Source organism: Megalobrama amblycephala, linkage group LG16 (genome assembly GCF_018812025.1).
Source record: "Megalobrama amblycephala isolate DHTTF-2021 linkage group LG16, ASM1881202v1, whole genome shotgun sequence".
In the NCBI taxonomy this organism is placed as follows: Eukaryota; Metazoa; Chordata; class Actinopteri; order Cypriniformes; family Xenocyprididae; genus Megalobrama; species Megalobrama amblycephala.
Window position 1 is genome coordinate 1,871,603 of NC_063059.1, and position 72,089 is coordinate 1,943,691.

Consider the following 72,089-nt stretch of genomic DNA (forward strand, 5'->3'; position numbering starts at 1 on the left):
AACTGACAGCACAAAGACACTCTGGTCTTCCAATTTCTGGCTGAGTTCATCTAGAACAGCAGAGATCCAGATCACAGGAACATGAGCAGCATCTCCATCCATCAGCTCCAGTGGAAATCCAGAGATCATCATCTGTGCTGCAGGACTTGGGAGAGAAGTGAAGTCAAATTGCAGGTCTTTCTTGTTCTTCTTCACAGATGAACATGATTCATAGATCTGACCAACCTCCCTCATGATGTGCTCCAGACCAAAGGTTGCAGCTTCAAGTTCCTTAGATATTCTCTCAAGTTCTGCTTGTTCAGCTTTGAGTTTTTCAGGTTTATCATTGTTCTTTTTCAGTTTTACTACTGTTGACCACTTTTCATCATACTTATGATATAGAGAAGAAAGGTCAATTAAGGTGTATTCATCCAAGAATACTTGAAGCCATTTGAGGAAAAACATCTTTTTATGTTCAGTACGTGAGAACAGTTGATAATAAAAGAGCTTCATGAACTCACTGATGCCATATTTATGCTGCTGTTCACGGATTTCCTTCATCTCTGTTTGTATTCTACTTATTTCCATTTCTATCTCATCTGCCCGAGGTCGATGTAGTTCTTTGTTCTTCTGACTCCACTGATGCCACAGTTTCCCCTGATGAGGCAGAAACGAGTCTTTGATTTGTGTCAGATGTTTCTTCTCCAGTAAACTCATCATCTGCTGTGCTGCTGCTCTTCCTCTCCTGCAGTCTTCATCATCTTCCTCATCGACTCTGAAGTCTGAGTGTTTGGACACATCTTCAAGTCTGAAAGAGGAAGATGATTTTGAGAGACAATCGTTTATAGTTCTTCTGAGTTCTTCAGATACATCTGACTGATTTCTGTCTTTCAAACCTATTTTAAATTTGTCTTTCTTCATCTCAGTTACAGTAGATTCATCCTCAGTAAAAAGACAAATAAGTGGCTTTTTGATTTTGAACAGGTTTTGGATCATTGTGGCATGTCTGTCGTTCCTGTCCATTCGTGGCAGAAGAACAACATTGACTGAGCTCATTTCAGTGAGGATCTGCAGCTGTTTCTCATGGTCTCCTGCATCACCATGTAGATTACAGAACGCAACACAGTCTGTGAATTTATCCGTGTTTTTCCCAGAGGGGCAGAACCATGCGATCTCCACCACTCCATCCATCAGGACTCTGGTTCTGCTGCTGCCTGGGCAGTTCCTGTGGAAGAACGTGTCGTGTTTCTTATTGATCAGGCTGTTCATCAGCTGAGACTTAGATGAGGACACAGAGCCAAACCTGAAGAAAGACACCATTGGAGTTTGTGCCTTGTAGACTGACTGGGTTTGACTGATGATCTCATTGTCATTGTTTCTCATCTTCCAGCTCTTGTTGATTTGTCTGAATGTCCAGAGAGGAAACTCAATCTGTTGTGTGTCTGGATCAGGAACAAGCAGAGGCAGAGCGTACTGACACTGGGACAGTTTAGTGACCATCAGCTGCTTCAGGAAACCATCAGCACAATGAAACACAGCCATCTGAACATCCATCGGGTGCACATGGTCTGACTGGCTCGTTCCTTTGTTTGACACAGAAGAAACATAATCAAAAATATCATCCTCATCTTCAGACGAGACAGTGTCTCTTTGTAGTATCTGATCCTGTTCACTGGTATCTTTAACATTAATGTATCTTGCTCTGTAGTCCATCATCAGTAGTTTTTGTAGGAAAGTTTGAACCAGCTCCTCCTCAGCACAAGACTCATGGGACTGTAATGAATGTGGAGTTATCTGAAGAACATCTGCAGCGCTCAGTTTATTGTGGCACCTGCCATCAAGACGAAGTCTGTGAAATAGATTCTTTATTTTTTCTCTTTCATTCTCTTCCTGCTGTAGGTGTTGATCTGCTCCTCCTGCTCCACCATCCCTCTGTTAAATAGACAAAACAATATATTTATTTTATCCAGTGTTTTCAGTACTGATTTAAACAGAGCTGTTCATTTGACCTTCTTTACATTTTAGAATCATTTAATCATAGTGAATACAGATTATGAGGAAAGTCATTGGCAAACCTACAACAATCAGGAATGACATGTCCATAAACCCTTCCTAATATTGTGTTGGTCCCCATTTTGCTGTCAAAACAGCCCTGACCCGTGGTGGCGGTGGGCAGGGGTCAGCATGGGCACCCTGACTGGTCTGCAGCTATGCAGCTCCATACACAACAAACTGATGCACTGTGTATTCTGACACCTTTCTATCAGAACCAGCATTAACTTCTTGAGCAATTTGAGCTACAGGAGCTCGTATGTTGGATCGGAGCCTTCAATGAGCCTCGGCCGCCCATGACCCTGTTGCCGGTTCACCACTGTTCCTTCCTTGGAGCACTTTTGAAAGATACTGACCACTGCAGACCGGGAACAAGAGTTGCAGTTTTGGAGATGCTCTGACCCAGTCATCTAGCCATCACAATTTGGCCCTTGTCAAACTCGCTCAAATCCTTACGCTTGCCCATTTTTTCCTGCTTCTAACATCAACTTTGAGGACAAAATGTTCACTTGCTGCCTAATATATCCACCCACTAACAGGTGCCGTGATGAAGAGATAATCAGTCTTATTCACTTCACCTGTCAGTGCTCATAATGTTATGCCTGATCAGTGTATATTCGCAAATAATCAAAGCCTTGTTTTCTGTGCATTCTGTCAAAACAGTCAGTTTAACTGCGGATCATAAAGATATTATTGGATTTCCTAAATGTGATTTTATATTAATGTATGAATCCAGCGCTCTCCAGTTTTCTCTGAACACTCACCTGAACTGAATCATCTGTTTCTGTGCAGATCTTCTTCACCTCGTCCTTCTCCCTTTCATATCCTTCTCTCTGCTCTGTGTTTATACCTGATAATGACATTAATCATGGTTGATCAGGTCACAAGAGTTTCAGTCAAGATAATACTGACCAAAAAAAGAAAAGAAAAAAGAATGACCAATACTGTTTTTTTGTTTTGTTTGCTTTTTTACCATCATTTAACAATTATTTTAATGTTTATATGTGCCATAACAGATCTGCAGAACCAATGTTTTGTTTCATCTCAAAACATTGTGGGATTTAACATTGTGTTTTATTTTTAACACGTTAAATTGTGCAGTGTCACTTTGTTGAATAAATGTATTAATTCAATCAGTAACATATTTTATGTGAGCCCTTTGTGACATGCTGGATCGAAAATATGTGAAATAAGTTTTTTTCTATTCAACTAGTAGTTGTTCATTTAAGCCATTAGTTGAATAATCACATTTATATTAATACAAAGTTCTGGCATGAAACTCTAATGGGCAGGCTAATAGTTCCTTTAACTCAACCTGCTCATAATCACATCATTATCTATAGGTCACAGATGATTGGTTCCTGCCGTATTAGTAGCCAATGAGCTTGCGTGCTTAATCTTTAAATACATGAGTTAGCATTTGCTTAGCAGCGCAGCTTGCTTCAGTTTATGCTACAGAGTTATTGGCAATATTATTGGCCCTGCAGTGGTTAGAGGAGAAATAAATAAATAAAACAGTTATTGCATCTGATAGTTATTCTGCACTGGAAAGCATAAGATCTGGCAGGTCATCTTTTAGGATGGACATAATCAATGAAATATTCCATAAGATGTATAATTTAAAGGTTAAGGGCAAATCAATACAATTCATTTGGGTTCCTGCTCATGTTGGTGTGGAAGGGAATGAGAAGGTGGATATTTTGGCTAAACAAACTCTAAAATTAAAACAGACTGATTAACAAGCTCCATTAAGCAAAACAGAAGCTAAAGCGCACATCAGGAAATATGCGCAATCAGTATGGCAGGTACACTGGTATAGCATTGAAACAGGCAGACATTTATATAAAGTTATATAATATACAAAATCAAATTTGAGCTGTGAGGAAGGAGTGCAGGAATCGAAGAGAAGGAAGTATCATAACTCAGATGAGAATAGGTCATACTGGACTTAACAGTACACTATATAAAACTGGAAAACATCCAGCTGGGGAATGCATACACTGTAGCCAACAAGAAACAGTTGAGCAGTTGATTTTACTTTGTCAAGTTTCTTTTCTTTTTTTTTAAAGTAATATATACACTGATAAAAATTATATGCTTGATTTACTTAAAAAATATAATGAATTCTTTTGCATAATTTTATTACGTAGATCTAACAAGACTAGTCTTTGTACAAACTACTTAATTTTTCTGTTTGTTGAAATAAAATTTGCACATAAAGTTAACTTAATTTTAGCATTCAAGACACATTGGACACATTCAAGAACCATTTTCACAACTTTTACAAAATCTTCACTCTGCAAAGTCTCTTTTTGTTAGGCGTTAGCCAGAAGATGGGTATATTCCCTTTATGGCATGCCCAAAACAGTTGTTTTTATTATTAAAACAACTTTAATTGTTGTTAGCAGGTCCTCAACCCAAGCACATGTTCTACACTTCACCACGATGGTAACCCCAAAACTATTAACATAACAGAAACTTTTAAATACCAACATAATAGAACAGTAAACATTAAAAAGTCTCTCCATTTTCTCATGTTGCTAAAAACTGCTTAAAATAACACTTTATTTCAACATTTACACTCCTAGATCAGCCCCTTTGCAAAGCATGATGGGTTGTGAAAGTCTTGTTTGATTGAGTCCTGGTTGAGTTTACTTGATTGAAACATGTTATTTTAATATGAAAACATCAAGTTAAGTCAAAAAGTAATTGTTTTAAGTCAAATTAACATGAAGCAATTAAATTTGAACCAGAAACCTAATACAATGGTGTTGAATCAAAATAAGTTGTTTACATAAAGTGAAAGTTTTTTTGAGTGTAGTTAATAGTTAATAATAGTTACTTTCCTTGGTAAGTTACTTTTATAATGAAGTAACTCAGTTACTAACTTAGTTATTATTTGTGAGAAGTAACTAGTAACTATAACGAATTACTTTTTTAAAGTAACGTGCCCAACACTGAACACACACCAGAAAGTGTCATTTATTAGCAGATCTGGTATTTCAAATGCAGTATCTAATTATGGAAAAATGCTTAAGTATCTGTTAGACGGATTATCGAACTTTATTCTTGACTATCTGCATCTGTGTATTTCTTCATGTAGATGAAGCCCAAACAAAGTACAAAATAGGCTTATGTTTCATTCAGATGCTCACTGTATTTGAAAGCTTGTTATCAGCAAAGTATGAAGCCCTTGTTTTAGTGTAGTGAACAGTCTTAATTTACATGTAAAAACTAAAAATTGTGTAGACCAGAGGAGTCTGAACCTCAGCCTGAAACTGTGGTATTGTGCTTATCTTAGCAAAATAAATAATTATTCTTGCCTTTTACATATGCAGCACCACAAATGTGTCTAATGATCTGTCACTCCTACACAGAACCAGATTCTGCTTCATACTCTCTGAAAACATCATAAAAACAACTAAAATGTTTGAACCTCAATAGTTAGATCTAGTTACACCTATACCCATATTTGTATACATACCCATAACATCATTTTATTATAGCCATTGTTACCTGGTGCCAAGTTTTTGTTAATCAGATATTAAGAATTTAATACCTCCTAGAATTTAGATAATCTAGAGGTAAATGTAGTCATTATGATTTTGGTACAAAGTTTTTCTATGAATTTGAGGATGTGAACAACTTATCAGAGTTGTCGTCATAATACAGTTTTATTATTTTATTTATAATTAATCCTCATTTAAATATTTTCACACTCACATGGTTCTGTGGCCTGTTGCTTCTGTGAACTTTCGTCACAATCCAGGTGCCGTCCATCATTGTTTTGTTCAATGTCCTCAAGCATCTGCAGAAGATCATTATGAGAGCTGCTGCTCTGAAGACTGAAGTGTCTGAAGCATTTCTGAATGATTTTCTGCAGGATCTTATTGGTTTCAGAGGGCTCTTGTGTTGTGATCACCATGGTGTGTTGAAAAACCCGCTCAGAGAAAGAGTGCAGCACCTTCTTGACATGCTCTTGATCTTCTGCTGAACACTGATCATGTTTGAGGAGCAGAACGATCACATGAGGTCCTGGATCAGACAGATTCACACACTCTCTCACTGTCTGTGTGATCTGATGATCTGAGATGTTTGTCTGGAGAAGCTGGGAACTATTGATGACCATCATGTGTCTGTCCTTCAATCTTCCTCCGACTTTCTCTACAACATCTGGAGGAGCTTCATCGTCAAACGCTTCTCGTCCCAACAGGAAGTTTCCAACTCGACTGTTTTCTTTCACATCCGTCCCCAGCAGGACAATCCTCACTGAAATAAACATGAGATACTTTACAATCTTGAGCATTTTAATGCAACATCACAAAAATAAAATAAAATCCACCAATAAGAGGCATATTTGAGGTTGAATTTATCACTCGTGTTTTGAAGGGAATAAACTGCCTATAATTTCCACACACTGATTACTTTATATATTTGTTCATCTATTTAAAAACTTACTGTTAGGAGGTTCTGCTTTGCTCCTTCTCCTGTGAGGAGGATTGTCTGGAACAACCTCTGTATGAAACACAAAGTTTTCCATTATGCCTCTCATTGTAAAGGCCAATTCACACTGCGTTGAAACCGATGTTTTGTCATATCAAGTCAAGTTATCTTTATTTTTATAGGGCTTAATACAACATAGATTGTTTTAAAGCAGCTTTACAGTGATAACAGGAAGTTATGAATTACTGAATGTAGTGTCTGGAGTGATCAAACACAATTGTAGAAAGCAATCACCTGTGCAGGCTCCGTAAGGTCTGGCTCCCCCACTGAGCGCTATCACCTCATCTGCACCATGTGCTCTTTACAAACATTTCAAAGACCCTTAGGAGACAGGCCACTAGAACCAGACATTGTCTATAAACTGGATTCTTTGCCATTAATTAATTGACAACCTTGTCTAAATGAATGAACATGCATTTTCCCCAGTACATCTTGTGTATTATTACTGTTTGTATGTTGTGCTTTCGTATATTGTATAGTGTTATGCATGCCTGAAAGTTGGAACTATGAGATAATGTATTTCATCTAGGTGATGTTTACTATCAAATTACTCCTTGTTTAGTGACTCACATGTTGGTGGACATCGAAATATCATAGAATGCATTATATGTTTGTTATATTGATCAGAGTATAAATGGACACAAACTTTCAAGTGAACTCCCCATGCAAGATAATTTACTTTCAAACAAAGGAAATCCCCTGGCAGAGGATTGCACCTTTCTCATTGGTCAACGCAGATTGTCGACTGTCTGGAGAGTTCAAAATTCCCCACAAAAATCACACTCAGTTAGTTTTTAGTGCCCGAGCCGGGCTGGTAGGCCTCCATTTCACTTCAAGCCATGCACAACTGCAGCGACCACAAAAGAGTCAAATTAACAGCGCAAAGTTCTTCATTTTCTTCATCAATGCCAAAGATATTGATTACCACTTCCACGCCAGCGGACCAAACCATCAAAGATTTCTCCTGAGCATGCAGATCCAGACAGCTAAGGCATTTGCAAGTATCGTTTGAACACTAAATGGCAATTTAGTATTAAGATTTTGAACCCCTTATAACAAAGGTGCTTTATATTGTTGAAACTGATGGTTCATCCAGCAATTGTTACTTTACACTTTCCATTGTTTCATTCCCCTGTTATGATACGGTTCAAATTCATTTTTCACTCTCTCACTGTGTGAATGATATGTTTGTGTTTGTTAGTTTAGTTATGTGTTTGTTAAATAAAACTTGTGTGCACACTCTTGCGAGTTGATTCTGGTCTACTTATAAAACCAATGTTCCTGATAACGATTTGATCGCGGCTACATGCTAAGAAAGCGATGGTTTTTCTGTGGCCACGATCAATACTGAGTGTTCTCTGGCCGAACAGATTAAGTGATTGTAATATTAATTCAGCTACATTAAGTTAATTTGATTAACTGATATAAAAATTAATAATTAATAATAATGAGTTATGACTAATTATTAATATTTCCCATTTGAGCTAATAAATATCGTTACATGAATTAGCAAATATTATTATTGAATTATGATTCAGTGATGAAAACAGAGTTCAATTCTGCTGTACAGAAGCTCTAAAAGAACAGACAATAGTGTCATTGTTCAGCTAAAGTCAGTTCAGGGTTGATTCAGTTCAGTTCAATAACTGAGTAAAGTTCATCAATTATGAAATAAATTAATTTAAATCTATAAAGCAGTGCTGGAGAAAATAGTGATGTCATCATCTAGCTCAGTTCAGTTCCCTTTCGAAATGGAGCTCTACACTGCATTTGAAACGCATATGGGGAATGTCATCACATGAACCGGTGTCTGAAAGCAATTATCAAATCTCACCAATCCTATTGGCTGATGACAGCCTATGACGTCATTAAAGACGCGACCCGGAAGTATAAAAGGAGCGGCTAAAGAAACAGTCAGTATCTCATCGTCTTCAGGGACTGTTTTGACTGATTGTGATTACTTCAAATCTGGTAAGAGAATTTATTATGTCTGACAAAAGTTTCAGAAAGTGTTTGGATCTATGTCCCAGGTTTTTTGACACGTGCGTTTTCTGTCTGGGGGAAGATCTCGCACGGACAGTGCTTGAGGGCGCTGTCTGTGTGAATTGTGAGCATCTGCCTATGAAGATGCTCCGCTCTCGTCTGGCCCTCTTCTTGAGGGGAGAGGAACCGGCATCAGTGCCTGGTGGTTCTGGCCCCACTCATGCTGAGGCAGAGCGGCAGCTGAAATCATAGGGTTCGCAGATGGAGCTCACGGAGGAGTTTGAGAGAGGTGTAAATCTCTTTCAACCCTCAGTGGCTGACGAGGGTGAGCTGTTGGATGATGACGATGTCCTTTCATTGACATTGTCAGATCCAGCAGCGAGTGCTCTTCTGGCTTCAAGCCCAAGAGAGCAGGAAGGTAAGCAGGGTCTATATTTGCATTACAGTATATCTGACCTTAAGTTTCCTGTATGGTTTTTTCAGGGCATGTAGAAGAGAAAAGAGTAAGGGATCTGAAGTAAAAAAAAAAAAAAAAAAAAAAAAACATTAGGTTGGCTTGAACGATTTATGGCTGCCATTACAGCCACCGTTGGTAGAGTAGCTTCTCCTCTGGTCACAGCTATAGAGTTGTTTTGAGATTAGCACTCTTTACTTCAGATAGATCTATGTTTAGCATCTGCCTCCTGGGCCGCCTGACATTGTTTGGCTTGGGTTGAGCTTTGCTCCTCTGAGCTCTTATTTTAGAGTTTTTAGAGTAAGCCTCCTCTCTCATGAGATTTTAGGCTGAGTTTAAGCCCCAGGCACATCTATGCTTATGTGTGGCCCTATAGCCCACAGCTATAGCTGGCCTAGGCTAGAACTACACCGCGTTCCAGATTATTATGCAAGTGACATATCAGTAAGATTTCAGTACAATAATCATTCAGATTTTAGTTTTTCTTAGAAAATGTTTGTTTATTTATTCTTTTTAGATAACTGGTATCAGTCTCAGACAAAATAATTTGCCAGGTCTATGGAAACCCTACTTAGAGGTTGTTCCACATTATTAAGCAAGTCACAGTTCTCATGCAATATGGGTCAGATAAAGGCTTATTAATGAAAGTTCCTGTCAAAAAATTAATTGTATTAAAAGGGCAGCTATAAAAAAAGGCAGTGTTGAGCAGCAAACAGGTATTTAAAGCTGCTGGTGCCTCTGGAGTCTCAAAATGCTCTCCATGCAGGCTGGCAGTTGTGTGTAAAGATGCATTTCAGCCACTCCAAACCAAACCTCACAAAGAGAAGCATTAACAGTGGGTTTATAAATACATGAAGACTCATTTTTAAATAGTTTTATTCACTGAATAATGCAGTACTTGTTACAATAGTACCAGTCGAGAGACAGAAGATAGGTTAACAGGTTGTTTATTGAACACAAGCAGAGTATCAGGAGGACAACAGGTGAGTAAACAGTTGCAAGTTCGTGACTGATGAATGATATGGAGAATGACACAGTCCTTTTGTGATTGCAGAGTGACAATGGAGAATGATACTTGCTGAATGGAGTAGATGACTTCAGACAACACTTCACACCAGATCGAAGACGAGGAGCAGAGCTTGGGTACATGGAGTACAGGTAAGTAGCAAGAGGAGTCCTTGAGGTAAGCATACAGGTAAGTCCTTAGATGCAAATGAGACCGGACAATGTGACTGTGTGTGAGTGTGTCTTAAGTAGTGCTGGTAATGAGTGTGCTGATGAGGTGCAGGTGACGGTGGTTAGTATTCCGGAGAGGGAGTGCGCTGTGATTGGAGGGTGCTGGAGCCTGGCGTGTCTGTGACAGTACCCCCCCCACAGCCCGCTCCTGAGGGCCGCGGACCCCGACGTTGTGGCGGTCTACCTCTTCCACGAGGCGCAGGTCTGTTGGGATGTGTAGCATGGAAGGTGTCCAGTAGGCTGGGGTCTAAGATGTCATTACGTGGTACCCAGGAACGTTCCTCTGGACCATAGCCTTCCCAGTCCACGAGATACTCCAGTTGTCCGCCACGACGCCGGGAGTCTAGAATGTCTCGCACCTCGTATGCTGCTCCATCCTCCAGGATTAGAGGAAGGGGGGGGTTCAGCTTCGTTCACGCCAGGCTCTGTGGAGAGAGGAACAGAAGGGTGGTGAGGTTTGAGGAGTGAGACATGGAAGGTTGGGTGAATGCGATACTCAGGAGGTAGCTGAAGTCTGTAGGTGACTGGGTTGACCTGCTCCGTGATGGTAAATGGGCCAGTGAATCTGGGACTCAGCTTACGGCAAGGTAGACGCATGCGGATGTCTCTGGTAGATAGCCATACCATCTGTCCAGGCTGGTAAGCAGGAGCTTCAGCGCGTCGTAGATCCGCGACCATCCTGCGTCTACGTAGGGCTCACTGAAGCTGATGATGGGCTGAGTCCCAGACCCTCTCGCTCTCACGGAACCAGTAGTCCACAGCTGGTACGTCGGACGGTTCCCCAGACCAGGGGAACAGTGGGGGTTGGTAGCCGAGTACGCACAGGAAAGGTGTCAGGCTGGTGGTAGATTGGCAGAGGGAGTTTTGGGCGTACTCGGCCCAACCCAGGTACTGGTTCCAAGAGTCCTGGTGGCCATGGCAGAAGGTACGGAGGAAGCGCCCAACTTCTTGTATCTTCCGTTCCGTCTGCCCATTCGACTGCGGATGGTATCCTGAGGAGAGACTCATGGTCACACCTAGGAGGGAGAAGAAGGCTTTCCAGACTCGTGAGATGAATTGCGGACCTCTGTCGGATACGATGTCTTCGGGGATTCCGTAGTATCGAAAGATAGTGTTGAACATTATTTCAGCCGTATCCATGGCTGTGGGCAGGCCTCTTAGAGGAATGTGTCGGCAGGATTTGGAGAACCTGTCTACGACCACGAAGATACAAGTGAATCCGTTGGAGGCTGGGAGATCTGTCACAAAGTCCACTCCTAGGTGTGACCAGGGTCGGTTGGGAACGGGCAGAGGAAGAAGTTTGCCGGATGGTAAATGGCATGGGCTCTTGGACATGGCACATTCCTTGCATCCCTGCACGTACCTCCTGACGTCGTTGGCCATATTGGGCCACCAGAAGCGCTCCTTTAGCAGCGAGAGGGTTTCATTGACCCCCGGGTGGCCAGTGCCTAGTGAGGAGTGTGCAGAGTGGATCAGTGGGGTGCGTCGTGCTCGGGTGATGAATTGCAAGCCCTGTGGGCAACCCGGCGGAGTGTTGGTGGAGGCATTGGAAGGAGGGAGAGTTTCTTGAGACCAGGTGATAGGACTGACGATCATTTGTTCGGGCAGAATGGACTCAGGTTCTTCAGTAACTTCTTCAGGTGCGTGGATTCGTGACAGAGCCTCAGCTTTGATATTTCTGGAGCCTGGACGGAAGGAGATGGTGAAGTTAAATCATGTGAAGAAGAGAGCCCACCGGGCTTGTCTGGGGTTAAGCCTCTTGGCGGCTCGGAGATACTCCAGGTTTTTATGATCTGTCAGAACGAGAAATGGATGCCGTGCTCCCTCTAACCCAGTGGTTCTCAAACCTGTCCTGGGGACCCCCCACCACTGCACATTTTGCATGTCACCTTCATCTAACACACCTGATTCAAGTCATCAGCTAATTAGTAGAGACTGCAAGAGTTGAATTGGGTGTGTTAGATGAGGGAGACATGCAAAATGTGCAGTGGTGAGGGGTCCCCAGGACAGGTTTGAGAACCACTGCTCTAACCAATGCCTCCACTCCTCGAGAGCCAGCTTGACGGCTAGGAGTTCCCGGTTGCCAATGTCGTAGTTTACCTCCGCCGGGTTGAGCTTGTGGGAGAAGAAGGCACATGGATGGAGTCGGCTCGGATTCCCCTGCTGCTGCGAAAGTACCGCTCCAACTCCGGTGGTAGAGGCGTCGACCTCCACGACAAAAGACTTGTCAGGGTCAGGGTGCACCAGGAGTGGAGCGGTCGTGAAAGCTTGCTTCAGGGTGTTGAAAGCTTCTGTGGCAGCTGGTGTCCAGGACAGAGACTTGGGCTTATTACGAAGGAGGCTTGTGAGTGGACTGGTGATGGTACTGTAGTTGTGGATGAATCTTCTGTAAAAGTTGGCAAATCCGAGGAAACGTTGGAGTTCTTTGACTGTGGTGGGTGTTGGCCAGTTTCTGATAGCTGCCACCTTCCCCTCGTCCATCCGGATGCCACTGTGGTCGATGTTGTACCCAAGGAACTGCACTGAGGGCTGGTGGAACGAGCATTTCTCGGCCTTGAGGTAGAGCTGGAAGTCCCTCAGGCGTTGCAGGACCTCTGCAACGTGGCGTTGGTGGTCGGCCATACTCCGGGAGTATATCAGGATGTCGTCAATGTACACCAGCACGAACTTGTGGAGGAACTCCCGGAGCACCTCGTGAATGAAGTCCTGGAATACGGAGGGGGCGTTGACCAGGCCGTACGGCATGACCAAGTACTCGTAGTGGCCGGTGGGCGTGACAAAGGCGGTCTTCCACTCGTCCCACGTATCCGGATCAGGTTGTAGGCGCTGCGGAGGTCCAACTTGGTGAACACAGTGGCTCCGAGAGGAAGGTGGTACTGGAATTTCACAGTTATGGAGTTGAGTGCTCGGTAGTCGATGCAGGGCCGCAAGCCTCCGTCCTTTTTTGCCACGAAGAAGAAGCTTGATGCAGGAGGGGAAGTTGATGGTCGGATGTATCCTTGAGCCAATGCCTCCTCGATGTAGTCCACCATGGCCTTCTCCTTCGGGATGGATAAGGGGTAAATCTTACCCCTTGGCACTGACTCACCCGGAAGCAGGTCGATGGCGCAGTCCCATGGCCGGTGTGGAGGCAGCTTGGAGGCTCTCTTGGGGCAGAATACGTCGCTGAAGGGGGCGTAACAGGACGGGATGTCCACAGATCGTTTCTCGAGGGGACTCTCAACGGATGTGGCACAGACTGGAAGAACGTTGGAGCGAGGAGATTTTGGAACAGGAAGGTCGGAGAAACACTCGGGAAAGCAGGTGTCGCCCCACTTCAGGACTTCTCCAGTGTTCCAAGAGAGGATGGGATTATGCTGCTGCAACCACGGACGCCCTAGAATCACGTCAGCAGTGGATCCCTCCAGAACCAGCAGTTGGATGTACTCGTGATGAAGAACTCCGACTTGAAGGTGTACTGGTTGCGTGATACGGCTGACTCGTCTTTTACTCACAGGTTTGCCAGTTATTGAGTGGATCTGGTAAGTAGCCGGCGTGTTCTTGGTCTTGATGTTGAGCTGATGACAGAGGGCGCCGGAGATGAAATTTCCCGCTGACCCAGAATCAATGAGGGCGGATACTGGAAGAGAAACATCGGCAGCAGTAAGAGTTATAATCGTGGTGAGTGGCTTTTGCGTCTGGAGAGTAGAGATAATGGCACTCACCATGGGGCGTGGAGGACGTGTAGGACATGTGGAGAGTACATGTCCTGGCAATCCGTAATAGAGGCAAAGATTCTGGGTAAGCCTTCTCTGTCTTTCCGTTTGAGTCAGCCGTGATGATTCAACTTGCATGGGTTCTTGGGCTGGTTCTGGAGTACTGACGGATTCTGTCCGGCAGAGGACGGTGTTGTGGAGGCTCTGACCCTGGTGCTCTTCGAGACACGACTGCATACAAGTGGCGAAGCGTATGGACAGCTGGATGAAACGTTCGAGCCCGATGGTATCCTCGTATGCAGCGAGATGCAACTGCACTCGAGGATCCAGTCCCTGACGATATGACGTCAGCAGCGCTTGTTCGTTCCATCCGCTCCGGGCAGCGAGTGTTCTGAACTGCAGAGCATATTCATTAACAGACAACTTTCCTTGTTTCAATTTGTACAGTTTCTCACCGATAGAAGAATCCCAGGATGGTTTTCCAAACACTTCCCGGAAGTGTTCAACGAAGTCGGAATATGTCTGCGTCACCAGATGTTTTTGTGACCAGATGGAATCAGCCCACTGTAGAGTTTTACCGGAAAGTTGTGAAATGATGAACGCTACCTTTGAGTAGTCGTGGGGAACAGGTGCGGTTGCATCTCCAGGGTCAGAGAGACTTGCAGGAGGAAGCCATTGCAGTCCTCCGCCGAACCAGAGTAGGGCGCCGGTTGGGCCATGGGACTGGTGTATGCTGGAAGTGAGGGAGAGGTGACGGTGGATGCGGAAATGATGGTGGGAGCTGGAGCTGGCGGTGGTGCTTGTGGAGGTGGTTGCACATTGAAAGTGCGGCGAAACGCATCCACCAATTCCTGGAAGGGATCCGGTTGACTCATGCTTGTGTTCCGCTGTTATGGTCCGGTCTTCTGTTACAATAGTACCAGTCGAGAGACAGAAGATAGGTTAACAGGTTGTTTATTGAACACAAGCAGAGTATCAGGAGGACAACAGGTGAGTAAACAGTTGCAAGTTCGTGACAGATGAATGATATGGAGAATGACACAGTCCTTTTGTGATTGCAGAGTGACAATGGAGAATGATACTTGCTGAATGGAGTAGATGACTTCAGACAACACTTCACACCAGATCGAAGACGAGGAGCAGAGCTTGGGTACATGGAGTACAGGTAAGTAGCAAGAGGAGTCCTTGAGGCAAGCATACAGGTAAGTCCTTAGATGCAAACGAGACCGGACAATGTGACTGTGTGTGAGTGTGTCTTAAGTAGTGCTGGTAATGAGTGTGCTGGTAAGGTGGAGGTGATGGTGGTTAGTATTCCGGAGAGGGAGTGCGCTGTGATTGGAGGGTGCTGGAGCCTGGCGTGTCTGTGACAGTACTACAATGGATGGTCTAAACAGATGGATTTCTGGATGGTTGGTGAATGGCCACCACGTTCCAACAAGACTGTGACGTCAGCAGGGAGCTAGTGGGTGATGATTTGGGCTGGAATACTGGGAAGCGAGATGGAAGGTCCCTTTAGGGTCTCTGAGGGTATTAAAATGACTTTTCCAAGATATGTAGAGTTCATAACTGGCCGTTTTCAGCTATAGAATAAAAAGGAGGATAGTGCCTTCTGAAATACAATGCACTATGCACTATCCCATGCTGCAAAAAAAAAAAAAAAAAACACCACAGGAATAAAACTGTTTGAAAATGTATTTCTACACCCACTGTAAATGTTTCTCTTTGTGAGGTTTGGTTAGTAGTGGCTAAAATGCATCTTTACGCACAACTGTCGGTCTGCATGGAGAGCTTCTTGAGACTCCAGAGACACCAGCAGCTTCAAATACCTGTTTGCTGCTCATCACTGGCTTTTTTATAGCTGCCCTTTTAATACATTTATTTCTTTTTGACAGGAACTTTCATTAATAAGCCTTTATCTGACCGAGTACTGCTGTGCTGTAAATCACTCACAAATCTTATGATAATTTGATAATCTCAATTCAGTTTTCACACAATATTAGTTGCTTTCATGCCTTTTGCACAACATTGGACCATTTCATGCTTTTCATCTTCAGAAAAATCTTTTTTCCTTCCATATTGGATGATAACTGTGACTTGCTGAATAATGTGGAACAACCTCTAAGTAGGGCTTCCATAGACCTGGCAAATTATTTTGTCTGAGATTGATCTCAGACAGTTATCTAAAAAGACATGGATAAATAAACAAACAAACATTTTCTTAGAAAAACTAAAATCTGAATGTTTATTGTACTGAAATCTTACTGATATGTCACTTGCATAACAATTTGGAACATGGTGTAGGGTTAGGTGATTGCTAAAGCATTTCCCCTTTTTTCATTACTTCCCTTGTCAGGTTGTATTGTTTTCATAGTTCTTGCCTCCTCTTGTCAGGCCAAAAGCCCTTTACCCCTTTAGTGTAGGTGCAAGACAGATAGCAGCTAAGGTAGCAGGCTATTATTAGCTTCCCTGGTGCCGTTGTCTCAGGTGGTAGGCCCCTTATCATGTGGATAAGAGAATGCTAGTGTTGCATAGGCCCCACTTGTCTAGAATTTTCATTCATATTTTGTTCACCTTTTCCCCTGAACCCCTTGAATTAACATTCAATTTTGAGTGTAACAGTGTTAGCTTTATCTAGCTCCCGTTCCCTAGGGTTCAGTACAGATGTGTGAACTTCTGGTTGGTGGTATGAATGAAAAATAAAGCATCACTTTTATGCTTTAAGTTCTAGTTTTTGCCCTACACAATGTGAGCTGTACACAGGTTATTGCTGCCACAGGTTAGCACCTGTTTCTTTAGTAGTAGGCTTGGTTATGGCCTCCTGCAGAACATGGTGATTAATTTGTACTCCCCTTGTGTTGTGTAAAGGTGTTTACTGAGTACATGGCTTGCTGGAATGCATAGCTCAGGTTGAGTTTGCTTTGGGAACCTCACTATTCAGTTTGGTTCTTTTATATCCCTTAGAGTTTAAACACTGCCACAAGAATTGCTTGCATTGTTGGAGTTGAAGGCTTTCGTGAGATAAGCCTCCTTCTAAGCACTGTAGCTTGTTGTGTCACAAGCTCTTGTTGGTGGATGTTTTGATCAGAGTTTCGCTCACTTAGAACATAGACACTGCCACAGGTTTATGTCCGTGTCTATTTGAGGTGGTAGGCCAGTTTTGGGCCTCCTTCAGAGCATGGTAACATATTTATTTTGTTACTGAGTACATTGCCTGTTGGAATGTGTATATTTAAGCTCAGGTTGAGTTAAGATAGGTAACCACACTTTATTGTTTGGTTCTCAGATTAGGCTCCCTTAGAGCTTAGACAGATGTCACTAGCTGACGCCACATGTCTTCTGGAGTCATAGGCCCCAGTTTGGGCCTCCTCTAAGAACATGATGGTGCAGGCTTATTATGGTTGTTGACACTGCCCCTGGCTGACACCCATGTCTCCTGGAGTAGTAGGCCAAGTTTGGGCCTCTTTCTGAGTTTTTTGTACTCCTCTTGCCTTAAGAGTGTTAAGTGCTTTACTGAGTACATTGCCTGTTGGAATGTGTTGATTGGAATTAAGGTCAGGTTGAGCTAATAGTTAACCTCACTGAATAGTGTGGTTCTATATGTGGCTCCCTGAGAGCTTAGTAATTGCCACTAGAAGCTGGTGCCAAGTGACATTCTGAGTTGTAGGCCTCGTTTGGGCCTCCTTCAGAGCATGATGGTGTAGGTTTGTACTCCTCTTGCTTTAACTTTCTGGAGTCGGGAAACGCGCTGGTGCGTTTTGTAGGATTTTTTTCACATTGCAGCAAAACAGACTTAAAATACTCTGTCATTTTTTGTCATAGAGACATAAATAATATATCAATTGAAACGATATAATATCTTGTTTTATTTGTGTACACTCAGAGTAAAAACAAAATGTTGTGCTTTTTGCAAAATAAAGAAAACTAACATGATGCGTGATCTTAGTGAATTACTAATCACAAAAAACGTAGTAAATACTAATCACAAAAAAATTAGACTTATGTCTAAATAAACGCTGAAATGTCAGGTTTTAAATCGTGTAAGTCAAATCGAAAACAAAAATTCTCTGTTTATGTAATCTGTATGAAAAGAGACACATGTCAGATGCCCATGATTCAGCTCATTATCCGCTAATGCAGCCACACCCACGGAATGAGTGCTATTCAGACGCAAATTCTGAGGCAATACATGTATACATCGTCTCAATCGTGTATTTATTGTCTTAAAAAGTGTTTATCTGTATGTTAAAGCGATGGTTAGCGACCTCTGGAAGACATGCCATTAGTTCCTGGAATATACTGTTATATGAAATGCCACAGAGGTAACATAATTTTTCAGACACTTTGCATCACAGAAATACATTATATTTTAAAGTATATAATAGAATTATTTTATAACCATTATTTTAAATTGTAATAATATTTCACAGTATTGCTGTGTAGGGCCTCGCTCGACAGAACTTACCAATGACTTTATCAATGAACAACATGATTGAACAAAGCTTCATTTGGTCCAAAAGATCCATTTCCTGACAGGAAACACCTAGCCTTAACAGAAGTGATGACGTGACTTCTTTTAACAAAGGACTCTGTCTAAAGGACTTCTTAGCTCATCAGCAATAAACTAATCAGAACCCATCACGTGGATCTGATCACATTAAATCTATTGATTCTCTCACAAAACCCTCTTGTATTATCGGACGGAACAGGAAAACACCCATCAACGGATTTAAAGACGAATCTGTCCTATCAATACCTCCCTTGTATTGAGCAATCCATCGTGACCCGGTCACTCGTGACTCCGGTCAAAGTTTAAACTATGCTTAAGGACTCAATCTTGAATCTCAAAAGGGACAATTGTCGATTACTTAAAGTATTAAGTATATCCAGAATAACATTTGCTATGATGTGATTACTAACATGTTGGAGTCAATGCAGTATATGTTTGTATTCCCGTATGCCTCTTCTTTCTCTGGTAATCATTGTTTTAATTAGGTCAGTCTAATAATATGTGTGTAAGAAGTGTGTCATGTTTGAGTTCTAAATGCAGAATTTATAATTCTCTGTAATTCTGTGTGAATGAAACATTGAAATTCAGTATCAGGAAAATATTAAGAAACATTATAAAGTTGTTAATAAAACAGGAGAATGTTCCACAGATATCACGCGATGTGATCAATAGACAATCCATGGGTTTCATGTGACGTCACTGTATTCTATCACCGCCATATTTGTGACCGGTCACAGCTGCGCGCTCTGTTTAAGTCTATGGTGACAGCAGCTACAACTAGCAGAGGAAGGCCAACAAAACACTCTCAGAAGGTTCACAACAAATTTACAATATGTCTGGGATATGTGGTGCTGTTAGCCGCTTTAACAGTCGTCAGAACTACACATTTATTTGATCCCAAAGGAGTTAGATCGGCAGAATTATTGGCTTCATTCAGAAGGGACCACACCACTGGCAGCCAAACAGCAACGCACAACATTAATAACTGCTGGGACTGTCATTTACATAAGATTATAATTGTATACAATATTGTATTAAAATATTGTGAATTCTAGTTGCTGTGTTTCGGCGTGTTATTACAGGATGAACAAATTCACGACACGAGCTGACTACATTACTTAGTCCAAGTACATGCGTGCATGATTTTGTGCAAATATAAGTTGTAATTTTATGTCTATCTTGTATAAATATATATGAATTACCCTATATAGGATGTGTTCCTTTGAGTTAATTAACTTAAAGCGCTTCATTTTACGGATGTTCATTCAGCGCGCAGCTCAAATAATCAAAATGAGATGATTTGAGAAAAAAATCTGTTATTGTTCGTGATCCTTATTAATCAAACCATGTGTTGCTGAATATAATACAAGAACAATATAAGAGCTAGTTATTAAAAATAATGTATTATTTTTTTTAAAAAATATGAAAGTTTTAATATTACTGTAAACATTTTAATGACTTAATCATTGCTGTTTGAGCTGCGCACGCTGAAGCTGAAGAGAATAAAAACCCGTAAACAAAGTTAATTAACTCAACGGAACACATCCTATATAGGGTAATTCATATATATTTATACAAGATAGACATAAAATTACAACTTATATTTGCACAAAATCATGCACGCATGTACTTGAACTAAGTAATGTAGTCAGCTCGTGTCGTGAATTTGTTCATCCTGTAATAACACGCCGAAACACAGCAACTAGAATTCACAATATTTTAATACAATATTGTATACAATTATAATCTTACGTAAATGACAGTCCCAGCAGTTATTAATGTTGTGCGTTGCTGTTTGGCTGCCAGTGGTGTGGTCCCTTCTGAATGAAGCCAATAATTCTGCCGATCTAACTCCTTTGGGATCAAATAAATGTGTAGTTCTGACGACTGTTAAAACGGCTAACAGCACCACATATCCCAGACATATTGTAAATTTGTTGTGAACCTTCTGAGAGTGTTTCGTTGGCCTTCCTCTGCTAGTTGTAGCTGCTGTCACCATAGACTTAAACAGAGCGCGCAGCTGTGACCGGTCACAAATATGGCGGCGGACATAGCGGAAGTGACGTCTTTGAAACCCATGGATAGACGAGGCGTGTCTAATCTCCGTAGCAACGTCTCATTGGAGGATCGCTCCTTTAAAACTATGCTGTCCAAACAAGCTAGAGCTGGAAGTCAGAAGTCGGTCAGAAATCGCTCGAAATCGGTCAGAAGCCGGACTGAAGCACAGTCGTTGAAGCCCGGTAGCCGAAGCACCGCTACTTTGACCACGGCGGAAAAGTCGCATGGGTCATTGATAACTGATTGACCGGGGCTGATTTTCCATCTAACACCCGACTTCAACCACGAGCTGCGCCGCTGATCATTCGACAGCCGTCACATCCAGACTCCGCAACCCTCTGTGAAATATCTGACCAAAGTCTCCCAAGAAGAGAGCCGCTCAAGCCAGACGCTCAGAACAGCGCGTTGCACCAGCCAGCAGCATCCTTCAAAGCTTCCGCGCAACCCACAGGGCTTTCCCGAGAAGACGTCACCTGAAAGACAGCCAATCCAGAACGGGATTCCGCTGTACACGAGTCACGGAACAACTCGATTACCTCAGCTGTCACAGCAAACGCAGGTACAAGCAAACTTCTCTCTCTCTTGCTGGAAACTGGTGAAACTCCTTTAAACCTAAAGAATCAAGCCAAAGCTCTGCTTTTGTGATTTTCCTCAGGTTATGAGTTAAGTTAGCACTGAACTTGAGACTTTTCATAACTCATCAACTCCGCGAATGTGTGTGCATGTATGTATGTGTGTGTGTGTGTGTGTTTAGCCTTAGTTTCCTGTAATCATTAGAAGTAGTCAATAAATCTTGTTTTGATTTTCACATATACGAGTTTCTTGTGCTGTGTATCACATTACTGCCTTAAACTCAAAAGATCCTAAAAGTTACCTCTTGCTTATAATAATCATAATAAAATATTGTTACTGTTGGCCACAGAATAATATTTTATCCAGAATTGGTAAAATACTTTAACCTCAATTTTCGCTGGACGAATAATTGATGAAGTGTTAAATATTAATTCTGAATCATTTACAGTGAATCATTTACAGTTGATTCAATTTTTATTCCCTGTAACAATTAAATTGAGCTAATAAATAGGCTAAGTCCTTACAGCTGTTTTTTCTGTATGTTTTATATAAACCATGATGAGCTTGAGACATGATCACAGAGGGTTTTTTCACAGCCTACCTGACTGAAAGAGCTCATTATTTATGCAGGTCATTAGAGGTTCTTTTGTCTTCTCAGGTGTAAATCACCCTTTATTCATGATGATTCACGCCTCCACGCATACTGTGTATCTTGACAAAAAGTGTCTTACAAAAACTAAATCAATATATTGTTTTATATGAACGAGTAGGAAGGATAATTTTTACATAATTTTGAAGCAAAAACTCTAGTCTATAATATCCAATACCCAGAAGTCTTGTGGTGTAATGACTCATCACTCGACATAGGATCCATTTTGCAAGCTTTATTAAAAGTACTCGTCGTCGTACAGGCAGGGGTCAGAACCAGCAAACACAGCAATGAAGAGCAGGCAGAATCGTGGTCGGAAACAGGCAGGAGGTCAGGGTAACAAGCAAGATTCACAGTCCAAAGAACAGGCACTAGGTCGGTGGGCAGGCAGCAACGGGTCAGTAACGATCAGCAAACAAAGACAGCAACAGATAATCCAACAGGGTATAAACGCTCAGAATTGTCAGCCGGGGCAATGATCAAGACTTCACGTAGTAACTTCTTCTTCTTCTTCTTCTTAGTCGTTTTTTATTGGCGGTTCGCAATCTTAAAAAGAGCATTACCGCCATCTACTGTGGGCGATGGATTCGCGTAGTAACTGTGTCTGGGAGCTGCTTAAATAGTGTTCATAACGAGCTGCAGCTGGCGAGCAATCAGAGTCCAAGGCACGGGGTTATGGGAAATGTAGTGCGAATCAGTATACATGGATGAGTGGATGCGTGAGTGTCAGTATTCAGGAGATGGAGCCCTCTGCTGGCCAGTAGAGGGAATCACGGGGTTCGTCTCCGTGACATGTGGACACAGATTTAATATATTTTTTTGGCTTTATTTCAGTGACTTAAGTTTTTTGTTTTTTCAATAACCACGCATAAACATTATTTCTTCGAAAACACAAACATGTGCATACATGTTCATCACATATTATTGTAGCCTAGTTTGTGCTGAATACAGTGTAATGACACTTTTTCAATTAATATGTTTATGAACAACTGAAAAAAGCACAAATGTCAGGGCATGTCAAAACTTATCCAGGGCCCCGAAAATCCTCAGACCCCAGAGTGTTAAGAGTAAAAGGTGTTTTACTGAGTACATGACCTAGTGGTCATGTAGTTAACCACACTTGAGAAGTTTGGTTATTCTACTTGGCTCCCTTAGAGCTTAGAACACTGCTGTGAGCTGATGCCACGTGTCTGGAAGTCGTAGACCCTTTTTTGGGCCTTCTGCAGGGCGTGTTAGCGTATGCTATACTCCTCTTGCTTTAAATAGTAAAAAGTGTTTTTACTGAGTACACTGCTCGTCAGATTGTGTTAGGTAGACTGTTATGTGGGCACTCTCAGTCTAATCTGCCAGATTTGCTTATCAGCAAGCAAGCTGTTCAGGTGTGCGGCCTTCACAGGCATCCCTTTAAGCTTCCCCCTCCCATATCTGGGTGTTCTCTAAGCAGCTTGAGTGCATGTTGGCCTTTAGCAAGGCTGCTGAGATGTATTTCTACACATGTAGAATTTGTGTCATGTGGCAGGCCCTCTCCTGGGCCTTCATGATTTTGTGCCTACAGTATGGTTTATCTGTTAGGTCGAGCTCTGTACTCCCCTCGTTTGAGGGTTGTCCTGCATAGTACTTAGCTCCCTAAGATGGTCAGTGGTTGAAGGCCTCTCTGAGGCCTCCCTATTGAGGATCAGCCCTCAGGCTGTTAAATGTACTCCCCTTGCTGAGTTCCTTTGGAGTGCACAGCCTCCTCAGTGCAAATAATCACACACTGAGTAGATCCTAGGATTGAGCAGAGTGTTACTCCCCTCATTAGTAAGGGTAAAAGAGTGCTAAGCTGAGTCCTACTCTCCAGGGTGCCCCTCTCTACGCTCTGGTCTTAGCTGGTTACTGCCTCTTTTGCAGTAACTCTTACTGGATATCTTCTCTGAAGAATGTGATTGGAGCCTCTGTGATCAGACAAGTTGTTGGCCAAGACTCGGTTTCTGTAACGTAGACCAGGTCAGGCATCCCTCAGGGTACAGTTGAGTACATTCCCCTGACAAGTGACTGGCTAGGGTTCCCTCGGGCCCCCTGGCCACATTCCCTTAAAGGTACCCTCTTTTCTTTGAAAAGAAGCTTGGTTCCAGAAGCATTTGAGCGGCCTTGGTAGGTCTTCTGAGGAAGCCTTTTTGAGGCTTATAGCTATTGCTGTTGGCCATAGGGAATGCTGTTACTAACAGCTAAGTATGACCAGTAGGGGGAGTGGTTCTGGCACTTCAGTTGAAGCTGCTAGTTGTGATGTTTGTCTAGCCATTTGTGGCATGCACTCCCCTCAAGCATGGCAGCGTGGGTGTATCTTTCCCCATATGCGTTCAAATGCAGTGTAGAGTTCCCTTTCGAAAGGGAATGTCTCAGGTTACATATGTAACCATGGTTCCCTGAGAACAGGGAACGAGACACTGCATTACCTGCCATGCATTGGGGCTGTCTGCTGAACATACTAAGTTATGATAAGGTACTGACTGCTTCTCTAGGTGCTCCTTTTATACTTCCAGGTCACATCTTTAATGATGTCATAGCCTGTCACCGGCCAATAGGATTGGTGAGATTTGATAATTGCTTTCAGACACCGGTTCACGTGATGGCATTCCCCATATGCGTTCAAACGCAGTGTCTCGTTCCCTGTTCTCATGGTTACATACGTTAACCTGAGACGTTCTCATACAGCAAGGTAAGTAAAGTCAGATCAATAATATTGTTGAATATTAAAGTCCCCCTTGTGCTTTTAATGTTGTTTATGTGGTGTTTTTACAGTTTTTGCCTATTGCTTGAACACTATAGACACATGCTTAGACCAAAGTAACAAAACTTGAAGCTTAAACACAGTGTAACCATACCTTAAACAAAAGCGCCTCTTTGCACTTCAGTTGCAATTCTGCAACACACTTGCTTCTGCACACTACACACTATTTCATACATAAGACACTTCATTCATAAATGAAATCTCATGGGTACCATTGGGAAAACACATCTATTCAAAATACAAAACACATAGGGTGATTGAAAAAACTTAGACACACACCTGAAAACACTTACTTACAAAACTGATCACCAATCAGCCAACCACAAACAGGCCTAAGTTGAGCCATTTTGAGAACTTTGCAAGCATGGAGGTAGAGGCAGAAGAAGAGGAAGACAAAGAGAGAGGGGAGTAGGACTGGCTATGCATGGAACAATATTTCAGATGATATTAGAGCAACGTTGGTGGATCATGTGATAAATCATGGCCTGACAATGAGGGAAGCTAGGCAGAGAGTCCACCCATATCTAAGCCGGTTCACAGTTGCATCCATCATAAGGACATTCAGACTCATGATGACCTTCTGGGGGTGGTTGGCAACGCCTGTTCACCCAACAGCAGGAACTTGCCATTGTGGAAATGGTCAGAGCAAACAATGCAATCCGTCTCCATCAGCTACGGAAACAAATACTTGCAGATAGGCAAGTATTCATCAACATCAATCGAGTAGGCATTACCACTATCAGACATGTCTTGGTAAAGCACAAAATCACATTGAAGCAATTGTACAAGGTCCCATTTGAAAGGAACTGTATCAGGGTCAAAGGACTTTGACAAGAATATGTACAGGTAAGTGTTGCAGTCCTTTACATTTACAATACAGTATTTATGTAATCCAGTACAGTAATACTGTACTGGATGGAGTATCCTAATGAATTTATTTACATTGATGAGGCTGGTTTCAACAGTAGACGATGGGGTCGTAAAATATAATTGGCCAAAGGGCAATTGTGCACGTCCCGGGACAGCATGGGGGAAACATCACAATGTGTGCCACCATAAGCCTTCGAGGGCTACTACACCATCATGCCAAACTAGGTCCCCACAATACGCAACATAAACTCAGATTTCTCAATGTACTTCATGATGCAGTTGTACAGGACAGATCAGAGCAGCCCAGGTTTGTTGTTGTCTGGGATAATGTTAGTTTTCACTGGGCTGTTCTGGTCCGGGACTGGTCCACCAATCATGATCAATTTGAAGTTATATATTTGCCCCCTTACCCGCCATTTCTAAACCCTATCGAATATTTTTTTTCCCGCTTGGAGATGGCGTGTATATGACCGTCAACCACATACCCGCATGCCTCTTCTACAGGCAATGGAACAGGCATGCAGAAACATTGAGGTAACGTCAATCCATGGATGGATTCGGCACACAAGGCGTTATTTCCCCCATTGCTTCGCAGGAGAAAATATCGCTTGTGACGTTGATGAGATCCTGTGGCCAGACCCAAACAGATGGCAGGATCTGTAATCCCACCCACGCACAATTGGCCTGTTTTTCGTTTTTACAGTAGTGTATTTTGTTTTATTTTTGTATTATTTTTGCGTTACTGCATTTACTGTACTGTACTGTAAAGTATAGTACTGTGATGTGCAGTATTGAGTTGATGTCATTTGTAACCTATCAGTACTTTTATTTTTGGTTGTTGTGAAAACCTTTGTTGGGGAAAAAAAACAGAACAAAAACTGTAATGTTGCACTGAGCTTCACAGAATGCTAACTGATGAACTGAATAAAAACAGTGAAAATTAATTGCAGTGTTTTATATAATGTACACTAGTGTGTTGCTGCTAATCTGAAAGTGTATTCATATGATGCAAGTGTGTATCATTTCGTCATCAGAGTGACATTTCGACAAAGGAATGTTAGGTTTTGATAGCAGAGTTTTAATTCGACATAGATGTGAATGGTTTATTTCCCAGTGTTGTGTCTTGTGTGCTTGTGTGTGAAGTTTTGACACAATGAGCCAATATTTTTGCAAAAAGTGTTCAAGCAATAGGCAGAAACTGTAATATGCTTTAAGACAAACCTTGTGCAAATTCATAAGTCAACACCATTGCTGAGTATTTTCTCTGTAAAATTGCTGTGAACCAAAGACAGTCTCAAAAACGCAGTTTAAAATCACTGGTGTTTCTGATGTCACAAACTACCAAACACATCACAAAGGGATGCAAATCATTACTATTCTCTGAAGCAGGGGAGTTTCAAAAGAAGCAGGTTATCCTGGGATATTTTTCTGTTGATATGAAAAATCATTTAGCAATATAGCGGTTGTATGATGTATATTACGATGTTATGATGAACTATATGCCTTTATCCACTGATGTTCTGAGTTATTCCAAGTGTTTGTAAAGATGCTGATTGTTAGAAGGCAGCTGTCTGACACTGAGATGAAGAACAGGAAAATGGTTTGTGTAACATTAGCACATTATCAGCTGTTTGATAACAGTCAAGCAAAAGCTTAATCATATTAATTACTGTTATGTGACTGGTGTTGTAAAAAGTGATACCATTGTGCAGCTTTTACCTCAGTAAGTCGACCGAGTGGATCTGTGAGCTGGCATGAGCGAGTGGAGGCTGGGCTAATTTGCCTATTCATTGATCCGCATATACTTAATGAGCCAAGGGTGTAGAGTTACATTCAGGTATTTTAAGGCATGAAGACATTTTTTCACAGATTTAAATTTGTCATTTTGGTGATCAAAATTAGTTTTAAGGGATAAAATATTGATCATAGAAGGACTAAGATATAAAGTCTTGTTGGACTACTCACATTTAAGTACTGATGATGGATTTATTCTTTTCTTAGATTTCTATAAAGCATTCATATCCCAGTTAGCAGACGATACTGCACCAGGTCCCAGCTGCTCTTAAAGTTGCAGTAAGCGAATTCTGAGAAACACAGTTGAAAGTGGATTGGGCAGAGTACTAAAACACACTTGTAGCCAATCAGCAGTAAGGGGCGTGTCCACTTATGATGGGGGAGGTGCCTGTGTTGCATAGTGTGTTTGTGAATTTGGGGGTGGAGCTATAAAGATAGGGGTGTGATCCTTTTGGATAGGGGCATGTTTGTTTTGGTCATTTCAAATATCAACAGCGTTTCTCAGAAATCACTTACTGCACATTTAAAGTAGATGAGTTTTCTAAAGCTTGTGACCTTAGTTTAAACATTAACAAGTGTGAACTGTTATCTATTAAAGACTGTTAGTTACAGCATATTGCTGAAAGAATCAGTGAGATATTTGGGGATTGTTACCATGAAAGATCAAAAATCAAGATGTTAGATAAATTTTGATCCCATATTTCAGAAGACTAAAACAAAGCTGAATCACAGTTTTTTTTTTTTTTTTTTTTTTTGAGGGATTTATTACTAAAAGGCAGAGTTTTGTTGTTTGTCAAATGAAACTTGAAACTGTTATGGCCCAGGTGCCTCCAACCCTTTATGTTAATCAGCTTTGACTATGTATTTATTTAATTATTTATTTTAGTTTAATATTTGCAGCACTCGTGAACAGTCATGGTTCACATGCATGGACCGTCTATACTTGCACAACACAATGTTTAACCCATATGTGGCAGTGGTTAATAAAGTTGGATTTGCCAATCATTTTCTTGCAAAGGCGAAACATTTTATCAAAAGCACCCGAATAAAGTCCACTTTTTAGTTTTTTTACTTTTTAGTGTTCTCTTGAGGACCACCCTAGTATATATATATTTATATAATGTATATGTTCACATATGCAGACCTATTTGTACTTTATTTTCATATTTGGTGACTTTTTGTGAAAAATTGTGACTTTTGAGGGTGGTCCTAGAGATTTTCAGAGGGAGGGGTTTGGCAACACTGCACATCTTCTTTAGAAACATCGAGTGAAGTAGCAGCATAGATTAATCTTGACAGTCCCTCAGCTTTACACAACAAAACTCTGCCTTTTAGTAATAAATCCCTCAAAAAAAACAAACAAAAAAAAAAAAAAAAACTGTGATTCAGCTTTGTTTTAGTCTTCTGAAAAATGGGATCAAAATTTATCTAACATCTTGATTTTTGATCTTTCATGGTAACAATCCCAAAATATCTCACTGATTCTTTCATATTAGCAATATGCTGTAACTAACAGTCTTTAATAGATAACAGTTCACACTTGTTAATGTTTAAACTAAGGTCAGAAGCTTTAGAAAACTCATCTACTTTTTTCACCTTGATCAATGTAACTCTGGGTCATTTGCCCTTCTGCAGCATGGGCTTGGCTATCACTGGGATGCTGGTCAGACAGTCCACAGTTTACTATATTCATCATTAGTTGCTGGACAGACCGTCTGATAACTCTTTACCCATTCAGCTCTATATTTAGAGAGCCTCTTCATGCATATACTGCTCATGTCTGTGTGTTCAGTGTGCAGGGCATGGCAGGATTGAGTGCAAACGGGAGATCACGGCAGGGTGCGGCCAACTATGCCAAGGTTAAATTGCCCAAAATAAAAATAAAAATTCCAAAAAAAACCCCACTAATTTTATTTAAAAATAGCTAAAATAGCTCATTGTCGCAAGACATTAATAAAAGTCACAGCAAAAATGAGAAAGTAGCTAAATATGGCGACAAAATCCCCAAATTGGCAGCACTGTAGATGTGTAAAGCTATCGGATAATGCTTTATTTAATTTTCTTTGGAAAAACAAAACATTACATTAGGAAATCTATAATAATGAATACTTATGAATCAGGTGGATTAAACTTCCTTGATTTCAGTACTTTCAATAATATTTTTTTTAACATTAATTAGATTAGACATTTCATTCTAAACCCAAATTCTCTTTGCAATTTTATTCCCAGTTTTATTTTCTCCAAAGTAGGTGATCTTGAGTTTCTCTATATTTGCAATTACAAAATTGACAAAATCCCTCTGAAATGTTTTGCTTTCACAAACAAATGTTGCTGGCTCGGTCCCTGTTACCCCACAGATATTTAATTTTCAACAATTACAATATATTATTTAAAAATAAATCCTTCAATTTTGGAAAGATGTTTTTTAGCAGGTATAACATGAGTCGACCAATTATTAAATCAAGAAGGCATTCTACTCACTTTATTCTGAGTTTCTACATTTCCATAAAATTCCAGTGACACCAAGAGAGTTTTTTTTATACCATTATAAAATACAGAGTTAAACTAAACTGTTAAACTACTGTTTTAGTGTTGTATATCACATTCACATTTCATATATCAAACTTATAACATATATCAAAGGCTACCTGTTTGTTCCATTATGTCCAGAAGCTTCTTTCCATGTCGCAGAAAGTTATTTGTTGATGAAGTCAGTCAGTCTGAACAGGAAAATTCAGCTAAAGTGGCTTTTCCTCTGTAAATGATTTGTAAAAGCAGGAAAGAAAACAGCAGCTGATATGTAACAGAATGAAATATCTGTCACATTATAAAGACTTTCCGACTGGCAAAAACATATACCACCACACACACTTTGAAAATTATTATCAAGGTAAATTGCTTATACAGTTTTTTTTATTCGCTTTGGTACTATTTTCACAAGTAAGGTGTACATTTTCAAAACACTTAGTACAAAAATCCAAACTGATCACACTTGTAACACAGCTAGTCATTGTTTCAAAACCTGATCTCATGCATTCATTCTAGCTGTACATATTTTCATTCTACATAATCACTGTTTTAAACACAAGATCATTGTGTAAAGGGAACATTTGGTTTAATCACTGAAACACAACAGTATGATCTTCTTTCAGTTTAGTACTTTTACCATTCAGTTAATTCAACAGCAAACAATGCAAGATACATGTTTCAAATCACCCTTTATGCTGAAATAATTATCATTATCATAGTTATCACAGGCTACAGATGCCACATTAGAAAATACACTTACATTACCTAAATTACATAATTGACATAAAATCCATAATGTTTGTAATAATATCTATTCAGTGCCTTATCAAAAGGTATGAAGTATAACACGTCACGTCATGACACCCTGCATTGTGAACCAAATGTTCAAACCAAAAGGATGGTAATACCAGTAAATTTAGAACCAGTGGGGACATTTGGTTCACAACGCTGGGTTTACCATGACCCCACACACTCACTCTGACAATTGTGGTCATTGTCTAATATAAACTGCATATAATGTAAAAAGAATTCATTACATTTAGTTATCCATATCGGAAAATGCAAACAAGTTCTATAAAAACTATGCCTATAGAATCAATATCTATAGAAATCTATAGGTGTACCAAATGATCCATTGATTAACCATTAAGTTCAGTTGGATTTAATAATAGACAAATGTATTAAACTGAACGAAAAGAGATGCAAATCAAAAGTTGGATAATAATAGCATTATGAAAGGCAGTTACTGTGAATGAAACATTTATATAGATGAAACACTTATTTTGTGTTGTGAAAACGCTACGTTCTGATTTTGTGCATTGTACTAACACAATTGAAAATATGCTGAAATGTTTGAAAAAAGTGCACTTTTGATGATCTGTTGTGATATTAGTACTAAGAGTTTTGAAAATTTACCAGTTGCTTGTGAAAATTGCACCAAAGCGAATAAAAAAACTGTAAAAGTCGCTTTCCTCAAGGGGACCAAAAAAAAAAAAAAAAAAATCATGGTAAACCCTGTGTTTGTGAACTAAATGAAATGTCCAAACCAAAAGGATGATAATACCAGTAATTTTAGACCTAGTGGGGACATTTGGTTCACAACGCAGGATTTACCACGAGTTTACAGTACCATGACCCCACACACTCACTTTGACAATTGTGGTCATCATCTAAGATAAATTGCTTATAATGTAAAAAGAATTAATTACATTTGGTTATCCATATCGGAAAATGCAAACAAGTTCTATAGAAACTATGCCTATAGAATCAATATCTATAGAAATCTATAGGTGTACCAAATGATCCATTGATTAACCATTAAGTTCAGTTGGATTTAATAATAGACAAATGTATTAAACTGAACGAAAAGAGATGCAAATCAAAAGTTGGATAATAATAGCATTATGAAAGGCAGTTACTGTGAATGAAACATTTATATAGATGAAACACTTATTTTGTGTTGTGAAAACGCTACGTTCTGATTTTGTGCATTGTACTAACACAATTGAAAATATGCTGAAATGTTTGAAAAAAGTGCACTTTTGATGATCTGTTGTGATATTAGTACTAAGAGTTTTGAAAATTTACCAGTTGCTTGTGAAAATTGCACCAAAGCGAATAAAAAAACTGTAAAAGTCGCTTTCCTCAAGGGGACCAAAAAAAAAAAAAAAAATCATGGTAAACCCTGTGTTTGTGAACTAAATGAAATGTCCAAACCAAAAGGATGATAATACCAGTAATTTTAGACCTAGTGGGGACATTTGGTTCACAACGCAGGATTTACCACGAGTTTACAGTACCATGACCCACACACTCACTTTGACAATTGTGGTCATCATCTAAGATAAATTGCTTATAATGTAAAAAGAATTAATTACATTTGGTTATCCATATCGGAAAATGCAAACAAGTTCTATAGAAACTATGCCTATAGAATCAATATCTATAGAAATCTATAGGTGTACCAAATGATCCATTGATTAACCATTAAGTTCAGTTGGATTTAATAATAGACAAATGTATTAAACTGAACGAAAAGAGATGCAAATCAAAAGTTGGATAATAATAGCATTATGAAAGGCAGTTACTGTGAATGAAACATTTATATAGATGAAACACTTATTTTGTGTTGTTCAAACGCTACGTTCTGATTTTGTGCATTGTACTAACACAATTGAAAATATGCCGAAAAGTTTGAAAAAAGTGCACTTTTGATGATCTGTTGTGATATTAGTACTATGAGTTATGAACATTTACCAGTTGCTTGTGAAAATTGTACCAAAGTAATTAAAAAGAAAACATTACTATCAACTGAATGTTTCTCTTGTGCTCAAAACACTTCACTGCTCATTTCCGTGTCTCTGTGGTCTTGTTAGTACATGCCTAAAAGTTTCAGACCTCTGTCATTTCTTCTCTAACAGGAAGAGAAGATAAAGTGAGTGAGAGGATTGACATCTCAACCAAATGAAGCAGCCACAATCACAATGATGGAGAGAATAAAGAGCTGTTTTTTTCAATACTCTACCCCACGAATACTAGTGGTAAAATCCCAGGGAATAGGACTGATTTATCGTCTGTATCAGCTCGGGGCATTTATCTTTTTTCTCGGGTAAGTTGCTAAGTGACTAAGAAACAACCTTAGAAAATCATTCAGAGTCAGCAATTTTCAATGCAGTTAAATGATTTGCAAACAAATTACATTCATGTTCATTTCAAAGAACGTCAGCATACAGTAGTAATGTTTACTTATGTTGATTCTGCTATGTGATTTTTATATAGCTATATAATTGGGAGAGGAGGCCACCAGGTCACTGAAAGCGTCCTCAGCTCGGTCACAACTGAAGTAAAAGGCATCGCTCAAACAAACACCACAGAGCTCGGTGAACAGATCTGGGATGTTGCTGACTACATCATCCCACCTCAGGTAGTTGTTGTTATAAGGTAGAGGTACAGGCTAAATGATTTTAATTGCACAAATGAACACTTGACAGTAACATCACCTTATGGATTACAGAGAAGTTACTGGCTGAAGGCTTTTTGCACCCTCATACACTGCTTAGTGTGTGCTCTATTAACTTACAAGAGCTATTTACAATGTCAGTGGAAAAATATGTTATAATGCAGTGGTTCTGATGAGATATTTGTGTTATCACTATTTTAACACATTGTGTGTCATTTTCTGTTGTCTTTGTTAAGAGGGATAAAACACATCCTGAGTTAAAAGTAGCCGGAAATATGTTGTCCTTAACTAGACTCACAAATGTGTTAAGATATAGCACAGGTTGTGTTGTTTTGAACACATCAGTTTTAAGAGTTAAAGATACATGCAATGCATACAGTATTTGAATTTACAGACATAGAAGCAGCATCCTCAGTGCCATATTAGGATGAGGAGAAGAAACTGCACACAAACTTTATTGGTTCTGTGTCAGGTTTGAATGTCCTGAGGAGAAAGAGATTTCAGGACACTAGCAGTTTCTGCACACCCATTATAATACCTCTGAGAGTTGTATAAAAAAAAAAAAAGCACTTCCCACACTTTTATAACCACTTCCGTACTGTGAGATAATACTTTACCTGTCACAGTCATGTTGAGTTTCTGTCTTTTTTAGTTATCAGTCTTATGTTTACACGTCAACGTACTAAAAATAGAAAAGATTTTGTTTTCCTTGTACAGACGACAACGCTGTCAAATTCAAATTCTGCAGTCAGGTCAGTAGTTGGCAAGTCACTTTGTTGAAAAACACTACCTGCCAATGAACATGTATTACTCATGACATCACAGTTCTCACAAATTCATGTTTCTTGTAGTTTACACAGAGACAATAATGGTATTGACTTCAAAGATTTGCACTTTGAAACCCGTTTTCAGATGTTTGCGTTTTCAGGCCCCCAAAGCATATAAAAAGTTATCAGTTTTAAGTTGAAAATTGTCATTTAAACATTATTGAAAAATCTTTTTTTTTTTCAGAACAAAAATTGCTAAATATTGACAAGTCATTTTTATTTTTATAATTGTGATTTCATAATATTTAGATATGAATCCAACAGAAAAAAAAAAAAAAAAAAAAAAAAAAAAACCTTGTGAAAATATATCTTTCAGTTAGTCAAATAGAACATAGCAAATAGTAGAGATCTGCAGCCATCTACTGGTAAAAGTAAAAAATCTTACACTAAACCATGTCAAATTATCCATGTTATCCCCATGAATGAAAGTTACAAATGTGGGTCTTTTATAAAGTTAATTTTACATTTTATACATGTTTTTGTATTAAAAAAAAAAAAAAAACTATTTAAAAAAATATATATATTTTTTAATTTATTTATATAAAAATATATCATAAATCCTCCAATGTGTGAGCAGTCCAGGATGTCCCAGGCTGGAATCAGCCTCTCTCCTCAGGACAATTGTAGCAAATTAGCTCAAAATAAATATGAATAATTAATCATAACTTGTTATAATTATAAATATTTGGATCAGTTAATAAAATTAACTTAATATAATAAAATTAATATTAAAATCAATTAACCTGTTGTCCAATGAACACACAGTGTTAACTGTTTATTAATTCTAAGAAATGTTCATTTCCAGGTTATAGGAAATAACAATCTTATTGTACAGTACTACTCAGAGCATGTAGTCAGGATCTGCATGAATAGGGACTCCAGTACATGAGCGTGAAACTCGGACTTTACGTGTGACATGAACAAGACTTTATTAACTAGACTAAACACTTAAGACCTCACCCAGATCCCTGCTAACCAGCCTTGACCACAGAAACAGCCATCATATCACCAAGTGTCACCGCCAACCAACCACCTCACGACGCCCGTACATCCAGAGCAAGCCTACACACTTGTTGATGATGAAAGACCATGCATGGCATCCTTTGAAAATCATCTCCCTCACTTCTGTCCTGCCATGGACAAGAACAGGTGCACAGGATCAGGATGGAACTGACCAAGGACCAACACCTTACAGTGTACACAGTCTCTAACCACCCCACCTGTGAGACTGGTGAAAACACTGCAGCCCTGACTGACAACTAGGAACTACTTGAAACCCGACCATCATGATACAACTGACCATCGTCCGACGATGTCTCCACCTGAACCTCGTCGCTCGAAAGGGGGGAAATACGTAACGAATAGACATGATCAAAATGATTTAGGCATCATAAAATCCTTCATTTTCTCTCCTGTTGTTCAAACTAAGTCATCGGCTCCAAAGAGTTGAAAAACCAGTTCTCTTCAAAGGTTAGTTATCACCTAGGCTCCCCTGAATGACCTTAGTAGAGACGATGTCTGGAGCTCTCTGGAAGCTTCAAAGACAGGAGTTGATCCCCTCTTCTGCGTCCCCCAACTGATGTCAGACATCAGTGGAAGCAGCAATAATAATCCATTCAAATATAATGGCCAACATTTATTCATATCAGGCATACATAATGGGCCTACTGTAACGAAGGCAGGACTCAGAGTAAGATCCAAATGCAAAGCTTTATTAAATGTTGAGCGTGGTCGTACAGGCATGGTCAAACGGGGCGAACAGGAACATCAGAGACAGGCAGAATCGTAGTCAGAGAACAGGCAGAGGTCAAAAGGCAGGCAGCTATCAATCAACGAACAGTAGAACCAGACAGGGATCAGAAACAGGAACCGTAACAGACAGGATAAACAGGATGAACGCTTGGAAATGTTACACAGGGAAAACAAGACCTAGCCACACCAAGATTCAGCAGCTTTGTTGGGCGTCCTAGTCCCAGCATGGATCCTGCAATGCACCTTGTCAGCCTTCGTCAAGGTAACTGCACCCTGGAGGCACATATTCAGAGATTCCTGGACATTGCTCATTTTTCTGATCTGCCGGACTGTGCCCTTATTGACTTCTTTGTTTATGGATTAAACGAACCACTAAAGAACAATTTACTCACCCATGGTCCCCGAGGATCGTTCATGGAATTCCTGGACTTTGCCCTGCTCGCAGTTGGTTCAACTTTCACTGTGGGTGTCGCGGAGGATTCCGACACCACGGTGAATCCTGTAATGGCTGCCATGCCCGAGAACACGCACAAAATGGCGGCCGCAACAACAAGTCACGCCTTCGTTGATCGCCCAGAGCCACGTCACGTCTCCGCTGATTGCCCAGAGCCACGTCACGTCTCCGCTGATCGCCAGAGCCACGTCACGTCTCCGCTGATCGCCAGAGCCACGTCACGTCTCCGCTGATCGCCCAGAGCCAAGTCACGTCTCCGCTGATCGCCCAGAGCCAAGTCACGTCTCCGCTGATCGCCCAGAGCCAAGTCACGTCTCCGCTGATCGCCCAGAGCCACGTCACGTCTCCGCTGATCGCCCAGAGCAATGTCACGTCTCCGCTGATCGCCCAGAGCAACGTCACGTCTCCGCTGATCGCCCAGAGACACGTCACGTCTCCGCTGATCGCCAGAGACACGTCACGTCTCTAGATCAGTCAGGGAGCGAGGAGGGTTGCGTTCCAGTGTGGCTGATCACCGCTGACTACAGCACGAGCGGCTGGAATTCCAAAACCCACGCCGGCCGCTTTGCATTCAAGCCTGCCGGTGGCAACGCACTCAAGCCTGCCGGTTGCAACGCACTCAAATTCGCCGGTTGCCACGCACTCAAATTCGCCGGTTGCCACGCTCTCACGTTCAACTCTTGCAACGCTCTCAAGTTTGCCGGTTGCTATGAACTCAAGCGCCCTGGACGCGATGGACAAGATGGCTGCCTTGCCAGTGCCCACGGCAAGATGGCCGCCCCTGCGATGCTCAAGGATGCAGGGGTTGTTCCAGCCATTGAGTCCGCTCCAGAACCCGCTCCAGCCAGTGAGTCCGCTCCAGCCAGTGAGTCCGCTCCAGCCAGTGAGTCCGCTCCAGCACAGCCTGCTCTCCTGGTCTGTCCTGTCTTGGCCCAGAGGGCTGTGCTCACTTTTTATGTCTTGGCTGTCCTGCGTGCGTTGAGGAACTCGAGCTCTATTGACGTAGGAGCAGTCTACGAGCCCGCTGCAGCCCCGGAGCAGCCCGAGCCCGCTGCAGCCCCGGAGCAGCCCGAGCCCGCTGCAGCCCCGGAGCAGCCCGAGCCCGCTGCAGCCCCGGAGCAGCCCGAGCCCGCTGCAGCCCCGGAGCAGCCCGAGCCCGCTGCAGCCCCGGAGCAGCCCGAGCCCGCTGCAGCCCCGGAGCAGCCCGAGCCCGCTGCAGCCCCGGAGCAGCCCGAGCCCGCTGCCGTCCCAGAGCTGTCTGCCCTCCCTGATACGGCCACGGAGGCCGTCACCGAACTGCCCGCTCTCCCTGATACGGCCACGGAGGCCGTCACCGAGCTGCCCGCTCTCCCTGATACGGCCACGGAGGCCGTCACCGAGCTGTCCGCTCTCCTGATATGGCCACTGAGCACCCTTGGTCAGCCCTGCCGCCGCCGCCCAAGCGTTCTGCCCTGCTGGTGCCATCCAGGCCTTCTGTCCACGAACCTATTATGGACCCTGTTGAAATCCCCAAGAACTTTTTGGGGGGGGGCAGTATACCCAGGGGTGGGGAGCTTGTGGGTGGGGACCCAGCCCGGCCACTGCCGTCATTGGCCTTTGAACAATTAGGGCCGTTTACAGACCCTGACCTGCCGTGGTTACCCAGACCACCTGACCTGCCGTGGTTACCCAGACCACCTGACCTGCCGTGGTTACCCAAACCACCTGACCTACCGTGGTTACCCAGACCACCTGACCTGCTGGGGCTGCTCGAGCCATCTGACCCGCCTGACCTGCCGTGGTTGCTCAAGTCACCTGACCTGCCGAGGTTACCCAAGCCACCTGATCCCCCGTGGCCTGCTGACACTTCGGACTCGCCGTGGCTGCCCGAGGCTCCTGACCCGCCGTGGCTGCCCGAGTTCCTGGACCTGCATTGGGACCCCGTTCCTGTCTGCATGCAGGTCTCCAATGCACCCACCCTCCCTCCCTAGCTGTTCCTTTTACGCCGCGAGGACGCGCCTTCCGGGAGGGGGGCGTTATGTCATGATCACCGTCTGTTCCTGTCAGTTCCCAGACTACATCTCCCATCATCCTCTCTGCCACTCACCTGCACACACTTAACACTAATCACTAATCACCACACCCAGCTGCAGCTCATTACCAGGACTATAAAAGACTCTTACACACATCACCGCACTGCTAGGTCTTGTTTTCCCTGTGATACATTTCCAAGCGTTTATATCTTGTCTGCCTGTCTGTTTCCCATCTACGATCCTGTGCCGCCTGTCCTGAACTTTGCTTTGTATACTGACCTGTGATTGATATCTGCCAGCCCTGACCCTCTGCTTGTTCCTGACTACGATTCTGCCTGTTCCTTGCTGTACCTGTTTGCTGTTATCTGACCCCTGCCTGTACGACCACGCTCACCTTTTAATAAAGCTGCATTTGGATCTTACTCTGAGTCCCGCCTTCGTTACACCTACTTGCATATATTTCGGGAGAAACTGATGAATTCACTTTCTGTAAATCCGACTGACAGGACTCTGCGAACTGTGGAGCAAACTAAGATGTCAGCACCCATTTCGCATTATAGATCAAGATAAAGATCATTTATAAAGATTTTTAACAAATGAGCTGAACATATGCACCACACACACATATAAAAATGTAAGAAGACGTATTCAGTTATCAGGAGCAATGGACTAAGTCATAAAGAACTTGAATACTTAAGAAGTTTTTTGTGAAGTTTGCCAAAAGATTCTTATTGTAAACAGAAGCTACTGTATGTTACTGTAGTGTGTGTCGTAAATGTTTTGACATATTTGCTCATGTAATTTAATTTAAGCTTGTTATTTAAAGACACATTTAAAGAGTCATCAAACTTTCTATATTTTAAATGTGAAGTGTTTTTGTAAATAATAAGAGAAGGCTATTTGCCATTTGATATCAGTTTTCTGAGTGTTTCGAAGTGTTTTATATATTGAGTGCATTTTGTAAGGTAATATTCAAGTTGAAATAATCAGTTTTGCACATTTTAATTTCCTGTGCAATACTGTTACTGAAGCATCACATTTGCTTTAAGTATTTACATTTAACTGACATTTACATTACATTTGAAGTGTTTAAAGTTGATTTAGAGGTTTTATTACCTATGCATGTTTTCTACTAACAAAATTGGGTCAGTTTAAAGTAGTGATTCAAAATGTCTGAGTCAAGTGTGTAGCGATTTGTACAGTTATTAATCAATTTATGGGTGGAATATGAATATAATAACTCACATAGTCTTATGAATTATTATTATGCACATACCGACCCAAGGGGGAATTAACCATATATGGTGAATTAACTACAACGAATTATAATCAATCACATATATGGTTAGTCCTGTTTTAATAATTATGTAGAGAACTACCGGTCCGTCCAGCACACCGGTAAGTTCACAGACTATTACGACAGAAATATTATCCTGTGGCCACAAGGATAAATTTCTAGGATAGCATCCAAACGTAAAGCAAGGATATTAGAATCAGAACGTTAAAGTGACTCTGTGGTTGTTGAATGAGCAAGTGAACAAAAGCGTGGATATGATGTGTTTAATATACAGAACGGGTAATACAAAGGTTATACGGATAAATGTACACAAGTAGATACAGATACATACAAGTGAAAGTAAAGGCAGAAAAGAGAGAGATGATCAAAGAATGGCCAATTCCAACAGTTAACCTTAAAGAGCCAGCAAGGAAACCCAGTATTTAAAATCTTAACAAATACTTGCATATAGGTTCGTTGTGGTGCTTCGAGTTTTGGAGCGCTCAGTGTGGTGGTTGGTCCTTCAGGAGGTGGTTCTCAGCGAAGTTCCAAACAAAGGCTTAACTGGAAGTAAGATGACCGGAAGATAGAGAAGAGAGTCCGTCTCTACGGCAGGAACTTGTGCAGGAAACTTGTGCAACGAAAGGACGCGTGTTGTGGTATTTTAAAGACAACAGACCAGAACGCCTTCCTGATAACGTCCTCCAATGATAGTGTTGCAATTTGGCGGTTTTCCACATCCCTTTGTCCTGTCCCCCGGGTTAATTTATGGTATGTCAAATCGGTGCATTTTCTTCATAGTACTATTAAACATTGAACAATGCATTTGACAGAAATGTAACGTACATGGGTGAATAGCTCGGACTCACAGCTTTACGGAGAGATCAAACTCGACAGGTGTCTCTCATCACATAAAGAAGATACACTTTATACTCTACTACTATTGTTTAACATGAAAACTAACCTACTACAGTCAATTCTACGATTCTACATTAGTAACACATACATGCGACAAGCACCATAATGGCAGATACATTCATATTTGCGGGTATAATATTTGTGTATACAGTCTTTATGTAGGGCTTTTGTATGTGTGTGTGTGTGTTTGTGGGTGTGTGCGTGTATTTTCCTTTTTATGACCGTTTGGAATTCAGGCCTGTCTCCTCGAAACCCGATCCGTGGTGTTCGCATCTCCTTTGAAGTCACAGAGGAGAGGTTTGGGACTTATCGAAATAGTCATAAAAAAGAGTCTCGTGATCCATTAGTGTCTGCCGGTCCAGAATCAATGTAAGATTTACAAACCAAAGTCTCCATGAATTGAGACTTAAACACGGTTTATGGTGGGACCTGCTCATCCTTGAGACTGTGCAGACCCTACAAGTGTGTCCACAATTCAGGTAAGGGACAGTATTAGTGATAGTGCAAATTCCCAAGACCAACCTGAAGAATGCCAAGTGGGTGGTGCTGAAGCCCAGCAAGAAGAGGCACAGCAGTCAAGATGAAGTAAAAGAACCAGAACTTTAACAGAGAAGGGTAGAGAAATGCAAGCTACAAAAGTTGTCACTTCAACAAAGGTTTAACTACATTTACGAGAAATGGAGAACACAAGTTAAATCTTCTAAGCGGACATTATCACAATCAACAGAGACTTTATCTGATGATCTGCTTAATGATATAATTGGCGATGTCTTAGGTCTTTCTGCAAATGTCAAGTCAAGTCACCTTTATTTATATAGCGCTTTTTACAATGCAGATTGTGTCAAAGCAGCTTTACATTGATAACTGGTACATAATTTTGGCTGCACAGCAGCTCTTAAAGAATAGTGTCAATGCAGACAGATCAAAGCACTGTTGAATATCAAATGTCAAGTCAAATGTCAAGTGTCCCCAACTAAGCAAGCCAAAGGCAACAGCGGCAAGGAACCCAAACTCCAACAGGTGACATCAGGTGGCAAACAGGTGTTAAAATGGAGAGAAAAACCTTGGGAGAAACCAGGCTTAGTCAGGGGCCAGTTCTCCTCTGGCGAATAGTGCTTTGTTACGACTCAGGTTGCTATCATAAGTCCAATGGGATCGCAACATGCAAAGTATTTATTTCAGTTCCATCCAGTTCAGGATCGTGTTCATCACGCCGGTATGGACGGTTTGTTGAGGAACTGTGGCACTGGCTGTCGTGTTGATGATGTCTTCACAGTGGAAGATCTAGTTAACTCGATCTCTGCTGATACTTCAGGGCTGCGTTGTGGTCGTGTCAAGGCGCCGGTCCTCAATCTCATCTGGATACGGCCTGGATCCGGTTGACTACGGTAAACCTCGGGATAAACAGAAAGACAGAAAGACTAATATTAGCGTAGATGCCAGCGTGTTTATGGTAACCTACGCAAAATCTCAACTCCAGATCAAGACACGTGTCGAAGAGTGGATCTGTGTGGATCTTTGTTGTATCTAGAGCCTCAAATCGATTGGATGGAAAGATTCCAGAAGGAGAAGAGCAAGACTGGCCAGAAGCAGGCTCCTTCTTCAATTCAAGTTCCTGTAAATCAGGTTCTGCCACTTCTATCTTGGAAGGTTCCTCAGAGCATTCAAGTAGATCTTCAGTAAAGCAACAAGAAGCTGCTGCTGCTGATGCTGCTGCAAGCCAAGCTGTTCTGGAAGTGTTAGAAGAACAAAATAAAGAACAATTGGAAATACAGCTCCTAGAAGCACAAGTTAAAAAAGAATAGCTGATCAAGGGGCAGCGGTTGTAAAACGTTGTTTAGAGCGAGAAGCAGAAGAGGTGAAATGAAGAATACAGAGAGAGGAAATGAAGCCAAAATCAAAGCTCAACTGGAAGAGGAACATGCAACTCTACAAAAGACTCTTGAGGAAAAATGGAGAAAGATACAACATTTGGAAGCAGTGAAAGGTCTAAATGCAGCACATGCAAGACTGCAGGTGTACGATCAAGAGAAAGTCGTAGAAGAAGATCAGAATGACTTCATGAAAATGTCTCCTGTACCACAAGCTGTAACCACCTCTTCAAATGAAAGTACAGCAGATATTGTAAAAGTGCTGGTAGGTGCTTTAACTCTCTGGAGTCCGTTAACGCGCCGGCACGCTTTGCAGGGTTTTTTTCACATTGCAGAAAAACAGACTTAAAATACTCTGTCATTTCTTGTCATAGAGACATAAGTAATATATCAATTGAAACTATAGAATGTCTTCTTTTATTTGTGTACACTCAGAGTAAGAACACAATGTTGTGCTTTTTGTAAAATAAAGAAAACTAACATGATGCGTGATCTCTCCTCTCCCTCTGAACGAAGTCCAATCTGATAGTTCTCAGAAAATGAACTGTAACTTAGTGAATACTAATGACAAAAAAATGACACTTATGTCTAAATAAACGTTGAAATGTCAGGTTTTAAATCGTGTAAGTCAAATCAAAAACAAATATTCTGTGTTTATGTAATCTGTATGAAAAGAGAGCCATGTCAGAAGTCTGTGATTCAGCTCATTACCCGCTAATGCGGCCACGCCCACGGAGGGAGCGCTATTCAGACGCAAATTCAATACTTGTATGCATTGTCTCAATCGTGTGTTTATTGTCCTGAAAAGTGTTTATCTGGATGTTAAAGCCATGGTTAGCGATCTCTAGAAGACATGCAGTTAGTTCCTGGTTCCTTTTCTTCTTTAGATGAATTTGTGGACTAAAGGTGCACAGAGCGCCCTCCGGCTGCAAGTATGAATTGAAAACACAGTATCCAGCATTCATAGTGACAACAATAAATATTGAATAAATATTACTCTGTATAGAAAACTGACATAAACATATGAGAATCCATCAATATTTCTCCAAATGTGCATGCTTTTAAGCTAAAAGCCTATATGAAATGCCATAGAGGTAACATAATTGTTCAGACACTTTGCATCACAGAAATACATGATATTTTAAAGAATATAATAGAATACCATTATTTTAAATTGAGCTGAGACATGATTACAGAGGGTTTTTTCACAGCCTACCTGACTGAAAGGCCTCATTAATATGCAAGTCATTTCAGGTCATTATTATGCAATTCTTTTGTCTTCTCAGATGTAAATGACCCATTATTCATGATTCACTCCTCCACGCATACTGTGTTTCTTGACAAAAAGTGTCTTACAAAAACTAAATCAATATATTGTTTTATATGAAGGAGTAGGCAGCATAATTTTTTACATAATTCTGAAGCAAAAACTCTAGTCTACAACCTCCAATACCCAGAAGTCTTGTCAATACAGATTTAATATACTTTTTTTGGCCTTATTTCAGTGACTTAAGTTTTTTGTTTTTTTCAATAACCACGCATAAACATTATTCCTTCAAAAACAAAAACATGTACATACATGTTTCTCACATATTATGGTAGCCTAGTTTGTGCTGAATACAGTGTAATGACACTTGTGTCATTAATATGTTTATGAACAACTGAAAAAAGCACAAATGTCAGGGCATGTCAAAACTTCTCCAGTTCAAAATCAGCCTCAGACTCCAGAGGGTTAAGTGCTAACAGAATTCCAGTTCCTGAACCTTCTGTATTCAATGGGGATCCATTGAAATACAATGACTGTAAACTCTCCTTTGAAACACTGATTGACCAGAAAAAAACATCCAAGACAAGGAGATGATATACTACCTCCAAAGGTATGTAATTGGACAAGCTAAGAAAGCACTTGATGGATATTTCCTACTCGGAACGGAATCTGCCTATGTTGCTGCATGGGAGATTTTATAAGAGAGGTATGGAAACCCATTTACAATTGCAAAATAGTACAGAGACATGCTCCAGGCGTGGACTAATATGGGATCTAGGGACAGCTTTGAGCTCAGAGAGTTTGTTGATTTCCTGCGTAGTTGTGAGGCTGCCATGGTCCATATCAAGGCATTGGAAATCTTGAATGACTGTAATGAAAACAGGAAGATTCTTTCAAAGTTACCAGATTGGCTAGCAGTGAGATGGAACCATAAGGTTATCGAAATAGAAGAGAGTAACTCTTCCAACTTCCATCCTTTAGCCAATTTGTTAAGTTTCTGACAAGAGAGGTGAAAATTGCCTGCAAGCCTATCACATACAGTAATTACAGGCACTTAAACTAGGTGAGGTTGAAAAGCCCAAATTCCAAAAACGTCAAAGCTTTGGAGCAAAAACACTGACCACAAGTTCCAATGAAAAGCCTGTCATAACATGCATTTTCTGCCAGAAAACGGGACATACTTTGCACAAATGCAGGAAACTCATGGAGAAAGCAGTTTCAGAGAGGATTAAGTTTGTTCAAGCTTATCGACTAGGGAAAGAAAAATTGAATTCATATATACTGAACGTGACCCATGTGATCTTAGTTAACCATATATACAGTTCTGAAACATTAATGCAAATGAGTTTGAATTGATACATAGGACAAACCCTATAACAGGAAAATCATGAGATGGGAAAATTGGATACATGTTTATACATTTCTCAAGTGGTTATATATATAGAATATACAGGAATATATTTGGAGTGTGGAGAACTGGAGCAAGCATCCTGGTTGTTGACTGCATTTTGCTGTTTGTAGTGCATGTGTTGTACTATTTTCAATAAAATACCTTTTAATCTTTTGATATGAATAACTATTTAACCCACTTGAGTAATTTTATGTAAGTCAATTTTTATTTTGTTTCTAGACTGGGAAGGAACGTAATAATACCATAATACAATATTTCTTTAATGCCAGATATGTCTCATTAGTTCCATTAAAAGTGAAGTTTGTAATTTCTGCAACACTAATAGCTCCAATCAGAATTCCAAAATTGTTTCCTAACCGTTTTCATTAAACATGCAAAGGTGAACATTCTGTTGACCAACATGTATGCAGTCTGAGATAGTTAAATCTATCAACATGCCTTTAGACATCTTACACTCATGAGGAAGTATTTCAGACCACAATCATGTGTTTTTGTATGTTTCAGGAGGACGGTTCTTTCTTTCTGATGACCAACATGATCGTCACGCCAAACCAAACACAGTCAAAATGTCCAGAGGTGAGAGAGGAGGGAAATGTGCTTGTTTCTTCATACTGTGCTTTATTTCTTATAACTTATTGAATGACCATAAATGATTTGGATTTTTTTTTTCTAAAACTATATCATTTGATTTAGTATTTTTATTTACCTGTCTTTGGTTTAATATTAGTTTTATTCTTTTTTTTTTTTTTTTTTTTTTTGTGTCATATTACTTGGTGATTTTAATTTCACTTAGTATCCAACCCTGAACTCCATTTGCACATCTGACCTGAACTGCACCAAAGGCTTCAAAGATACTCAAGGGAATGGTATGGCTCAATATTTACACACTGAATACAAAATAATATTTTTTTACAACTTGAAATCTATGCAGTACTGACTATTTAGACTTGCCTCTTTTTTAGGTGTTCAGACAGGTAGATGTGTCCATTACTCAGACTCAGTGAAGACATGTGAGATGTCAGGTTGGTGTCCTGTGGAGAAGAAAGTTGAACCTCCAAAGTAAATCTCCCGTCACACACCATCTCAAACTAAAAAAAATACACGTTGAAACCTATTTATTTCAGTACTAAAGTTATTCATAATATTTGTGTGTTTGCCTTGAAATCAGTCCAGCACTTCTGGCAGATGCTGAAAACTTCACGATATACATAAAGAATAATATTCAATTCACTGAATTTAACTTCAGCAAGTATGTTCCTCAGAGATCATCTTTATCTAACACATATTTTAAGCACCATTTTTTGTTTCATTTTTATAACTACAAACCATGTGTAACAGAAGTGCTGCAAATTAAACATATTAATGTTACTTCATTAAAGTGAGTTAATATAGTGTTCCTTATTTCTTCATTTCTTGCTGGAGGAATATCCTACCAAACATGAGCAGCTCCTACTTGGCAAATTGTGTGTTCCACAGAAATAAGGACCCTAACTGCCCAATTTTCAGAATCAAAGATATTTTTGAAGAGACTCAAGAGGATTTTCAGACCATGGCAGTCTATGTCAGAAACTTATTTTATGTTTATTTGACATTGATTTCATCATGAATAAGCTTTAATCCCCTTATGAAACTGTGTGTTGATGAATATGTGTGTTTTGTTGCTGTAGGACTGACTGACATCTTTAGGTGTTTTCTGTGCTCAGGGTGGAGTAATGGCAGTGCAAATCCAATGGGATTGTGACCTTGATAAGGGCTTGTGTGCCCCCCAGTACTCCTTTCGCCGACTAAACAAGAAGGACCCAGAAAGTAATGAAACCCAAGTGCACAACTTACGGTAACAAGTGTTTGTACTATAACTTTGTAGATGGCAAGAGGAGGGTGAAGGGAAGGAAATGTGGATTAATACAATACTGAGGTGATTTCTCAGATGAAGTGAACAAATGTTGCAAATAAATAATTTGTTTTTGTGAAATCTTGACAGATTTGCTAAATACTACAAGAACAGTGATGGTAAAGACACCAGGACCCTATTCATGGCATATGGCATTCATTTTGATGTTCTGGTTTATGGTGAGGTGAGTTTTCCAAGTAAGGACAGTTCGACCTTTGCTAATGATGTGAAAGCAAAACCAAAGTTGTTTAAGACACATGTACATGAAGGTTTTTTTTTTTTTTTTTTTTTTTTATACATGCAAAAAAATACAGCTTTGTAACAATGATTTTCAATGTGGGTTCACTCTTGTCGTATGTAAAATTTGTAAGTACATCTTTTGTAGATAGAAATTTAATAATTAAGGTCCAAAAGAGGATGCACAAGATCTGACATGTTTGTTAAAATTATATATAGTACATTTAAAAAAAAAAAAAAAAAAAAAAAAAAACTAATGCTATTCTTTTTTTTAAAATTTATCTCTGGGCCACTGAAGGTGGATTATATGATTGATCAGCTTTTTCAGTGTATGGACAAACAAAACAAAAAGAAGAAATTTGATGAACATGAAATGGTGAGTATTTAATTATCATTAGTCATTTTTTGGCCAAATTGTGATATCTGCCTTTGAAATATGATCTGGGCAATTATGCTATGAAGCTAACGAAATACAGAATGAATTAAAGCTGCAAGCAGCGATGAAAGGGCCCTTGCACCCAGGCTCACCGCTGACTGGTGGCCTTAGAAAACTGTGAACAGTGGGCGATATTCATTTAAGTGGATAAATAGAAAAGAAATATGGCAAAGTCATTTTGATGCACCACACTTCCTTCTGCCAGCAGGTGGCGCTTTGACTATAACTGAATATTGCCATGTTGATGTCTTCAGGTCAAGACTGTTATCAAACGTGATGTTTGGGGCAGATTGAGCATTATTTGTTACAACAACTTCCTGTTTCGTGGCGTTAATCACATACACTAGCACTTAGCCAAATGTTGCATGATTTAACATGTTTCTAGTATGTTTGGTACTTCGTGGGTATATTGAAATGTGTTCTGGGAGTGAATTAAAGCAAAGAGTGTAAAGCATGTTATTTCCTGTTGCCAGTAGGTGGCGCTCTGACTAATTAAATATTGTCATTTAGATGTCTTCAGACATTGTATGCCTGAGTTACAACAGCTTCCTCTTTCATGGCGAAACATCAGATTTTGTCAGACCGCCACGGACACGCCCTCCAACGAAAACTCAAGATCTTTGCAATTTAACATCGCTAAGGCCTTAAGATTAAAGGTGCCCTAGAATTAAAAATTGAATTTATCTACATTATCACAGCCTGAATCAGTGCATAGTTAATGATGCCCCAAAATAGGCAGTTAAAAAAAATAATTAAAAAAACATCTATGGCCTATTTTGAGCTGAAACTTCACAGACACATTCAGGGGACACCTTAGACTTATATTACATCTTTTGAAAAGACGTTCTACGGCACCTTTAAAATGGCCAAATATGATGTTGTTTTAGTTAAATATCAAGGAGGAGTTAATCACAGTGTAAAACATGACATTTCCTGTTGCCCACAGGTGGCACTATGACTGTTATGGAATATTGGCATGTAGATGTCTTCAAAGGTGTAACAATGATGCAACAATAAGCAACATAAATCCTACATATTTACTTATGTAAAGGCATCAATCACCACAAGACCACCATATAGAGAGGTGTGTAAAAAAGAAAAAGTTAGTTACAGTATCAATGTAAATCCCATTACTGCCCAGGAAGTACATTTATGGCTAAGAAATATGATAGTAAGGGTTGCCAGACATAAGAGAATTTATGAGAACCTCTAATTGAAAATTTAATCTTTTCCAAGTGTACTGTAGGTATAGACCAGTTCAGAGCAGATGTCACAGTTGCGTCACATGCAGCTGCGTGCACGTAGCGGTTGCAGAAAAATAGCGATAGCGAGAGGAGGAAAATGTGCAAAATCCACAGAATAAGAGAAAAATGTTTTGTTGTGCCTCTGGATGTTAGAATCTGAATGCAAAAAATATAAGTTGCATCCCAAATGACACACTATACACTACACTATGTACTTAAGCACTATGTACTCATCCATGTACTGCGTGAATTTTATAAGGTTATTTTGTCATTTAACATCGGCGTCTGACAGCCCCTCCCCCTCCACTATGTAATTAAAGCTGCGACAGTTGAGTGCATGAAGTGTCCAACATTCCACACTTCGCTTTTTCCGTTAATTTAGTGCATCATCCAGGTATTTAAAGTGCACTTTTTCTTTTTGGAATTTTTAGAATAGTGCATAAGTACACAAATTGGGACGCACCTATAGACTTCATTTTTATAGAATACTGTCATTGAAAACACACTTTAAAGCTAAATGCAGATGTTTATGTTGCAAGTCACAGACTGGACTGATGAAATCTGTGATGAATTTGAAGCAGGAATTTGATGTAAACAGTAAGTCTACATAATATTCACATATGCAGTTCATAGAGGACATATACATACATAGCAGATATAGCATGAAATAATATTTAAACCTATAACATTTTACATATATAAAACTTTTAAACATAGCCTATAACAGTTTTGTCTCAAAATTCGGACTTTATTTCTTTTTTATTTGCCTGTTTATATCACAATTCTGAAGGGAAAAAAGTCAAAATTGTGGGATAAACTTGCAATTCTGAGGAAAAAAGACAGAATAACGAGTATATCTTACAATTCTGTTTTTCCTTATAATAAATGTGAGATATAAATTTATTCTGTTCTACTTCCTTTCATTCCGGACCACCAGAGCAGTATCCTAATTATCTAGTGGAGTCTTTCCCTGGTGCTCTTAATTTTGCCGAGTATTATGCTGCGTTCCAGGCAGGTTTTTGAACCCGTAAGTCACGACTTCAAACCACAACTCTCGACTTTGTAGCGTTCCAGGCAAGTCACGCCAAACTACCTCAGTGTAAACAAACCAGCATGGTGGACCGTACGGGGCTTATGCTCTTTTACAATTATTTCTATCGCCAAAGGTGCTTACTCCTTGCTTATTTGAGGGAAACAGAGGAGGAAAATGATGCATAAGGCAAGAGAAGCTGTTATACCTTTTATTTTACATTATTTTACCGTGCACTTGCATAAACACCGCATCCGTAGGGGCTGCCATTGTTGTTTCGTGGGCTATGTGACGTCAGAGTAGTTTGTGTTGCCTGGCCCAGCACAAAGGGCCTCAAAATTTTCCCAGCCATTGTTTCCACGGTTGTGAGACACTTCCCAAAGGCATCCACGGTTTCTTTAAAGATTCTATGGAAAACTGAATTGGTGCCAGGGTAGACTTGATTAACACACTTGTCTTCTTTGAGATATTCACACTGTTCTTCCAGCTCCGTAGTCAGCATACTCATAGAGAATTCCTTGTTAGCCTCCAAACCGGTCGCCGCCATTTTAGCTAACTTGCTGCTTATCAAAGTTTTCTTTGGATGTTGATTGGTTTTCATTTTAGAGTTAGGCATTTTGCTACCACAATTCTATTACAGCCCCCTAGTGTATTTATGACCAATTTTTTATTTCCTGATAATCTTATTTAATCCTTATCTTGATTTTTCCTTTTATATCTATATTTTCACTCAAACTTATGTGTGTTATATTATTTTACTTATTTGTGTGATTATTTTTGTCATTTTACACTTTTTGAGTTATATTTTTATATGTGGAAGTGAGCACATGGTGATGAATGTCCAACACATTTGTTTTATAGAGCACAATAAGGGACAATTGATCTGAGATGCTGCTTATTTGTTTTGTGTCGATCAGGTATGTTTTCTGTTTTATTTTCTTTATAATTTTTCTCACTTTTCTCATGTTCATGTTTTTCATTATTTCCCTTTTGTAATGTAATCTAATGGGAGAGAGCACAATAAGGGCCATTTAATCTGAGAGGGTGCTTATTTGTTCTGTGTCGATCAGAGTAAAAAGGTCCAGTAAATTTGCCTCCTGCTGTCCCATGTCTGTCTCCACAACGCTACACAACACAACGCAGAACAAATTTTTAATAACTGGTGTCGCTGGCCACGCATCACACTGAGCAGCGCAAGCCACGGGTTACACTCACACACACGCATACTCTGCCTACATTACTCAAACCAGAAGTCTGCAAGCTTGTAATGTAAATTTATGTCTTTCCAAAAAGAAACTTGTCTTTTTTTTTAAGGACACTTGGAGACTCCAAAAAGGATACCACATATCCAAATTATATAAGATTCCATATATATTTAATACATTTATGCACACCAAAGTACCCATGGGGAAGAAAAAAAACATTGCAGAACAAAACTTGAAGGATTCATTGTACAGTATGTGTACAGTGCAATAGCAAAGAGCTTATGTGCTTGTTTATGTATTATGTGCTTACTACAGTACACTGATCCATTCAGAATTACTAAACAGCAACATACACTTGACAGATAAAAACATTATCCTGAATGTGTGTGGAAAATTTTTAACAGACAAAAGGGTTTATAAGAAAACTGTCATTATTGTTCACTCCATGGCATATACTGAACATATTCAGCAGTTTAGGGAAGCTCTTAAGGCTGATTTATACTTCTGCGTCGAGTGTACGCCGTAGCTGTTTGTACCACGCGTAGCCGACGACATAGCCTGACGTGCACCTTTTCAAAAATGTAACAATGCGTCAATTCTGCAATTACTGGTACAGCCTTTGACTGGTAATCCTCCTAATTGACAGGGAGGCAACAATTTGTTGTATGCCAGAAGCACAAATCATCCACCAAATCCATCAGTTCTGGTGTACCTCAAGGTTCTGTCTTGGGACTTCTCTTTTTACTATTTATATGATACCAATTGGACAAATAATTAAACGATGGGTTTTACTTCCACTGTTATGCTGATAAAATTTTTATTTATTTTAGCACACCTCCCACTACTTAAGATGATCTTAAGGTAATCTAAGTGTACTCAACTGTGCTATTTTGAGACACCATGAAGTATGAACTAAAATGTGCTTTTAATATACTATCTCTGTATTTAAAAAATATATTTAGTTACCACTTGTAGTACACTATGGGTTCAAATGTACTATAAGTGGCATCTAAATACATTTTTTAAAATACAGAGATAGTATATTAAAAGCACATTTTAGTTCATACTTAATGCTGTCTCAAAATAGCACAGTTGAGTACACTTAGATGCTCTTAAGATGATCTTAATATACTAAAAATTCATCTTTAGTACTACTTAAGTACAAAATTAGTGCACGAAAATAGAGCACTTTAAGTATATTATAGAAATGTACTTTTTTTCACCTGGGCTCCTACATTAATAACTTGCATTAAGGAACTCAAGCTTTGACTGGATGCAAACTACCTTAAATTTAACCCAGTTCAAACAGAGGTAATACTGATTGGCTCTAAATCTGAGCTCTAAATTTAAACTATTTGGTCAACTGATGGATCTGGATGGTGACTTGATAATGCCAGCGCCCAGCATAAGCTCCAGCCACCCGGTGCACCTTGGGGCGGAGAAGGGGGCGAGCTTACACTGAGAGAGTCTACTGCTGTTCCGCAAGATCCATTACAGTAAGACTTAGACAACACTGGGGAAGCTAACCCATAGGGGACGCTGCGGAGGCCACAACCAACCCTGTAGGGGAGGGATTACATATGGACTGGCCGTGGACAGTACGCATATGGAGTCCCTGGGATGGCTCCAGCCTAGAGATAGGGGGAGACTCATCTGACAGGTGACAGCAGAGCTGACTCTGCTAAGGGAAAGACACAGGCTCACCATAGGGAATTTGACTGTAGACAATTCACAAATGGGACCACTCACGTGGAGGGGTCACAACATATGACACCCAGCCAAACCTCAACGTCAGAGACGGACGTTTGGCCTGGCATTAGACACTCCGCAATGTCCGAGCTGCAAGGGGAGGCAGAGGAACTTGACAGGGTTCGCCAAGCAGGGAACTCTACTGGAGCAAATGGATGCACGTATCCGGCCCAGGGGGCGGGAGTGGCATATCAAGCCAACACTAGAACGAGTTCTTCGCGTTTACAGCTACTGGAAGCAAGTACACGGGAAGATACCGGTTTCACACGAAGGCTATAGAATCTAGCGAACGTGTTGGGTGTTGCCCAGCCTGCAGCTCTACAGATATCTGTCAGTGAGGCGCTGTGCAACAGCGCCCAAGAAGAGGCCACTCCTCTAGTGGAGTGGGCTCTTAACCCGAGCGGGCAAGGCACGCCTTGGGACTGACAAGCCTAAGGCGATGGCGTCCACTATCCAGTGGGCCATCCTCTGCTTGGAGACAGCCTTTACCTTCTGCTGGCCTCCATAACAGACAAAGAACTGATCTGTGGTCCTAAAGCTTCACGTTCTATCCACGTACAGGCGCAGAGTGCTGTCAGGACATAGCAAAGCCAGGGCTTGCAGGTTTACTACCTGACCTCTAAATAGAGTTGTAGGAACCTTGGGCACATATCCAGGCCGGGGTCTCAAGAGTCACCGGGACCGAATTCCAGGCACGATTCGTTGATGTAAATGTGTGCAGGTGCCCCCCTCAGGAACCTGACGATCAGGTCATGCTTCCCCAAAGACTTACCATCGACTGCATCGTGGTGTGTGGCAATAGTGGCAACATACTCCAGAGGTCTGGATGCGGGTGCCATAGGGTTCTCCGTCAAGCCTGACTGGAATTTACAGCCCGGGATGGGAGACGCGGTTCACTGCGCCAGCCAGCGGCCATTGGATACAGTTGCATCACAACGGCTCGCTCAACTGGGGGGATCCCAGTGTACCCCTTAGCCTCCCCGAAATCCAGAGTGGTGAAAGCGGAAGAGGGACAAGGCCTGGCATGAACGCTATATGACGTTCTCTAAGACTTGGTCACCTCCTCATGCACTTCCAAAAAGAATGGTAGTGGAGCAGGATGCTGAGGACCAGTGTGGGCCGCTCCGAGAAACCAATCATCCAGCTGAGATGACATGAGCTATCCACAAAAGCTGCCTTAGCATGCTGAATGCCCAGACATGTGACACAGCAATTGTGACCATCAGCGGAGACCAGGGAACGACCGCATCCAGTAACGCACAGACGATATGACATCTTGAAAAAGATGCAGTGTTTGTCTGTGAAGCTCTTTTAGAAGGGGGAAATTCAGCTCTTGTTCTTTGTGCTGAAGCACACAGGGAACAGGCACGATGTGACTGCAGGTACACCATTCCCTGAGTCACACTCACAGAGGAACCGGCCCAAATTGCAAACCAACGGGGCAGAAAACAATGCTGTGAAAACAGCAGTTCAGAGCTGTATAAATAGTTTGTGAAGCTCACTCTGTGAAGGCTCACGGCTTCGCTGTAGGGTGCCTTAACACCAGCACGATGAAACAAAGGCTCTTCAAAGGCTAGAGAAGTCACTCTCGGTCAAATAGCAGGAACACAACAGGTTTGGTCCGAAGCAAAAGACAGAGTGCAATTGCATTTGCTTCCGTATTTATACCCGCCTTGCAGGGTGGTGCGCAATATGCAGATAGCGCACGGCAATTCCATTGGCTTGTTTAGTTTCACTCAAAGCTGATATGGCTCTCTGGCGATATCCCTATTCGTAGGTCACTACTGATGTACTTATAGGTATAAGGGAACAATATGTAAGATTTGGGGAATAAAGGGGTAACAACCAGGAAAATTAACACAATTTTATACTGTAAGAGTTTTAGAGTTTTACTAGGGGTACTTATTCATGAGAGGCAACAATCTTATGTCTGGGAGCAATTTAGCAAGAACACACACTGCATAGCATTTTGTAAAAAAAAGAAAAAGAAAAAGTGCACCAGTCCATAAAGGCTTTTTTAATATTACAGGGCACATACCAGTGCATTTATACAGTAGTTTTTTATTCAAAAGTTTGGGCTTCTATGTTTCAAGCCAAGTAAGTTTCATGTAGTTATAGGGTGAGTGGTGCTTGTTACCATCTTGTTTCATGTAGTTACAGGGTAAGTATGAGATTTTCAGCAAAAGACGTGAAATTCTGTAACGATGACTGACTCGGTTGAGTCCATGGTTTGAATCCATGTGTGGAGTTTTATTCAGCACAACAGCACAAACAAAGTTAGATGTAGAGTGGGAATCGCGGACAAAAAAACAAGCAAAGTGTTGATAACAATAGCGGCAGTCCAGACAGAAAACAAATCCAAAACAGTAATCCAAAAGTCAAAGTCAGAAACGAGCAGAGAGACATACACGTACAAAAAAACGGGTAATGAAAATGCTTGGTAGAGACAGGGTAAACTGGCAATACTTTGCAACATGATGTACAAACAACATGGCTTATAACAGGTGTAACCATGAAGAGAGGAGAGAAGAACCAGCAGTCATAAGTGGAGGGTGAACCAACTCTAGGGTAAAGCTAGATGCAATTCCTGTAAAAACACATTTAAGTAGAATGTCATGAAATAGTTACGTGTCGCCTATCAGCAACCTACACATCTCAGCATAAACACTCGTTATTAGAGTGGTTATGTTCACAGACCATAATAATTTGAACAGGCAAGCATATTGTATGCGTGATTTCGCATGGCAGCCAGTTCGATAGATAGCCTGACCATTGCCTTACTAAATGCAGCAAAAAAATATGTTATCTTCAAATTCTGAATGAATTTTATCACCTATAAAGCATGCATAAAAGTGCTCTCTTTATAACCACTGCTTATTAGCGGTCACTCATCGTTAATTCATTGCAATCTCACAAGGTTCTGCTAGTCGATTAAGCTGACTGTACAATGAATATCTTATTTAGCCTTCTGTCACAGAAACGGTCTCTGTGGCTCCCTCTGATCGCCACCTGAGGGCGCCGTCACCGGAATACTGACTGTTCTCTGAACTACAAATCCCACACCACGTATCTGGGCTGATTACCCACCACCTGTCATGCATTATCTGGACTATTTAAGACTCCATTACCCCATCATGCTTCGCGAAGTCTTGTTTTGCCGAGCATACATTTCTGAGCGTTTACCCTGTCTATTGATACCCCTGTGTTTGACCTTGGACTGCCTACTCTCTCTGATTCCTGTCTGCCGCCTGCCTTGTCTATTACTGCCTGTCTCACGGATTACCCTGTTCAGCCTGCCGCCTGCCCTGACTTTCTGCCTGGTATTGTTATTGATTTCTGTCTTGCCTGCGTTACACCTGTTGCTGTTGTCTGACCATTGCCTGTACGACTACGATTGTGAATAAAGCTGCATATGGATCTCCCCGAGTCTGCTGCCTCGTTACAGAAGACTTCGCCAGATCTCGATCCAGCAGCCATGCATCGGTTGTCAACTGAACTGTCCACCCAGGCCAGTGTACTGGCAGTCCACCAGCAGCAACTCACACGTTTAACCTCTGTTACCGAGGAGTTGGTAAAGACGCTGCAGAGCATGCGGATGACGCACGCCGAGTCTAGTCCGCCATTAACCACGCCGCTTGCTGCAGCGGTCACTGCTCCCGATGCCACCAGCAGCCCGCGCCTAGCCTTTCCTGACAAATATGATGGCTCGCCAGCGAGGTGCAAGGGTTTTCTCCTCCAGTGTTCACTCTTCCTGTCGCAGCAACCAACGCTCTATCCCACCGATGAGAGTCGCATCGCCTTCATATGCTCACTCCTTACTGGAAAGGCTCTCGAATGGGCAACCACCGTTTGGGTGAACGGCCAACCATCATATGCCTCCCTCGATTCCTTTCTCCAATGTTTCCGTCAGGTGTTTGAACACGCCGAAGGAGGTAAGGAGGCTGGCGAGCTTCTCCTGGCTCTGCACCAGGGTAAACAAACTGCCGCTGAGTATGCTTTAACATTTCGCACCCTGGCTGCGCAAACCTCGTGGGTTGAGGACACACTTAAACTCTTGTTCCGTAAAGGATTAAATATGGATTTACAGTCTGAACTGGCTTGCCGGGATGAGGGGAAATCTTTAAATGAATTCATCGACCTCGCTATACGCATTGACAATCTCATCCGAGCTAGACGACCTGTCAGAGTTCTAACACCCACCTCAGCATCAACATTCCCTGTCGCTGAACCTGAACCCATGCAGATCGGGGCCACTCACCTGTCGCTGGAGGAAAGAGACAGACGGATGCGGCAACGCCTGTGCCTCTACTGTGGTCAGCCCGGCCATATGCACGATTCCTGCCCCACGCGACCCACCAGTCGCGGCGCCACGGCAGTGAGTTCATCCTCCAATGCATCCAATATCAAAATTGCAGCAACTTTGGTATACCACGAGCATATAATCCAGACTGAGGCCATGATTGATTCTGGTGCGGCTGGCAATTTCATGGACTTAAGTTTCGCACAGGCTCACAACATTCTGCTAATCCCTGTGATTCTGTTTTGTCAGTGGCCGCGCTGGACGGGCGCCCCCTAGGGACCGGTAAGGTGCGCTACACCTCTGATGACATCACACTGCAAATCGGATCTCTGCATAAAGAATTACTTCGTTTCTTCCTAATAAAGTCTCCTCAGCATCCTCTCATCCTTGGTTCCCCCTGGCTCAGAGAACACAACCCACAAATCTCATGGGCCGACAATCAAATCACTCAGTGGTCAACTACCTGCCTTCAGACCTGTATCCAAGCACCCAGCCGTCCTGAAACCAACTCACCTGTGCTGTCCCAGAACAAGTTACCTGCCGAGTACCATGATCTCATTGAAGTTTGTAGTAAGACCAGGGCTGCCCAACTTCCTCCTCACCGTGATAATGACTGTGCTATCGACCTGCTGCCAGGCGCTACGCCCCCCAGGGGACGCATATTCCCGCTCTCACAACCTGAATCAGAGGCCATGAAAAAATACATTGAGGAGGAATTAGCCAAGGGGTTCATACAGCCATCCACATCACCAGCTTCAGCAGGGTTCTTCTTCGTAAAAAAAAAGGATGGAGCTCTAAGGCCGTGCATTGATTATCGTGGGCTCAACGACATCACTGTGAAGTTCCGCTATCCTCTGCCTTTAGTTCCTGCTGCTTTGGAACAACTGCGTTCTGCACGCTATTTCACCAAACTCGACCTACGCAGCGCTTATAATCTCATCCGCATACGCAAAGGGGACGAATGGAAGACCGCCTTTTCCACCACCACTGGGCACTACGAGTACCGGGTTATGCCCTTCGGGCTGGTCAACAGTCCCTCTATCTTCCAGGCTTTCATCAATGAGGTCTTCCGGGACATGCTGAACAGATGAGTAATCGTCTACATGGACGACATTCTCGTATACTCAAACTCCTACTCTGAACACGTCCAGCAGGTACGAGCTGTGCTCCAGCGTCTTATGGATCATCAACTCTATGTTAAACTGGAAAAATGTGAATTCCACCAGACATCCACGTCCTTTCTGGGATATATCATCAGTGCGGAGGGAGTTGCTATGGACGATGTCAAAGTTCAGGCAGTGTTGAAGTGGCCGTTGCCCACTACAGTAAAAGAGCTGCAGCGTTTCCTGGGTTTCGCTAATTTCTATAGAAGATTCATCCGAAATTTCAGCCTGGTAGCAGCCCCTCTCACGTCGATGCTAAAGAGAACTCGTATCAGACTGGAATGGACACAAGCCGCATCTGAGGCGTTCCAAAGGTTAAAAGAACTGTTTACCTCTGCGCCCATTCTGCGTCACCCAGATCCTGAAAAGGAATTCATTGTGGAGGTGGATGCTTCTAGCACTGGTATTGGAGCTATACTATCACAGAGACAAGGCAGTCCTCCCAAGTTATTTCCCTGTGCTTTCTACTCACGTAAACTTACCCCTCCAGAACAGAATTACGATGTCGGGAACCGTGAACTGTTGGCCATGAAGGCGGCCATGGAGCACTGGCGGCACTGGCTGGAGGGAAGTAAGCATCCCTTCACCGTCCTGACAGACCACCGCAACTTGGAGTACCTGAGGTCGGCCAAGCGCCTCAATCATCGTCAAGCCAGATGGGCCCTGTTTTTCACTCGATTTCAATTCAATGTTACTTACCGACCTGGCACCAAGAACACAAAGGCTGACGCTCTGTCACGGCAGTTTGAATCCAGTCTCACCCCACCATCATGTGAACCCATTCTACCCTCTACGATTGTGCTCGCACCTGTACTGTGGGACGTCATGTCCGAGATAACTGAGGCTCAACGGGAGGAGCCTTCTCCGGCAGAGTGTCCAGCTTCACTCACTTATGTTCCTGCTGCTCTCCGTCAGCGAGTGATTGAGGAGGTTCATAATTCACCCAGTGCAGGACACCCAGGCATAGCCGCGACCACACAACTTGTAACCAACCGTTTCTGGTGGCCAACCCTGTCTTCTGACATCATCACTTACATTCGGAACTGCACCACCTGTCAAACCACGAAAACCCTCCGGCACTCGCCAGCAGGCCTTCTTCAACCTCTACCGATTCCACAGCGCCCTTGGTCACACATTGCCATAGACTTCATCACCGACCTACCCAATTCCCAGGGACATACCACCATACTCACTGTGATCGACCGCTTTTCCAAGGCCTGCCGTTTCATTCCCCTGTCCAAACTGCCCACTGCCATGGAAACCGCTGAACTCCTCTGTAATTATGTCTTTCGTTTCTACGGCCTGCCTGAGGATATAGTTTCTGACCGCGGACCTCAGTTCACCTCCAGACTCTGGTCCTCATTCTTCCAGAGGCTCAACGTCAATATCAGCCTCACCTCTGGGTACCATCCACAGTCCAATGGGCAAGCTGAGAGGCTCAATCAAGAACTCATTCGGTATTTACGCTCCTACTGTCACCAGAACCAGTCGGATTGGAGTAGATATCTGTTCTGGGCCGAATACGCTCAAAACTCACTTCACAAACCTGCCACTGGCGTCACCCCATTCAAGTGCATCCTAGGCTTTCAACCTCCTTTCTTCCCATGGACCGGGGAACCCACTGACTTACCTGCTGTGGATCATTGGCTACAACGTAGCGAGGAGGTCTGGAATGAGGCTCACGTTCACCTGCAGAGGGCAGTACGGCGAACCAAGGAACAGGCCGATCATGCTCGCCGACCGCCACCTGACTACAGACCTGGCCAGATGGTTTGGCTCTCAACCCGGGATCTTCGTCTCCGTCTACCCTGCAAAAAACTTAGTCCCAGGTACGTGGGTCCATTCAAAATCTCAAGACAAATTACTCCAGTTTCTTACCGTTTAGACTTACCACCTGAATATCGTATCTCACCCACCTTCCATGTTTCTTTGCTCAAGCCCGCAGGTGGTTCGAGAGGAGGTGAGAACCTAGAGGGGACCGGTGACCAGAGACCCCCTCCTATCATCGTTGAGGGCGAGGAGGCCTATCAAGTCAACGAACTCCTAGATTCCAGACGCCGGGGTCGTGTTCTGCAGTATTTGGTCGATTGGGAGGGGTTTGGCCCGGAGGAGAGGTCCTGGGTCAATGCTGACGACATACTTGATCCAAATCTCATCACGGATTTCCACAGGACCCATCCGGAGCGTCCGGCCCCCCGGCCTCGTGGAAGACCTCGGTGTCGCCAGGCTCCTCGCTTCAGGAGCCGCTCGCAGGGAGGGGGCTCTGTCACAGAAACGGTCTCTGTGGCTCCCTCTGATCGCCACCTGAGGGCGCCGTCACCGGAATACTGACTGTTCTCTGAACTACAAATCCCACACCACGTATCTGGGCTGATTACCCACCACCTGTTATGCATTATCTGGACTATTTAAGACTCCATTACCCCATCATGCTTCGCGAAGTCTTGTTTTGCCGAGCATACATTTCTGAGCGTTTACCCTGTCTATTGATACCCCTGTGTTTGACCTTGGACTGCCTACTCTCTCTGATTCCTGTCTGCCGCCTGCCTTGTCTATTACTGCCTGTCTCACGGATTACCCTGTTCAGCCTGCCGCCTGCCCTGACTTTCTGCCTGGTATTGTTATTGATTTCTGTCTTGCCTGCGTTACACCTGTTGCTGTTGTCTGACCATTGCCTGTACGACTACGATTGTGAATAAAGCTGCATATGGATCTCCCCGAGTCTGCTGCCTCGTTACACCTACATAATATCAATACTTTTTTAAAGTTGAATTATAACTTTGAATTATTATTTGGCCAATGCGTTCAAGAAATTATCAGATATGTTTGTGATTGGCAACATTGCAAAAATATGTTGTAAATAGAAAAATCTGTTTATATTAGCTTTGACGCTCTCAAGAGCAAATCACCAAATCTGTTTGTTTATCAGTTTATGATTGAGAGCATTAGCAAGAGTGGAGAATTCAGCCAGAATTCCGTGTTCGGCTCGCGCACTGAACAAAACTCAAGTTTCAGCGATGACTAATCTGAAAGCCTCTGATTGGCCATTGCAATTATAATGTCAACAGAATTGTGTGTGATTTGTTATAGTGCGCAACGCTGTAAAGTATAACGCAACATTAGCAGAAATATATAGTTAATGCCACAATTGAAACTTTATTTAATTTTCATTTTATCTTTATTAGTAGATTAAATGTGCAGGTGCATTTTTGGCCAAGCCCCTGTTCATTTTTGACCAATAGCCATAGGAAGGCTAAGCCTTCCCCAGCTTTACACATGCTCCGCCTATGCTGGCAGTGTTCAGTATTCTGGAGATGGCTTCCTCTGGCAGTTGGAGGAATGGATGGCAGATGCAGATGTTACAGATTCCTTCTTAAGATTCATCAACAGGAAAGAATGAAAAAGAAGAAAAGGAGGATGAAGAAGCAAGAGAAACAAAGAAAGGGACAAAGCATCATATTTCCTGTCAAGACTTTAGTATTTAAAATGAAAAGTTAATTAAAAAAAAAATGAATAAATGAATAAGAAGTGCTGTAAATCTGTTTTGAATTAAGTTGTTTTTCAAATAAAGGTCTCAGAATCAGTGATATCAGATTGTTTATGTATTTTTATTGTACTTACCCTGTAACTACATGAAACAAGATGGCAACAAGCACCACTTTAATTTACAGCCCACAATGTCACACTTGCCCAGTAACTATGGAACAAGAGTATATTTCCCCAGTATTTAATTTATTTAAAATATAAATGCTGTAGTTTTAGTTTTACTTGCCTTGAAACACAGAAGCTCAACATTAATCAGTGCACTTTTGCTATCAAATAAATTACTGTATAAATGCACCTCGTAATTAAAAAAAAAAAGCCTTTACATATTTGTACACTATTATTACAAAAAACTATGCAGTGTATGTTCTCGCTAAATTGCTCTCAAACTACCCCTTAGTTCTAAACATACTTGCAGTATAAATAATTTTCCTGGTTGTTACCCCTTCCCTAAACTTTATATATTGTTCCCTTATACCTTCAATTAAGTACTTTATAGGTACACTATAATTACTGAAAGTTACGTTGTAAATTTGTTTTAATTACGCAGTACTTTCCAGGCTGTAATCTAAAGTGTTTCCAAAAACTATTGATCTGTTCTGGCCGTTCATTTACATGACAGCAACATTCTGGTGGCCTGGGAACACAAACTTTGAAATAGGTTTCAAAGTGCAAGTTTTTGAAAACGATACAGTTATCATCATCGTGTAAACTGCAAAAATGTGAATCTGATGGCATGCACATGCATATTACGTGTTTAGTCTATAGGCATGCATGTTTCTTTCTCTAAAGCTAGAGAAAGAGAGCCAAAGAGCAGCCCCAAGAACAGACAGCCCAGAAAAAAAAAGAACTAATGAAAACAAGAGACAGAGCAACCGCTACAATCCCTTCCTAGAACATGCAACTGAGACCCAAATGTGAGAAATTCAAACTGACCAATCACAAGATGACTTCCCTCACCGTACTAAAGGTGTGACAATTAGCAGATCATTGATGTACACAAGCCACAAGACCAGCCGAATGCTGTGAGTGTTAGAAATCAGGAATGGTGAAACTTGTGTTTTCAACTGACAAAGTTTAAATCCTGTCTGGCTAGTGCACTTCCCATAATGTTTACGTGTTAGGTCAGTATATATATGGAGAATAGGCAGACTTTTGTGACTGTTCGAACACCTGTGAGCGTCTATACTACAAAACAATCCAGTCTAATGTGTTTTCGACTACCTGGAAGTGTCGAAAATGGACAAACTTAAAATGTTTTACACCCCATTTACAACTTTAGTGTCCGATCGACCAAAACACATCTTAATACCAGGTGGAAGCAGGGCCTCTGTTAATTTTCATCATTACACATTCTAGGTATTTATCAGCATTTTACTAGTTTAGTTCTTCTAGTAGAATTGTGTTTAGTGTTTATGGAATGTATTTTATGAATATATATATTTTATTTTATCCATGTGAATTGGTTTTTGTTAATATATAATTTTTTTATGCACGTGAATTAGGTTTCATGCATGTGAAATTGGCTATGCATGTGTGCATCATGTCTTTTGCATGAATTATTATTGAGGCCATTCTGCTTCTAAACTTGCATTACTGTAAATGCTCAGTTTGATAAACTCCCAACACAAGATCATCTGCATGACGTAAATTTCAGTAATGACACAATTTTGTGTATGTCAGTAATTTATTTGCATTAAATTATTTTAACACATTAAGGATTTCAAACTAAACACTTGCGTTAATGTTGATTAACATTACTGATTTTATCTTACTGACAATTAAAAGTAGCTCTTACACGGCAAGATTTATTAAGGAACTAACATGTTATTTGTTTCATTTAGACACCCATTGGAGCACTTGATGTTGAAGACTCTTCACTATAGCATCTTTAATGGATTCTAGGCTTATGTTTATCTAGAATCATGCTTATATGTATGATTATTGTGATCTTCTATTGATGTTTCCTTGAGCAAAACATCTTTAACTTTCATGTTTTTTCTTTCATCTGTAAAAATAATATGGTACAAATGTACACCTGTAACATTTTTTTTTTTTTTTTTTTTTACTGTACTTTGTGCTTCATTTTATGGTAAATAGTCATATTTACTTTGTTTGTTTGTTTTTGGCCCCATTCTTAAAGGAATAGTTCAGCTAAAAATGAAAATTCTGACATCAGCTACCAACCCCAGTGTCTCTAGGAACACATGATTGTTTTCTTCAAAATGCAAAAGGACCTCTCTAGCAGAATGTACCTACTCTTTTCTATACAATGAGAGTGGATGCTGTCTGCAGTTGAAAAAAGTAACGTAAATGTATTCATATGCTATATTTCAAATCTTCTAACGCCATGCAACAGCTTTGTTCTAGTATTTGTGAAAAGCCAGACAAGGATTGCTTGATTGAACTCAACTCTTTACTTGTGCCAGGCTATACAGCACCTGCACACTCTTCTCATACATCACTTACTTTACATGTTCTTATACAGTGCATTATGCACAAGGAACAGTAAGTTAAAGTTATTTGAAAATCTTGCATTCTGAAAAATCTTCCCAAGTCCAGGATTTTATCAGAAAAACAGAAGAGGATACACACAAGGAAAATAAAAATACTGATGGATGAAACTGGATGAAATGCTGAGGATGAAACAGTCAAAAGACTGGTGAGATGCTAAGGAGAGAGATACTGTGAGGGCGTGATCAATTTCCTCAGGCACAAGAGATGTTGATGACAAACTAGTTCTGCCTAAAATTGTATTTAGAGCAACATGAATGTGAGCTGATGACAGAATTTTCATTTTGGCAGTAACTATCTGTTCATAAATGGGATGCCTTAATGCCGTAAAAAATGGTTAAACCTGTTTTAAAACCTTTTCAAAAACTGATTAAATGCATGCGTGTGTGTTTCAGCACTGAAATAAAGACATATTCTGTAGTTTAAAAAAATGTAAAATAAAAAACTTTCAAAGATAATATTTTATCTTTTAGAAATGTACAAATTTGATAGGATTTGGGGCAAAAGGTCCTCCAACATGCACACAAAAAGACATTAAAAATGTAAATATACAGTTAAAAATCATCTAAGTCACTGTAATATACAAACAGTGTGCATGAATTACACACAAATAATAATAATACGCATGTCTTCATTGAACACATTGAGTAAACCTTTACAGTGCAGGCAGAAGAATCTAAGGATTCTCAATAGCAACGTGTGTTACCTTAAGATAGCAACCATACATCTGTGCTGTGCTTTTTTTTCTTTTTTTTGTACATTTTAATTTTTACAATCATTTATAATCATTAGTCATTCGTGTAGTTGTCATTTGACTTGTTTAATAATTTAGTCATTATCATTTGATTTACATCATTTATTAATTTGTCACTTTATATTTTCATATTTTATATTACTTATTTTCCTTGCTATTGTTGTTTAATCATATGATTGTGGGTTTGAAGGGTTGTTTGTCTTCTTGAGTAAGAGGTAAGAAAATGTCACAGGACGAGGTTGTGAAGCAGTAATTTTCCATCGTTTTTCCCTTGGTATAACAACACAGTACTGGATTTGTAGAGGTCAGATGAAGTCTAACATCTAGACAGACATATGTAACTAAGATAATGCAATAAACTCTTTTATTATCAGCACTCTGTCTCCTGCTTCTGCTCTTCTCTGGCTTTCTCAGGCAAACTCTCAGTTTTGGACACCAGACAAAACAAATGTCTTCTGTCAATGTCGTCAGATCTGATATATCTGATGTAGAGATCGTTTAGATCTAACTGTAATCCAGATATACTATATTTATCATGTTATCCTCATCATGTGTCCTATGGCATCAGTTGCATCACTTGACTGTCATTCTCATGCTGTGCATCACAAATCAGATACTTTAATACTATATAGTTTGTGGAAAAAGTACACCAAAAGAGTAGTATGTCCAATTCTCAGCAATAATATAAGAGTAGGAAAAAAGTACCTGGATGACCTACTTAAAGTGAGCATACGACAGACACTTTAATATCCCATGAGGCTACGGGAGAGGATTTATGAATGAATGTGGAAAAAAAAAAAGACTGATGCTGGTAGGTCACATGACAATGACAACATGGCAAATGCAGTACATCCAGATTACATTCATACCTTACAGAACATACTCAAATGTAGTACCTACCATACAGTATGTGATTTCGGACACAGCGATTGGATAGTAATGTGTCCATCACATGCACACTTCAGAATCTTGCCGGAAGCAGGTCATCCGGGTACTTTTTGCCTACTCTTTTATGAATACCGTGAATGTGGTCATACTGTTGTTTTCCCTGACTATATATTAGGGAAATATGCATATTCTATGCATAAAACAGTGATTTATTTTCATAGTAAACTCCACAATAAGTCTCTGCTCAAGTGACATCCATTAAAAACAGCCTCTGGTCTCCTCAGCCCCTGGACTGCAGCATTACTGCCACCGTTTGCAAATACCAAAGAAATTAATTAAACGCGCCATAAACTGTGGCAAAATTGACTTGTCTTATAAAAGAAAAGCATTTTTCTCCTAACTCAATTGATCAATCCAAAATTAATGGCAAACATGTTGAAGATGCCCCCAATATTTGCATATGCCAGCCCATGATCAAGGCATTAGACAAGGGCAGCCAGTATTAACGTCTGGATCTGTGCACAGCTGAATCATCAGACTAGGTAAGCAAGCAAGAACAATAGCGAAAAATGGCAGATGGAGCAATAATAACTGACATGATCCACAATATCATGATATTTTTAGTGATATTTGTAAATTGTCTTTCTAAATGTTTCGTTAGCATGTTGCTAATGTACTGTTAAATGTGGTTAAAGTTACCATCGTTTCTTACTGTATTCACGGAGACAAGAGCCGTCGCTATTTTCATTTTTAAACACTTGCAGTCTGTATAATTCATAAACACAACTTCATTCTTTATAAATCTCTCCAACAGTGTGTAATGTTAGCTTTAGCCACAGAGCACTATCAAACTCATCCAGAATCAAATGTAAACAATATAACAGTATACAATACTCACATAATCCGACGCATGCATGACGAACACTTTGTAAAGATCCATTTGAGGGTTATATTAGCTGTGTAAACTTTGTTTATGCACTGTTTAAGGCAAGCACGAGCTCCGTGGGCGGAGAGCACGAGAATTAAAGGGTCAGCAGCATAAATCGGCTCATATTTAATGATGCCCCAAAATAGGCAGTTAAAAAATGAATTAAAAAAAAATCTATGGGGTATTTTGAGCTGAAACTTCACAGACACATTCAGGGGACACCTTAGACTTATATTACATCTTGTAAAAAAACGTTCTATGGCATCTTTAAAGTGACAGCAGCCTAAAATACCTGCTGACGTCTGAGATCTTGTGCCTGTTTCAGACTCGAGCGCGAGCCGCACATGCAACTGTGTGTTCACACCTGGAGCTATGCAAGGCAAGTGTTAATTATTTATCAATGACCATAACTTTTATAATGGTTAACAGAGGTGGGTCTCTTGTTAGAATTACAAACTTAGTTGTTGTGAAGTCTTACTTTCATAAGGCCATGCATATTTTAACCGAGTAAGAATAACCTCTAACAGAGCTGACCAAATTTGAAGTGTCACCAGTTCAAACAAAACAAGCAGGAGAAAAGCAGTCACTTGATCACAATGTGAATCCCTGAAAATTTCCCAAATCAGATCTAGAGAGGAGCAATAAATGCCTGGGAACAACATAATTTAAGCTGCAGATCTTGCTTAAGTTTACATCACTTTAATATATGTAAAGGATTTTACAGGCTAATTCAGACGTACATTACAGTTGATCCAGTGAATACACAGATGGGCAGGAACTCTGGTCCGTCACCAGCAGACTGGGCTTTCCCTCCAGCACAGCCGGACACACCCAGTTCACCTTCTCTCCGTGCTGAAAACACTGTCTGGGCCCGATGTTTCCATGTGTCTCTGAACTAGAGGAAGCACTGCCGGCCTCCTCTTCCTGTCGTTTCTGGTTTTTGTCACTTGTCTTGGCTCTGGCTTTAGTTCTCCTCTTGTGGCCTTTAGCCTTCCTGCCATTTTCCACCAGTGGATGTTGACTGAGGTCCCAGAGAGCCACAAGGCCGTCATTCCCTCCGGTGGCCAGCCAGTACGAGTGTGAGAGGAAGCTGATGAAGTGAGCCTGTGACGCTCCCTGACTGTGAGCCTGGAGCGTCTCTCGCTCCCGAAGCCTGCCGTCGTCAGACACCCGCAGCAGATGGACGCAGCCGTCCTCGGCCGCGCAGGCTAACACGTTCCCGCAGGACGCCACACCCACGCAATGTACAAGAGGAGGGTTGAACATCTGACGAGCATCTTCCTCCTGCGTGTCCTGCAGACTGCAGCTCCAGAGCGGACGCGGCTTCGGCAGGTTCCACAGAAAAACCTGCAGCATTAGAGACGCAAATCAAACTCATCATTACATTCAGGTCTACTTCTGTCACATCACAAGTTTTTTGAATTGTTAGTGTTCATGCTTAAAGGGATAGTTTAACAAAATATGAAAATAATCCCATGATTTACTCACCCTCAAGCCATCCTAGGTGTATATGACTATCCTCTTTCAGACTCAAACAATCAGAGTTTATATTATATTTAAAAAATATTCTGGCTCTTCCCAGCTTTATAATGGCAGTGAAAGGGGGTTGAGATTTTGAAGCCCAAAAAAAGCACATCCATCCATCATAAAAGTAATCCATACAGTTTCAGAGAGGCCTTCTTAAGCGAAACGATGGGTTTTTGTAAGAAAAATATTTAGATTTTTACCTTTATAGACTATAATCACTATAATCCAGTCATTTATACAGATCAGGGGTCCCGACCTGTGTCAAAGGTTTGGAACTAGACAAGTTTTTCTGTTTGTCTGACATTCAGAATACACACATCACTACTCATCACATGATGCGAAAGCCTTCAGTGTCGTACCTGCATGTCGAGTCCTGCAGACACCAGACTCTGAGGCCTGTGAGGTCGGAAGGTCACGGACGAGCAGATGTTGTCGTGTTTGCGCAGCGTCCTGACGACTTTCTCCAGCTGTAGATCAATGAGCGTCACGGCTCCGGAGTCATCGGCCGCAGCGAGATCACGGCCGGTCTCGTTCACGGACAGACAGTTGATCTCCTCCTCGGCCACGTCTGTCAGCTCAGCCGCCGGCGTCTTCAGGTTCCTGCAGTCCAGCACACTAACAGCGCGTCCGTGAGAGGCGTACAGCACGCAGGGAGCCGACGGCGAGAAGGCCAGGCTCGTGACGTCATCGTCCGCGCTCAGGTGCAGCGTGGAGAGCGGCGAGCCGTCGTGGTTCCACAGGGTCAGTTCTCCCGCTTCTGCTCCGGTCGCCACCATGTGCTGGGATTGACAGGAGACTGCAGCACACAGCACCGCTGAGGAGTGACCGCCGGCCCACACACAGGACATCCTGACCTACACACACAAATATAATGTTATTAATCAAATCAAATAAAACACAACAACCCATACATTATATTCTGTAAGGTGAAAGTGGAACCAGTCATGTAATGCTCTCCAAAAACAACTAAAGGAATCTAAAGTATCAACACTTAAATAAATAAGCAGAACTGAACTAGTGTGGATGAAGGATGCGAAAAACATGACAGATCGATTCAAATAACTGTAAACTGCCTCGGCTTCGACAGGGAAAGAAATAAAGCCACCAGCTGTCAAAGCAGAACTGTTCATTAATTTCACACTGAAATGAATATCATCCTGCATGAAGATCCATTTCTTACTAAATTACATTAATCAACAAATTAAGTTACATTAGTCACCATTGCACTTGAACATGGATGTCATTAAAATCATATTTATTACTATTTAATCGTTGTACAAGAAGGTAGTCTTTATATAGCGTTCAGCACATATATTCCTGTACACTGGAGTCAGATTTCTTTCTGTATTTTGGTGGCTTTATCTATTGATCGAATCGTCTTTTGACCATTACCTGAATCCTAAATAGCGAGTTAAATCAGTTCTGCTCTTATACTGTTGTTTGTCGTCATAATATTGCTTTCTTTTGCTCCATACAAACATCGATTTTTAGACCTGTTATGATTTGCCGTCGCTCCTGAACAGTTTTCACGTGTCGCCTGCTGATGACGTCGCGAAGGCGTTCCGGGGCGTTCTGTCTTCTTCTTCTTCTTCCCTTTTTTGGCAGATCGCACCAATTTCGCGCATTACCTCCATCTACTGTGTACTCGATCCAGAGACTCTAACCACTACCCCCAAAACTCTATACTAAAGCCAGCGCTGCGTGTTCAGCTCCTCCGGCTAAAAAAAAAAAAAAAAAAAAATCATATCCTATTCATTAAATCTGTGTTCTCCAAATATTGCATTAACGCTGCTCTGTTATTACTTTTCTGTTCTGGGTTTAACAAATATCTCAAATTGATTTCAATATCCTCTTTCCTCTGAACCTCTTCAAATAACTTTTCTCTATCATCTTTATACTTTTCACAATACATGATAACATGTTCTACCGTTTCATTTTCTCCACACCATTCACACATTCCTGTTGGATGCTTGGACATTAATTTCATTGTTTTATTAAGTCCTGTATGTCCTATTCTCAGTCTGGATAAGATATTTTCCTCTTTTCTACTTCCACCTGAGTACCTACTTTTCCCCACTTTTGGTTGTATTTCATACATATGTATGTCTACCTTTATTTCCTGTTTCCCACATTTGTTGCCATCTTTGAATTATTTGCTTTTTAACTATAGTTTTAATTTCATATCTACTGTATGAAATTTCCATTTCTATTCTAGTGTTCTTTAAAGCTTGTTTTGCCAATTTGTCTGCTGCTTCATTCCCTTTCACCCCCACGTGAGCTGGAAGAGGGCGTTCTGTCATTTGCTGCTGTTGATATTAAAGATGTAATATATATATACAGTACAGTCCAAAAGTTTGGAACCACTAAGATTTTTAATGTTTTTAAAAGAAGTTTCGTCTGCTCACCAAGGCTACATTTATTTAATTAAAAATACAGTAAAAAACAGTAATATTGTGAAATGTTATTACAATTTAAAATAACTGTGTACTATTTAAATATATTTGACAAAGTAATTTATTCCTGTGATGCAAAGCTGAATTTTCAGCATCATTACTCCAGTCTTCAGTGTCACATGATCCTTCAGAAATCATTCTAATATGCTGATTTGCTGCTCAAGAAACATTTATGATTATTTTCAATGTTGAAAACAGTTGTGTACTTTTTTTTTCAGGATTCCTTGATGAATAGAAAGTTCAAAAGAACAGCATTTATCTGAAATACAAAGCTTCTGTAGCATTATACACTACCGTTCAAAAGTTTGGGGTCAGTAAGAATTTTTATTTCTATTTTTTTGAAAAGAAATTAAAGAAATGAATACTTTTATTCAGCAAGGATGCATTAAATCAATCAAAAGTGGCAGTAAAGACATTTATAATGTTACAAAAGATTAGATTTCAGATAAACACTGTTCTTTTGAACTTTCTATTCATCAAGGAATCCTGAAAAAAAAAGTACACTGTTTTCAACATTGAAAATAATCATAAATGTTTCTTGAGCAGCAAATCAGCATATTAGAATGATTTCTGAAGGATCATGTGACACTGAAGACTGGAGTAATGATGCTGAAAATTCAGCTTTGATCACAGGAATAAATTACTTTGTCAAATATATTTAAATAGAAAACAGTTATTTTAAATTGTAATAATATTTCACAATATTACTGTTTTTACTGTATTTTTAATTAAATAAATGTAGCCTTGGTGAGCAGACGAAACTTCTTTTAAAAACATTAAAAATCTTAGTGGTTCCAAACTTTTGGACTGTACTGTATATATGACTAAAGAAGGCTGTGAAAATAAATCTGCATTGTTAATCCAACCGTATATTGGAGAATAAGTATTTTAAACATTTATTTCTCATTATGAAATAAATGTTTTTCTCTAATACACATTGCTCACAATTAATCATATCCTTTTATTCAATACTTTTTGCAACCTTCAGATCCTTCAGATTCCAGCTCCATGTTGGTGCTTCTTCTCTTCAGTTCACTCCACTCATTTTCTTTAGGGTTCAGGTCAGGGGACTGGGACAGCCATGGCAGAAGCTTCATTTTGTTCTCAGTGACACATTTATGTGTTGATTTTGATGTTTGTTTTTGTATCATTGCCCTGATGGAAGATCCAACCACAGCCCATTATCAGAGTTCTAGCAGGGACAGTCAGGTTTAGATTTTTTTATCTTTTGCTGTTTGATAGAATCCATGATGCCATGTATCTGAACAAGATGTCCAGGATCTCCAGCAGAAAAATAGGCCCACAATATTCAAGATCCAGCAGTATA

The 72,089-nt window shown here is 41.0% G+C and overlaps 3 protein-coding genes across 4 annotated transcripts in view; 1 reads left to right on the forward strand and 2 right to left on the reverse strand.

The window, feature by feature from the left end:
* LOC125249477 (interferon-induced very large GTPase 1-like) overlaps window positions 1–6,571 on the reverse strand; it is a 10,555-nt gene extending 3,984 nt beyond the window's left edge. The window contains exons 1-4 of the mRNA XM_048161777.1: window positions 6,490–6,571; window positions 5,755–6,300; window positions 2,796–2,881; window positions 1–1,911 (exon numbers count right to left, since the gene is read on the reverse strand). The exon at window positions 1–1,911 is cut by the window's left edge and continues 3,984 nt beyond it. Coding sequence (XP_048017734.1) covers window positions 1–1,911; window positions 2,796–2,881; window positions 5,755–6,300; window positions 6,490–6,571 — 2,625 coding nt within the window. The remainder of the gene's footprint in view (window positions 1,912–2,795; window positions 2,882–5,754; window positions 6,301–6,489) is intronic.
* Window positions 6,572–15,000: 8,429 nt separating this feature from the next.
* Window positions 15,001–48,481, forward strand: LOC125249482 (P2X purinoceptor 4-like). The gene is made up of 12 exons (XM_048161782.1): window positions 15,001–15,067; window positions 15,167–15,186; window positions 32,574–32,587; window positions 32,932–33,076; window positions 45,405–45,476; window positions 45,694–45,766; window positions 45,863–45,959; window positions 46,069–46,149; window positions 46,323–46,461; window positions 46,604–46,734; window positions 46,882–46,988; window positions 48,411–48,481. Exons 1-12 carry the CDS (start codon window positions 15,001–15,003, stop codon window positions 48,479–48,481), a joined length of 1,017 nt encoding a protein of 338 aa, XP_048017739.1.
* Window positions 48,482–67,465: 18,984 nt separating this feature from the next.
* On the reverse strand, window positions 67,466–69,908 carry LOC125249547 (WD repeat-containing protein 53-like). Of its 2 annotated transcripts, none has more exons than XM_048161858.1 (3): window positions 69,803–69,908; window positions 68,669–69,163; window positions 67,466–68,129 (listed from the first exon to the last, which is right to left on the reverse strand). In XM_048161858.1, exons 2-3 carry the CDS (start codon window positions 69,155–69,157, stop codon window positions 67,524–67,526), a joined length of 1,095 nt encoding a protein of 364 aa, XP_048017815.1. In that variant the 5' UTR covers window positions 69,158–69,163; window positions 69,803–69,908; the 3' UTR covers window positions 67,466–67,523. The 2 variants fall into 2 exon arrangements, with proteins under 2 accessions (XP_048017815.1, XP_048017814.1); XM_048161857.1 differs by having other exon boundaries at window positions 69,702–69,857.
* Window positions 69,909–72,089: the final 2,181 nt, after the last annotated feature.

Bases quoted from the DNA above. Each gene is read 5' to 3' on its own strand.
- LOC125249482 (XM_048161782.1), top strand. From the start codon at position 15,001: ATGACTTCAGACAACACTTCACACCAGATCGAAGACGAGGAGCAGAGC. The intron at 33,077-45,404 runs GTAGTTGTTGTT...TGTATGTTTCAG, and splicing joins ACTACATCATCCCACCTCAG to GAGGACGGTTCTTTCTTTCT. The intron at 46,462-46,603 runs GTCAGAAACTTA...TTCTGTGCTCAG, and splicing joins TTCAGACCATGGCAGTCTAT to GGTGGAGTAATGGCAGTGCA.
- LOC125249547 (XM_048161858.1), bottom strand. From the start codon at position 69,157: ATGTCCTGTGTGTGGGCCGGCGGTCACTCCTCAGCGGTGCTGTGTGCT. The intron at 68,130-68,668 runs GTACGACACTGA...CTAATGCTGCAG, and splicing joins CTGCAGGACTCGACATGCAG to GTTTTTCTGTGGAACCTGCC.